We start from the raw sequence: 63,794 nt of genomic DNA on the forward strand, positions 1-63,794 counted from the left end.
ACTACACTTCTAGTCTTGTTATGTAAATTCCATTTTAATTTTGGGGCAGACTAAAATTTCTAGTAGAGAAACTTGTAGAGCCATTCTAAGTAGCTCATGGTCTATGCCAATATACAATTGTATAAGAATGGATGGCACTGCTCTTCTCATCTCCTTGAAGACACCAAGAACCTCATAAAAGTGCTAGCATCCTGATTATAAACCTGATCAATATAAGTGATTTTTCTTGTTTTTTTTTTTGAAAGGCAAAAGTATAATTGTACGAATAAAAAAGGGGGAACACCCTAGAGATTACAACACCATTCCCTAATACTGAAATGAAAAGCCCCTGAACTCCTTTATCATATGAACCAATGAATTGCCATGGTTGCAAAACTAAAAGACTTAAATTAAAAACTCTTGAACTCCTTTCTAATGCAGGTCCATTTGATTAAAGTTATCTATGCTCTGCTGATCACTGATTCCAATTGAGTGGCTGAACCTTTTAAAGATCCGATTCTTTCTTTGTTTGTATGTGAAATTTGATTAAAGATCCCATTGCCAATATAAGTAAAAATTGGTTAGAATTTTTCCATATAGGTTTTATTTGTCTAACTAGAAAATCATGAAAGATGACTATGTCAAATTAAATGAAGAAACAGAGATCAACATATATGAAAATAGAGGTATGGAAAGCAGACTAAGAGTGGTTAAAGAATATGGGTTAAGACAAAAGGGCCATAGGACATACCAATGTAGGCATCAAAATTGGGCCCTTATTTTCAGATTTGAAAATCCGATTTACTTGCTTTGATAGTGACTCCTTTCTTCGCTAGGAAAGGCACCTACCAAGAGATTTTGGATTCCAATGATTGTGAGAGGGAAGGTGTTAGGCTCCCCTCTCTCCAAGATGTAGCAACCCAATACGGGAGTTGTCTAAGCTCAAATTCTAATAAATCACCAATGAAAATGGTTGCTCAGAGGTCTAGAATTTAGGAAAAAATGCTCCCAACTTCACTCAGGATTGTTTTTAGGTGATGTTATTGGGTCTTAGGTACTAATTTCCCTAAGACCCTCACCTCTCCACCTCTTTTTCTCAATCTGGAGGAAACTAGGAATGCATGTTTCCCATGATTTCAGGACTTCAAGCAACCCAGAACTAAATTGAAAATAGATATTACAAATTCGAACTTAGAAAAATGGTGGAATAAGAGACTTACCTCTTGTGTATAACCTTGAGAAGAGTTTGCCAATAGCTAGAAAGAGTTCAAATGAAGCTTGGACGAGTTATTGAGTTGGGGTCAATGTTTCAGGTTTTAAATCTTCAGTTTGGAAAACATTGGAAGCATATTTAAGGCTTGATCTTCAAAGACTTTGGGATTTCAGGTAAAATGAAGGTATTACAAAGGTTAATGGAAATACTTTTTTCTCCTTCTTTTGTAGATTTCTCCTCCCCTCTCCCAGATTTTGAGTTGGGTCTGTATTTATAGAAAAAACGAGGGAATGAGTTCTGAAATTCATCCAATCAGAGAGCCTGGACTTGAAAACAACTTTTTCACAAAAATGGGTAAAGATTTTTCAAAGAAAATGGTACTCAGTCAAGATTTCTTCTTTGGTGAAAGGTTTTCTTCGATTTGGGGATGGTTTTCATGGGTTTTGTGCATCCAATGTGAGGTTGGGCATGCTTGTCATGGTTGTCTTGTATTTGGGGCTGCCAGTGGTGGAAAATGTAAATTTGATAAACTTTTAAATGTGGTTTTATCTTTTTTTTTTTAGTTTTAAGTGGGGGTATCTTTGGTATTTTGAGATTCTTAAGCTTATTAGGCTCAATTTCATTGGTCCAGGTGTTTGAACAATTCAAGAATGGGTCTGACATTATCCATCACCCTTTTAAGGTTTTAAGTTGGCACAGATGATGTGGCAATTTAATCTCGTGTGTCGAAATGACATCTTCTTAGTTTAATGGTCAAACATGTGAATTAAGATATGAAATTTGATGTGATAGGGCTTTTTGGGTTTCTGAACACAGTGGTGAGGTCTAATTAGTTTAATAGGATTAAGATGATGGAGATCTATGGTTAATAAGTTTGGATCAATGTGATTTGTTGAAATAGAATCTTTGTTTGATAATGGGTCAAGTAGGGGAATTTTGAGATGAAATTCGGTGGATAGGCACTTTTGAAAATCTTGAATCTGATGGAAGTGATGGATCTTTGATTAGAGGTGTAAATTGACATATTTAGTTTAGGTTAATAGTTTATCAATTAACGAGAATACTCGAAATGAAATCTTACTTTTTTAACGGTCAAATGGAGTTAGGTTGTGAAATTTGACGTGCTAGGGTTTTTTTGGGTTTCTGAACATAGTGATAAGGTCTGATTGGTTAAATAAAGTTGGGATTATGGATGATAAGCTTTAATCAATGAGATTTACTGAAATAGAATCTTTGTTTGATGAAGAGTCAAACAGGAAAAATTTGGGATGAAATTTGGTGAATAAGCACTTTTGAATATCTTGAATTTGATAGAAGTAATGGATCTTTGATCATAAGTGTAAATTGACATATTTAGTTTGGGTCAATGGTTTATCAATTAATGAGATAACCCAAAATGGAATAGTTAATTAAACGACCCAAAATAGAATCTCACTTTTTTTAATGGTCAAATGAAAGAATTTGGTCATTAAATTTGAAGTGTTGGGGTTTTTTGGGTCTCTAAACACGGTGGTGAAGTTTGATCGATCAAATAAAGTTGGGATGATGGATGATAAGCTTTAACTAATGAGATTTGTTGAATTAGGATTTTGGCCTGATGGTGGTCAAACGGGGGAAGTTTGGGAAGTTTGAGTTAAAATTTGGTGGGTAAGGATAGATCAAGGTGAAGAGTTGAGTGGATGCTTCTAATCTAAGAAAGAAATGGTTAGTCTAGGTTTTCTAATTCTAGTTGTGCAGGGCTATCAGAAATGAAGTTGGCATGATGAATGGTGTATGTGTGACATTTATTGTTTCCTAAGTCTAGGCCATATTTGATTTGACATCGATGTTGATCTCGAGGTTTTCATTTGTCTTGTGGATTGTGTGAAAAGATAAATTTTTTACTTTGTAAAGTCTCAATTTGATTTGATTATGATTCTAAGTTTTGGGATCTAAAAGGAGGGTACAAAGAGGTAAGGTGAAGGGGCCGAGCAAAAATTGTGTGCTAACAACAACTTACAATTGATGAGATTTTGAGTTGAGTTGGCTCCTTCTCTAACCAGCTTAGAGAATAGGGTTGCTCTTTAAATTCTCCATGCTTTGTAGATCTATACATCTACAGGTTATGTAAATATATGATCTGTGAATCAGATCTGTTGTCATCATATGATAGCTAATAACCCTATTGTCAACATATGAATCTTTCGATTCTCTTAAAACTGAACACTACCGATAGGATTGAGCCAATAAGAACCAGTCCTAACCCAATTATAATTAGAAGACAAAGCTCAAAACCAGAACCAATTCTACCAATTAATTTAGAGATACAAAAGGAAAAGAACCATGGTATGAGAAATTTATTTTTTTTACTTAATTTGCATGTTTGGGTAAGGAAAATCAATATTTTTGTATACTTTTATGTAGTCGCATCTTTAGTTGAACACTTGTGTGTCTATTGGGGAATGACATATTGATAGAAGAATGGTTCCATGCTTCTGTCTTACTTTAATTATGGGTGTACTCTTATTTAATACAAAATTATATGCATGCACAATTCAAGAACAAATACAACATACTTAGGAAGTGCCATTAGGATTACAACAAACTCATAAATCATACTAGGTTTACAGTAGATCCTAAGACCAAGATACCAGTTGCTAATGAAGATGTTTGGCAAAATGTTTATAAGGTTAGTGAATCACAAACACTGACATGGTTTAAAAGTTTATTGATATAACTACTAACTATACATAAACACATGCATAAATGGACGTGGGCAAAGAAATTCAGGATGATGACATATCGACATTGGAATGAATTAGAATACATTTTTGAGGGGACACAAGTAGTAGGAAATAGGGATTACTTAATCAACATGGATCTAGATCACCTTATTGAATCCACACAGCCATGTAGCTCTGTACTAGTAGTTGATTTTCAAGACAGTGGAACCCCATTTATTGGGGAATCACTGTCAAGTCCTAACATCGTTGATCTTAACATGACATCTCAATAGAGACTATTGAACGTCATACTAGAGTTGGGGATCCTCCAACCACCATGAAGAAGGGGAAAATGCATAACATTCAGGGGATTGAGTGTGTCATTCATACTTGGGTGAAAACAAGGAAGAAACGAATGAAATAAGATGTAGAGATATATAAGAGAGAAGTAGCAAGAGAAAGGGACAATGAAGAAAGGCTAAGGGACATGGAAATGGAGATGGAAGAGATGGAAGAAATACAACAATGTATGAACATTCTTAATGACATGTATGCCAAATCACACTTTTCACCCTACTGCTACTTCAAGGCGATGAAACTCTTTCATAATGTAAAATGAAGGAAATCTTTAATGTCAATGAGACCTGAACTTAGGAATGATTGGCTTGCAACTCTCATGGGTGATGGATCACTGAGCCAACATTAACATTTTTTATCATGCACCATTATCTTTGAACTAGTAGTTGCTCTACTTTTTTGATATGCTTCCTATGTGACTTTTTTGGAACTCCTATATGGACTATGATACGTTTCATCCTATGTTTTTTTTTTTTTGGGAAACAATGTGAGAATGCACTATTGAGTCCAATATATATTGGATTATTGCTTTGGAACATATTTTTGTTTGATCTTGTTTATTATAATCATCACAGGGTAAATATTTTCTACTACAATGGAACATATCGTCATGGTGACACATTGGCGTAAGAGGTGTGTAAACGGTGATGATTTGTCATCATTAGATGATGACATGATGATGATGGGTGTTGCATTACCCTTGGTGCTGAAAATGCATAATACGAGAATACGAAAACAATCATGTAGGACATCTTCTCTAAAAAAATATATACCATATGCATGGCATGAAATTCTATATTACTTAAAAAATCCAAATAGATGTTATGAGCCATTTAGGATGAAATGACATGTGTTAAAAAACTTTCGAATCTACTTAGGCAAAAGGGACATCTGAAAGACATGAGGAATATCATTATAGAAGAGGCAATGGCATTTTTTCTTATAATTGTAGGCCAAATGATGGTAGATCGTTTCCAACACTTTTCTTTGACAATTAATACACACAACAAAAGGGTTGTTATAGCAATTTGTCGAGTAGGGAGAGAGATAGTGGCTCCGCCTTCATTCGACCAGGTTTCAACATATATTAGGGAGTTAGAGAGATTTTACCCGATGTTCAAGGTAATTACAATATTAATCACACTATTGTTCTTTTATTTTTTATGATTTCTTACTGAGATTGTTTTAACACCAATAAGATTGCCTTGGTGCTATGAATGGCACACATGTTTCTACTAGTGTGCCGTAGGCTGAGCAAATACCTTATAGGGGTAGGATAAAGTTTTCACATCAAATGTCTTAGCAACATGTGACTTTGATATGTTTTTTACCTTTGTATACACTAGTCAGGAAGGATATGCACATGAATCTATGATACTTGTAGAAGCCATGGCGAGGTCAAATGTTAGGTTTCCAATACCTCATTCAGGTGATTCAAAATAAAATGTTATATCCATTACACTTTTACTCAATTGTTGCTCATAATACTAACCACATATGAAATGTAGGTAAATATTACATCGTTGATGTTGACTTTCCTAATGTACTAGGATTCCTAACTCCATATGATAAACAATAGTATCATGTTAGTGAGTTTCATGGTCACAGTGGTAGGTTTAGATCTAAGGAGGATCTTTTTAGCTACACTCACTCTTCTTTACACAATGTCTTTGAGCAGCGCTTCGAGATATTGAAGGGCAAATTTTCAATATTGAAAAGCATGCCATGATATGACTTAGACATCCAACCGTACATCGTAGCAGCGTGTTTCATAATATACAACTTCATAAAGAGAGAGGCACGTAAGGATGCAAACATTAACCATTGGGCCAATGAGGACATGGCATCAATTGATGAAAGTAATGGTCATGGAGTTAGACAACAAGTTGCTAGTTCTTACACCTCTAATGTCGAAATGAGTGCTATTAGGGACAATTAAATGCATTAAGGGAGCAATACCAAAGGAATCAACAATGACTTAGCTAGTGTTCTATCTATAGCTTTTTAGTCATTATTAGCAGTGGCAATTGGGCGGGTTAAGTTGGGTTTGGTTTGGGTTGAGCTTTAACCCAACCCATTTAACCCATCAACCCATTAATGACCCAGTTATATAAATTAAATGAGTTGGGTTCAACCTAAATCCGCTTTAACCCAATTCAACCCGCCCAAACCCATTAATCTTATATTTATGGACTTAAAAAAACAAATTAACTCTCTCTTAACAAATAAGTTGGTCATAGTTTGGTGACAATTGTAGTTACTATTTACACAAGAGGTGAAGGTTCAAATGACATTACATGCATGTTACTATTTACACAAGTGGTCATGTTTGGATTTGGGCTTGACCGAACCGCTTAGGTTCAAACTGGTCAGACAAACTTGAACTATCGAATTGGATTATCTTCGATCTAATCACATCAAGGGTGGTTGAACCATTTAGGTCTGGATCAGTCTGGTCGGACCAGACCAGACCAATTCAGTCAATAGTGGATTGACTTGGACCGGACCATATTAGGTTTATGCACGGATTTGGAACCGAATCGACTGATTCGAAGTAGGTAAACGTAAGTAAATCGGGTTGGGTTGTGTGGATATTGGTCAATCGGATGGTCCAAACTAGGCAAAGCACTCGAGAATCAAACCATCCCACTCGAAACTGTTTCAAATTCGGGTCATTTAGATCCGGATCAGTCCGATCGAATCGGATCGGATTGGACCGGTTCAGCCAATGGTGGATTGACTTGGATTGGACCATATTAGGTTTGTGCATGGATTTGGGACCGAACCGATTGACCCAAAGCGGGTCAACGCAAGTAAATAGGGTCGATTCATATTTGGGTCGGGTTGTGTGAATATTGGTCGACCGGACGGTCCAAGCCAGGCAAAGCACATGGGCACCAAACCATTCCACCCGAAACCATTTTGAATTCGGGTCAACCCGGATTGGCTTATGCCAGGCCAGGTCATGTTGTGTGAATACTGGTTGGACAAGACGACCCAAACCAGGTAGAGCAAGCGCTACTGAACCATCCCGCATGCGGTCTATTTCAGATTCGGGTATACCCGGATCGGTATATGCTGGATTAGGTCAGATCGTGTTGAATTGGTCCAAACTCGGGTCAAATTGATTTGGATTTATGTTGGGTGAAGTGTGTTGATTCAAGACAAAACTAAATTTAATCAATAATTAATAGAAAAGTAATGCATTAATTATAAACTATTTAATTCAAATGAAGAAAATTAAAAAAAAAGGGCTAAGGAATTAATACTTATGTCTGTAATGGTTAACCCAATGGTTATCCATAACCCATTGGGTGGGTTCAGCGGGTTGGGTGAAAAATTGCTACCCCTAGTCATTGTTACAAAGTCATGCATTACTATTGACATTTATGATAATTTGCAACCAAATACACTTTTTGTTTTATATTTGTTTGATTGGATATTATTGGTCTTGTACGTGTGATGACATAGCTAATGTTTTATCTATCTCATACAAATTGTCATGTTGCTTTGATTATAATATGGTTATGATGTTTTTATGCTCATTAATATTGCATGTTATAGGTACAAATGGCCGAAAAGAGTTAATTGTGATGCTCGTAAGGAAATAGTCTTATGACTCTACATATGGCAAAAACTAAAACAAATTATGGGTGATGGTTTCTCTACTGTCCAGTTTGAGGAAACCATAAAGGGTCATTCCTTTGGGTGGACAAATACCTTGGGCCCATCCAAAATCACTTAGGAATAGTACTACTCACCATAGTTCATCTACATCACAAACCCAACTCAACAATAAGTACATTACAATTGTTGCTTGTTGTGACTATAACATCATATGTATGATGTTATTGATGTGGCTTGTGATAATTATGTTGATATTGAATCTCTTCAAGTGATGTCTCTCTAATCATATGTTCATCCACTTTGACAAAAACTTGAGTGAACCAAGATATAGTTATCATGCAACCTGTGATCTTCATCAATTTTTTATGCATTTTTTGTATTTTCGCAGCAATTTTCTATCTACCACGGTTTTGGGGGTTTTTTGTCCACTACGGTTTTTTATCAAATACGCATTTTCAGTATATTTATATTCTTCTATAACATATATTTTATTTAGTTTTAATTTTTTTATATAAAAAATTAACATTTAGAGCAAAAAAATGCATTTTTAGAAAAAACAGTGGGGCAAAGCACCTTTTCCACCTTGGAAACACATAAATCTCGAAAAGTTTCCCAAAATAAAAAAAAAGATCACCCTAATCGAACTTTCGAGTGCAAAGTTATGGCTTTTAAAAGTTCACATTTATGTACAAAAGGAAGATCTAACAAGGAACAAACAATAGATGTGCATCAAGTAGAAAAACAAGGAAAAAGTAAAAGCAAAAGGAAACTACCATCACCCTGCCCACCAATCGAAGCAAAAGCCACAAGCTCACGGCCTTCATGAAAGGTCCCAATCTTTGAACCTTGATTGAAATATAATACAGGTTAAATATAACTTTTGAATGAAAAACAACTTGAAACATTTTATTGTTTATGAGCACCCCTATTATAAGGGGATTTAACCTAAGCCTAGACCTTGTTCATCCTACATAGCAGGTTTGAAATATAAAAATATGTCTAGGCTAACGATGATTAACCTAGTAATAGCCATGTTTCCCAATTAAAAAAGAAAATCAATTAGATCAACAATGTAAACCTCTATATCCAATAAAGCAAGTCTTATTAAGAAATTGTCATGTCTTGATGGGATAGAAATAAGTAGCAAGCTTTAGAAAGATGGTAACCACTCATTAACAAGCTTTATATAGAAGTGTGCCACAAATTATATTTCCACAAGATATACTAGATGGGATCAACATGATTGCTAGATTATGCAAGAAAGAAGCAATTTTTAGAAAACTGAATCAGGAACTAAACCGAAAAATGCCCTGGTTCTCGACCTAGCGGTTGAACTATATTAAAAATTGGTTTTATCAGTTTTGTACCAAGTTCAACATACCTGGCTAGTTTAATATTCAAATCATTCACATAACAGATTGATTATATTTCAACAAGCAGGAACATTAGCGCAAAAAAGGTAGTAACTTGATTGTGTATGGGTAAGCTTCAGGTATGTGCTTTTAAAGTTCAAAAGAAAAAGATCACAATTTTCTCAAAATCAAAAGCAACTCTTACAAATGCTCCAAATGCTTTTTTTTTGGTTAATTTTATTTTCCACGGTCTAATGCTCAAAAGCAAAAGTTTATCAAGATGGAACCTTTCTTTTTTGTTATTGTATCAAATGGAAGCATGAAGCCCTTCACTTCCCCAAAGTTTTCCTTGTTCTTGTGTCATTTTCCTTTCTACCTCCTTTCTGGAATTGATTATGGAACCCAAAGTCATTTTAATTTAGGAAGTTATTTCAATTTTTGAATGAGAAGGTATCTGTTTCCCCATTGATTTGAGACCCATGCATACTTTAATCATAACATTTCTTAATAGTTAATAGGGAATCCAAATGGGTTTGTGATAAGAGAATAAATATGGAGAGAGGCATCTGAGATAAAACTCATAATGATCCGGTTCACTAATCATCAGTTCCTCTAGCAATTAGGTAATTATGGTTTCAAAAGTTTTGCCATCTCTCTCTCTCTCTCTTGAAAAACAAAACCAGAATTTGAATACATCCCCTTCACATAATTCTATTTCTTAAAACACATGTTGTTATTAAAAAAACAAACGCATATATGTTGGCAAACCCCCTCCCCCCTAAGTTATGATAAGCTATTTCTTACATTTAATCTTTACTTATTTTATTGTATTGAAAGGGAAAAAAGTGGTGTAGCTTTTTAAAATGGACTAACGCTACATTTGGCGTTCCTTATTTAAATGACCTATCTCCTTTTTTTAGTTAAAAACTCAGTATTCATAGGAACATTTTAAGTGCAAAAAGGAGATAAGTCCTTAAAATAAGGAATGCCAAATGCTGCCTAAAAGGAGAACTTTAACTCCAACCTGTTAGACAATGTATGCCCTTAGCTCTAATTAGATTGATGTATAGATACATTTATTGTATATTGGTATGCTTTTGTGAAATTACCCCTTAAACTGGACACTTATGAGACTCGTGTTAGTTTAGAATGTTCTCAGCCATTGGATAGACATGGGGGAGTTTATCCTACTAAGGTTAACAATGATGTGATGCCAAAGAAGTTGGGGTAGCTTGTCTTAGTAGCTAGGGTTAGACCCAAAGCACATGCAATGTGTGTTTGGATGAAACACTAAACCCAAACCATTTTCCAGTTATGCCCTAGACCTTAGAGATTGATGGGCAAAACTGGAAAGTTATACATAAACCCTAGATTTGATTATGGTATTGCACTAGGTGTTAGGTTGGACTATTTTTGATATGCCAATTAGTGAGATCCATTAAGGGTCAAAACTTGGGGTATGTTGGGGCAGTTGTTTGCAAAAGGTTTTAATTCGTAGGATCCATCCGAGCAAAGAGTGACACTGTATCTTGCAGCCAGGGGAGAGGTCATTCCCTGTCAGGTAATGTTTGATCATTATAGGCCGAGAGGTTAAGTGTAAGAGACCATTAAGAGTTGACTACATGATGCGCTTTATCTTACTTAAATCCATTACCCTTAAGTCTTCATAGGATGACTGAATTCAATGATCATTTAAGTGCAAATGTTGGGTCCATAGTGATGTGCTCAGGGGTTCATTGTGGGGTTTAGTAGTGAATTCAACCAAACCTTTTTACAGAGGCTAGGCCACACCCGTGTAGACTTATGTGAAGTCATTGTGGGGTCCCATGCCATACAAATCAGGCCTAAGTTGGCTATGTAACATCTTGGGTCGTGAGCATTTGAAAGAAATGGGTCTAAGGCCTATAATTAATAAAGTAAGTTGTCACATGTCAACTTAAGTTGTCATGTGCTCTGGGTCAAATTTGAGTTTGGAAATGGGTATGGAGCACCCATACCCATTAGATTTGGATAATCTCTTTAAGAGGATAGGGCTTATCTCTTATTAGAGTTTAGATCCAAATTTGATTTGGATAATCTCCTAATTTGATTAGGAGAATGCTCAATAAGGAGATAAAAGAAGAAGAGGGCGAACTAGACTAGAAGACCACTCTCTCTTGTTCTCTCTTCTTCTCTTTTGTCTTCCAAGAAACTCTATCATGACCTAGGATTTCAAGGACTAATAGAGATCAATTTTATTTTGATTTTTGCATGCAAAATTCATAGGAATTTCAGGCTCACCTTCCCTAGTTCGATTGAAGTAGTTGGGTTGCAATTTTGTTGAAAATTGTGTTGTTGAATTAACTTCACCTATACACTATGCCATCTTCAGTGGGGGCCGGTTTTAGGACTGATTTGGGCATGAACTTCTACCTTTGGATATGCCTTTGTGGTATCCGTATTAGGTATAAATCTCCCTCTTTGTCTGGTTTCAAATCTGGTCTAGTTCAGCACAAGACCAATCCTGAAAAATGTAAATTTTCAAAACATAGGGAATCCGATTCCTAGAAGGATTAGGAAATTTTTAAGATTTCACCCATCTATCTAGCATGGTTTGACCATTCATATGATGGATCCCAACCCTTCCAATACAACCAAACCCCTTCTTTTTCATTTACTTTAAGCAAACAAAGCATAATAGGTTAAAAAGTTTAATTGATGCAACCTATAATCACTAGGGCTGCAACTTGAGTCGAGTGTTGCTTTAAGTATTTGTTAAATTTTGGATGAGCCCAAAACCCTAATTTAAGTCTAGTGTAGTTGAAGTTAGGGGTGTTAATTGGATTGGATTTGGTCCAATCTGATCCGGTTCAATGTGAGTCCATTACAAATGACTAGATCCAATTCAATCTAATGAATGTTTTGAACCAGTCCAATTCAATGTCTGGACCGTCCAATATGTTCAAATTTGTTTTAATTTAGATTGGTTTCAACCTAAACCCTGTCCATTTACACCTATATTCTTATCTTATATCAATGGACCAAATATTGGCTTAATTCAACCCAATCCAATATAAATTTTTTATGGATGGAACAAGTCCAATCCAATCTAATAAATATTTTGGACTGGATTTATCCAATACGTCCAAATTGATTTTGGTCCAGTACAAAACCGGTCCATTGACACCCTTAATTGAAGTTCCTTTTTTGTTAATGGGCAAAATCTATGGTGCATGAATAGAACATGAAGTAAAAAATTTAAACCAGTGATAAGATGATATTTCATTGTCACAAAATTGAATCTTTAACATTATTAAAGTCTTCAATGGTACATATTAATTGTTTAAATGTGAACCAATAAAAATAAACACACTATGTAAATTTTTTTAATTAATGTGATCATTTTTAGGTCATTTTATTAATAATATGTGATATTTTTTTTATTATTTTTGGTTTAATTTATTAACATTATTCAATAATCCAAATCCAATTCAAATCAAGTATAAATGCGATTGATGTGATCCATTGAATTTGAATATAATGATATTTGTGGATCGCCTATTTATTGTGGTTTTTTCTAAATTACTTGAATGAGAAAATGTGAAAACGAATAGGCAATTCAATTAATGCATCTTGGCATCAGCTACCAGCAAGAGAAATTTTAGAGGATCAACTTCCACCAACCCCCTAATTTTAATGCATCTCGAAGCTAATGTTCCACCAACTCGTCTAAGACTTAAGACTAGGTGGTAGGTGGTTTTGCCAATTAATTTAAGTAATTAAAATTTCTAATCCAACTAAAAAGTAATAGGTTTGCTGAAGCGGAGAATCGTCTACGTGTTGTCACTTTCGTTTTTCGTTTTGTAAATAGAATTGATAACATGGTGATTTCTTTTTCAAACTCTAGTTATTAATTTCTGAGGGGGCATTTGACATCATGATTGGTTTTGTTTCTAAAAATTAAGGGAAAATTGTAGATTAATACCGTATATTTTGGATATAGTGACTAGTCTTATTTTGGTCCATGAATTTTAAAACGTGTTAATACGGTATCTAAACTTTTAAAACGTGTCAGTTTAGTTCCTAGCGTTAGCAATCCGTTAGTTATCTTTATTACATGATGACATGTGTGACTTGAAACTTGAAAATATCAAAATTTCCCTCAACACTCTTCATTATCTTCTTCCTCAAGAATCAAGGTTGAACCAAAGAAATATCGGTTTTTGACAAATTGCTTTTCTCTACGGACTTCTAAGAGACTTGAACATTTGGCTGGTTGATAAAGAAAACTATTTGTGTGACTTGAAACTTTTGAAAATATCAAAATTGCCCTCAACACTATTCATCATTTTCTTCCTCAAGAATCAAGGTTGAACCAAAGCAATATCGGTTTTTGACGAATTGTTTTTTTCTACGGACTTCTAAGAGGCTTGAACATTTGGATGGTTGATAAAGAAAATTATGACACTCGAAGAGCATTTGCATCCTTTCACATACCATTTAACTACGGTTAACAATTTTGTACTAAATTGACACATTTTAAAAGTTTAAATATTGAATTGACACATTTTGAAATTCGGGGACTAAAATGAAACTAAACCCAAAATACTGAGTACTAATTTACAATTTTTCCAAAAAATTAAAATCACTTCCACATCATCAAAAACAACAACTTTATTGATGTGAGAGTTGATTAAACTGAACTATTTAAGTAAGGATTGAGACATGGTTGAGATGATCCCATATTCCCATCCTAAGCAATTTCATATGAACCTTTAACCATTTTATACTTGGCCTCGATCGTTTTTCTGTAAATGAGGGTTAAGTAAGTTGGCAGGTCCCACATAAAGGAAATAAATCCACTTTCCTACTGTGGGTATTAAATAGTCCCATAAAAAAGAATAATTCCTGAAACAGTTCATTTGCATAGAGACTTAAGTAAATTACTTTGGTAATACATGATTAGACAACGATGTCTTGATAATTTTGTATATAAAATAGTTATTTATGTCTTTCCCTTAGAAATAAAAGAATATAAGTGAAGCGTTTTAGACTGAAAATACCTTTGCCATTCTTTTGCAGATATAGAAGCTCATCCACCATACAAATGGAGACATTATCATGATTGAGACTTAAAAGATATTAAGTCATATGGCCATCCGGTTGTGCTGGTTTTGGGCATAGTAATCTGTTAAGTAGGATAAATTCAGCCCAGCCTTGTGAATTTCGGAATATTCTTTGTCAAGAGTTGTGGGGCTAGAGCCTGTAACCACTTATGTCGAACCCTGTATTTTGCTTTAGTTTAGTATATTGTAAAGTAACCGGACTCTGAACTGAGACAACAGGTCAGATTCTGGTAACCATCTCTTGGTGGATCGTGGAAGGAACAGAGCCAAAATTCTTCATTGGGAGAAGGGGCCACTTCGAGTGAGGTGTTTTTAGAGTGTTTGGATTAGTTAAGTGCTTTGACTGTTCAACAGTACGTGGAATTAATGACGAGGTTTTATGTCAATAATAAATTTATGGACTTCACTGTAAAAGGTATGAGCTCTATGTATTTTATTATTAACCTGAAACCTTATTTTTTATTCCACAGCCCACTGAACACTAAAGCGTTTAACTAAACCTTGCTCGTTTTCAAAACAAGAGAGGCATTAGCCACACTAGCTCCGCCTTTGACATTAGGGACGGACATGCACCAACGTTGATTTGTCTTGTGTCTCGTGTCTCATTAAGCCAGTCTTCCATATGTGCAGATTTTAGTAATTTGCAACCTTTGTAAATTGTTAGTTTGAATCTATGTTAGTCTAGATGGTTTCTATTTACTGCGACTGTGGTTGCATGTAGACCTGTTTATGGGCCGGGCGGGCTTTTATTCTTTATAAACAGGATTTTATTAGGCTTGAATTCAAGTCCGACACTGACAAAAAGCCTGAAACCGGGGCCCAAACCCAAAGCCCAACCTAACAGAAGAAAGGACTCACCGCTGGTGATTGTATTTGCCGGTGTTGAATTCGCGTTTGAGAGAGAGAGAGAGAGGACTCACACCGGTTTGTCGGAGTTTATTAGTTGTGTCGATGAGTGTTCACCGGTTCTATGTTTGCCTGAGAGTGTAAGATTGTGAGTCACTGTGAAAACTGAGAAGAGGTTCAGCTAACTGGCTTAGACAAGAAAGAGATGAATGAGAAGAGGGGTTAGGATATTAGGGTTTTTTTATTTAGCCTATAGGTCAGACCGAGCCGGGTTTAGGCCAGGTTTTTTTAACAAATCCCGAGCCCTGCCCACAATATAGTCGGGCTTGGGCTTTTAGGCCTGCGGGCTCAAATGTGTGTTCAGGCCCGTCCGAGAGCCGAGCTGGGCCGGGCTGGCCCGTCAGGCTACCCGGTCCATGAACAGGTTTAATCGCATGTGGTCGATTCAAATCGCAAAATTCAACCCTCTTCCGGCGTGAGACGAAATTCATCGTCTGTTGTAAATCGTTGAATGCTACTATTTTCTTTGCCTTCTTTTGTTTAATTTTTTTTCCTTCTTTGTTTTTATTTTATGTTTGGTGAAAAGTTGTAATTGTAAATCAGATCAAGTCGGCAGCCACTTGATTCGTAGATTTTCAAGAAACTTTCAACCTCTTTGTAAGGCTGTGTTTGGTTTCATAGAAACTAATAGAAAATTAGAACGTTGAGGAAAAGTTGGAAAGGTTGTTTGGTATCCATATTTATCGTCTGAAATAACTTTCTTTATCAAAAAATTTCTCTACCGAGTTCAGTTCATGAATATAAATTGGTTTAATTTGCATTAATAAATTTTGCATTCCAACCAATCGATATTTTGGTTGTAAAGAATATAAACACGGATTTCAAGATAGAAGTCCACCTTTTTATATAAACGGAAGCGCAAAGTTTGTATCCAAAACATTGATATAAACTTGTATCTATCAATTATGAATGCAAATATGTGTGGTAACTGTCATTATTGATACATAAATGTATGCTTATCAAAGGCTTGCAAAATTAAACTAGAATATATTTATGTATTGAATCAGCATTTATATCACCAATATACATTGCCTAGACATTAAAAAAATTGTTTGTATCAAACTATTTTTCACAAAAACCGAGATAAAATAGGTGCAACCGTGTTTACTCGAATTAGTTTAGCCAAATAAAAATTAATTAGCTTAAAACACTCATATGGCACTGACATGATATTTTCCGAGAAAAGCACACCTACCTCAATTACAGTTGTATTTTTTATTCTTTTTGGCACACAAAAGCAGCTTCATTTATTAGAAAATACCTATACATGATTGTGGGTAGTGTAAACACAAAAGCACATGGTGAAAATAAAGCATGCATCGGTTTAGCTAAGTGTAAATAACGGGGACTGGATCACGAGACCCAGTTACATACATTCATTATGTTTGAATCATGGTTTTCAAAATCGGATCGGAAAAACTAAGAGCCCATTAAAAAACCATTGATTTTGGTTAGCAAATTGCTGACTCGGGCGGTTAATCGTTTGAATAGTTTTGATTATTTTTTTTTATTTTTTTATTTTTTGTTAGAGCGGGCCAACCCGATAATCGAACCATTGACCGATTCGGTCTCCGGATCGGTTTTAAAAACCATGGTTTGAATGGGATTTGCCCACTCATCATCTACAATAACAAATGGAAGGGAAAAATGGTGCTTCTCACAAGATTTGAAATGGCATCAAAGATAATATTTTCTCACAAGATCTAAGGGTCCATTTGGTTTGAAAAAATAGGGGTATGAAATTGGAATTAGAATGGTCTATTTGGATTCCAACTATTTGGTTAGGTGGAATCGAAATCCTATTTTCATTCCTGATGGAATAACATTCCCCTATACGAAGCGAAGACATAAATCCTAAAACCCCAATTCTCTCCTTTAAACCCTTCTATGCATAGTGTATATCTTATCCACTCCCCTTACTTTACAGTAGGAAGCCGAAATGTCATCTCTCTTATCCTACGTACCTTTCTCCTCAAAATGAAGAAAACAATATAAATTATAGAAAAAACAATGAAATATGCAAAAAATTAAAAAAAAATATAGAGAATCATAAAAATTTCTATACCATACTAAAAAATGAGAATGTTGTCTGTACCATTTATAAAAATGAGGATAGTGACAATGTTTCGTGAAAAAGCCTGATTTTCACTTTCCATCTTTACCCTTTTTCAGTTTTCTAATTTTATTTAATCAACAATTAACACTTGTAATTGGATAAAACAAATAAAATTATAATAGTTTTTTATTTTTCCAATTTTATTTAGTTAACGGTTCATGCTTGTAACAAATAAAATAATAATAAAACCACTATGGAACCTGCTCCTCTCTCTCCCCTTAGGCCTTATTTGATCTTCTCTCCAATAAGGCTGCAATCGGATTGGGTTCTGATTGGATGTAGCAAAATTTGCATCCGAACCGAATATTAAGAACCTACATTCAAATTTGATCCAAAATTCGATTGGATTTAGAGACTCATATTCGAATTTGAATCCTAACAAACTCATATCGGATTCGAATTTAATCCGACTCCACTTTAAATTCTCTAAAATACCACTAAAATTAAAAAAAATATTTATTTTCATCTTTTATATATAATAAATTAATATAAATATAACATACTAATTTTATTATATATAATGTAATATTTAAAATATATTTTTATAAATTTTAATATAATAATATAAAATTTATATATTAAAATTAATAAATATTATAATATAATCATATTCAAATTTTAATCAAATCATATTGGATCAAATCCAAATTTGATCTGATTATTAATTGGATGTAGATTGTAACATTCCAATCTGATCAGGTTACATAAATACGTAATCTGAATCAAGGATAATCAGATTGGATGTTGAATTGGGCCTCGGATTTTCGGGTATCATTAACAGGCCTACTCCCGTCAGGCATAATTGATGAACCTCTTCATTGATTAGAGCCAACATGTGTCAAGTATCGGATGGTTTACCCAAAACCCAAGAATTCAAATTGAAGGGAGGAATGGATTTTTTTGACCTCTCTATTTTCATCATCGAACAATCAATTAGATTATTAAATGAAGCCTTTTTTGGTTTTTTCCCTATTTTTTTCAGGTATTTTTTTCCCATTTCTCCTCTATTTTGATTCTCCATTAACATAATAAGTTGTATTGGATCGAGAAATGCTTTTAGGTTCATTATATTGATTTGTTTTAGGGTGCTTTTTTCTCGATGAGTATCAGGCCAGTCCAATAATCTAACACCCTACCAACGTAATACCGTAGCGGTTTGGTACTTGGTAGGGTCGTAGGGGTTTGGAATGCGTTTTGTTGGCAGGAGATCCAGACTCTTCTACAAAAATCAAACAGATGTTCAATTCAAATCCGAATATAAATGAATCAAGATCAACCTATATCCAAATGCTAGCCGTTAGATATGCAAAGAACGACCCCACTATTAATGAGCAGAACGATATGAGGCAAAAGGCCAAATATTATCATTCACATGTGAAGCAAATAAGTAAATTCTAAAACCCAGTTCTCTCCTTTAAACTCCTCTCAGTATGGTGTATATCTTATCCATTCCCCCTACTTCACAATAAGAAAGAGGAAATAGAAATGGTGTCTCTTTATCCTATGCACCTTTCTCCTCAAAATAAAGAAAACAATATAAATTAAAAAACAAAAAAAACAAAGAAATACACAAAAGCATTTACAAAAAAAAAAGAAAATAATAAAAATTTCTATACCACGCTAAAAAAATGAGAATGTGAAATACACAAAAAATTTACAAAAAAAATATAGAAAATCATAAAAATTTCTATACCATGTATATCTTATATACTAAAAAATGAGAATGTTGCAATTGGTTTGGTCAAAACACCCTAATTTTACTTTACAACTTTACCCTCAACTTTCAATTTTTCCCATTATATATATGTTATTGCAAAATAATTATGAGAAAACACATAAAATGAAGAAAATAATATAAATTATAAAAAACAAAGAAATACATAGAAAATTTACAAAAAAATAGTAAATCATAAAAATAAAAAAAAACATAAATTACAAATCTATACCCGATATGTAAAAGAATAGTCAAATATCACCATCAATATCAAATACCCCGTGCATCGCACGGGCCATTCCACTAGTGATCTAGAAAAAAAAAAGTTTTTACATCATAAAATCGGTGTCAAATTGCCAATTTTGTTTTCATTCTCAACTCAAAAAGTGACATGCATGCAATTTTACATTGATTTAGGGGAAAAACTTGGGAGAGAGAGTTTTTGGGAATGCCACGCTATCATGAGAGTGGGTAAATTAGTAATTGCCCCCTAATTTATTTTGACCAAAAACAAAAACATGAGCGGTATACTACCATGAACGTGTTGTTGGCCCAGAAACTCTCTCATGACCATGGTTTTCAAAACCGAACCGAATCGGACGGTCGGACCAGAAAACCGGTAATTGGTCATTCCCTGGGTCCGATTTTACTAAAAATCGGAAATTGTTAAAAAACGTTAAAAAAGTCAAAAAATCGCTGACCTGGGCGGTCGAACCGCTAAACCGTTCGACCTGGGCAGCGGTTCGCAGGTTAGTATTTTTATTTTCAATGTTTTAAATTAAAAAACAAAAAATAAAATACCTTTTATATTCCCAACCCAGTTCGAATCCCTTACTCCCTTTAGCACTTGCAGCGACGAACGGCAAACGGCGAACGGTGAACAAAAAATAAAATACCTCACCCTCATCAGCACTTGTAGCTGCGATTTGCAATGGCGAACGGCGAACGACGAACAAAAAATAAAATACTTCACCCTCACCAACACTTGCAGCGGCGAACGGCGAGCTTGCAGCGGAACTCGGCACGGGGCATTGGCAACCAAGCCCACTGTCGCCGTTCGCCGTTCGCGATCATCTCGATCCCGAATCGCAATCGTCTTGATCATCTCTATCCCAAATCCATCTCCGACCGCTCCTCCCTCGTTTCCGCCTCCGTCCAGCACCTCCGATTACGATGACACTTATGAAGACGACGTCCATGTCGTCGCTCACTCTTTCTCCGAGGTCGAGCAAGCTTCCACGCTCGCAATTTCGGATCTCAAGTCCATCGCCGATTGCATGATTTCCTCGAGCTACGATAAAGAGATCAAAGGTCTCTAAAGTCTTGGAATCGAGCAGCTCACCTCCTCTCGCATCCAAAAGATGGATTGGAAATTTGGGATGTCTTAGACCTTAAGATAAAAACCTGGCTCAATGCCGCCAAGGTCTTAGTCAAGACTCTTTTTAAAGGGAAGAGACGAGAGAGTTATTTGTTATTTTTTATCACATATAAATATTTTTTGTTTTTTATTTATTTATGACGTCACGGGTCAAACCGTTCGACCCGGATGATTGACCGTCGAACCGGAAAATGGTGCCCTGACCGGTTCGTTTTTCGAGTCGATTTTAAAATCCTTACTCATGATAACTTTGTCCACACCTACCCATAAAACACTACCCTGCATTAATAACATCTCCTCGTGCATAACACTATGCAGGGGATGTTTTTCATGTACGATTGTGATCTCATGTGGGTAGGAGATTCGGACTCCTGTTGGACCCCAATCCCCAAAATTATGAATCCGGCTTGGGTCAGGGCAAAGCCCGTTCCAACAACCTTTACAGCCTTATATTCCCAATACAAGGTTACAAGAGGCTGCTCGAATGGTACGAACTCCGAATTGCCCTGACAGAAGCCGAACTTCAAAATTATCCCTGCTTTAGGAGATTTATTAACACCTCTACCAAACACAGCCTACAGCTACAGTGTTTACTGATCTGGCATTTGTTAAAAGTTAAAATTGCGCGACTGGTGGGCGTGGACCCACGTGTATTTGAATCCGTGACCACCCCACCAATCCGAAAAATACTTTGATTTCATTTTCATTAAACACGTGGCGAAAGGACGAGGACTTTCGTATTATCCTATTAAAAAAAGTAGGAGAAGATAGAAAAGGCGTTGGTCGTAGAGCAGCAGCCAGCGAGGTTCCATCCCGAATCTGTCTTGTCCGGATTAGTTGAGTTCAGATCTGGTCCTCACAGAGACGTCACAGCACGTTTCAGTCGTGCATCTAGAACAACTCCGTAATTGTAAATTTTTGATGATGGGAGATGTTTCAGATTCACGGATGAAACGTTCTGTGAGGTCTGTGTGAGGCGCGATTTGTCAGAGCAGGTCCGAACTCGTCAGCTTTGTGTACGTTTTCAGATTTTTTTCCTTCTCTTTTCCGTCTTGTGTTTGCCTGAAAACCACAACGCTGATACCGTAGTCTTTTTAAAGTGAAAACTCGCTCGGCTGACCGTTGGTTTGTCGTAGCCACAGCGTAGGGTGTCCTCCTGGGAAGAAGAAGCTGCATCATCAGTAGCTGAGGAAGATCTGAGAAATGGCGATGATGTCCACAATCTCTTCCTGTCCACAATTCTGTGGACTGCGTCTCTCTGGCTTGAGCTTGAAGTTGGATCAGTCGCAAACACTATCAACAACCCAATTCTTTTTTCAGCATGTTGATTCTCACCTACATCTCTCCGCAGCTCGACGAGGTTGCAGAGGTGTCATTACCATGGCCGGCTCCGGAAAGGTGAACCTTTTTTTTTGTTTATACAATCTCTCTCCCCCTCCACCCCTAGCTCTTTCTGTTTTGGTTCCATTTTCCTTTCATTTAGATTGCTATTGAAACTTGTATTCGACATGTGTGTATGACTGTATGTATCTCTATCTGTTGATATTTTCTGTAATTTGGTGGCTTTCTTTAGTTCCATTTACGCTGTGAATGTAATTGCGTTAAGCGAGAATTTTTTTCCCCTTTTTCTCGTTAAGCGCATGGATTCCTGGGATTGGCCTTCTTCCTTTTTATTCTCTTTTTAAGTTCTTTGTTCAAATGCATATTTGCATTTTTTTTTCTTTTTCGCTAAGTTTTAGACTTTCAGTGGTTATTCTCAGTATTTAGGAATGTGGAAGCAATCTGGTTCCAATCTTCTCTTCTTTCATTTAATTCTTTTTTTTTTTTTTTCTGGAGCTTCTAGCCTGAAAATGTATCTTTGCTGAAAGTGGACTGATGCATTAATCGGCTTGCGAAAAAATTGCAAGGCTTCTGGATTCCTATCTGGCATGGAATTCTAAGTCAAAAAGGCTCTCTCTTGGTGTTTCTTGGACATTTATGGAAAAGCATCCTTTTCTCTTGATCATTAGAATTTAGAAGATCTATTTTGTGAAGCTCTGTATAGACAAAAGCCTTTTCTAGCCCAGCGAATTTGAAAGTTTGATGTTTTTTTTTTTTTTTCTGATTATTTTTGTTTATTTTGACCTTTCTGTTCTTTAATAAGACATTTTGTTTCTTCATAGCAATGCCATATGCTTCAACATACTGTTGAATTCTGGCTGATGGGACAAAAGATCTGTCAGTTAAACTAATGTACATGCAGAGATTTTTTTTCTTGTTTCTTTTTGGGTTTTTGAGTGTTTTATATTGTACTTTTTGTCTTTGCACTGCCTGATACCTTACTTTCTTGTGATTGCAGTTTTTTGTTGGCGGGAACTGGAAGTGCGTAAGTACCTGTTATCACATGCCATTTTCTTATTTCTGTCCTTATCTTGGATTTTGGTATTGTTTTGTTAGATTTTTTGCCTTAATGGTGACCGGGTTTCAAGATCTTAGGTGTAATGTGTTTGTTATATAGAAGTACAGAACTGTTCAGGAATATCATTTATTTGACATCCTACCATTGTAATGCAATTTTCCCTAGTTAACTAACTGTTTATATGATGCATGGATGGAAAACCCATACAAGGGCCTCCCTGAAAGATGGTCCCCTGAGCAATGCAAACATGAAATATCAGATGCATGCAATATAATTTCATTTGTAAATGTAAATGAGCTGGGGTACTTTTTCTTTAATATGAAGGACCGTTCTTTCCCAAAAGTTCAGGCAAATATTAAACTATAAAATACAAAGAAAATAAGTAAGGATTGGCATATGAATAATTGAGATCAAATAATAAAGAAAGATGGTGTCCAAATGGTCTAACTGGGTTTCACTGATAAAAAAAAAACAAGGTCTAACTGGGTTCTAGATGCCATGACAACCCTGGGATCACTTCTCAAGGATGGAGCAATCTTGGTTCTAACATTACTTGGGATCTTGATTGTTCTTTCTTGACATTCCTTGTTCTCTTTGGCCAAATTCCAAACCACTAAGTGCATGGTAGATTGAGGCCCCATTTGGTGTGTCTTTCTGCATGGTCTGTTGGCTATTTAGAAGCCCGACAGACCGTATTGTGGTCTTTTTCCATTTGCTTGCATCGAAAAGGCGTGCGAAGGGCTATTTTTGGGAAGCTCCAAATGGAGCTTTTTTTTTTTTTCAACTCGTCTTCGCGTGGAAAGACACGCCTTAACCAAACAGTCTTCAGGCTGTCAAGATCTTGATGCAAAAGCTCACAACGTCTTTTGGCTGTCAGAGCTTCCAGAAGATCTTTCAAAAAAGACTTGTCAAACGGCCCCCAGTGGTTTCGATTTTTTTTGTCCTTGACTATTTTGAGTCTTATGAATTTGCAGAACAGGACTCAGGAGCAGCAGATATGGCGTTTAGTTAATGCCAAATGTAAATCTGAAATAAATGTGAAATGAAGGGAAGGAAAGGGAAATAGGAAGAAGAGAGAGAATAATCCAGGAGTCAGCAGGTAGTCTTCTCTAGGAGCTGGGACCTAAATAATCTATACGGAGTGTTCAAAGCAGATGAACTAGCTTATCTGAATCTTCAGATCAGTCCTCCCAAACGTGCCATAAAACATTTGGTAAGGAGGAGGAGGAGGCTTTTTAGGTAAAGGCCACCAAGCACAAGTATATTTAATCATTTTTTGATAAGTAAACTGTATAAGGTATTTCATTCAATTAATTAAAACAAAGGATTTTACAATGAATACTTCCCAACCAGAGGTGCAAGGTGCAGCCTCAAGTACAACAGACAATTAAGCGGTCATCCACTTAAATCTCTTGATGGGGTTTTAGTAAGGGATCTACTTTTTATGGGTTGTGCGCCCAAGACTTTACTGGCTTTGCACTCTTAAGGAGATCAAAATTGTAGTTCTCGAACCTGGTCTAGATAGAACAGCAAATAGAGAAAGAAAGAGAAAGAGCTGAAGAACAAGAGATTGTGGGAGTCAAGAGATCAGTCCATTAACCCCAGATCACTTTATATAGTTTGCAGCAATAAGTTACATGCTGGACCACAGTAAAATAATCAGATACCAACTAAATGCCTATAGCATAGCATAAAATATACTAACTCCTCAACAGGTGCCAACTAATGTTTTGAACAGATCACTTGAGGACCCAGATAAGATTTTTTAAATCCTCATTGGATATGCAACTTCCCTAGAGTTTTGGCAACTGAAGTGCTTTGTTATCTTTAAATAGCATATATTTTAAAATATATAGATAGATACACACATGAGAGGATGTATAGTGAGAAAGGAGTCAAAAAATAGAAAACATCCCTGAACCCAAACAAAAAATTTAGCAGGCATATCACTAAACAGAATGTCCTTACCCATACCTGATTTCACTAACTCGTGGGTGAGATATGAGCTCCCTTGAGATCCATTTAATCTGAACCGTAATGGAGGAATTTCCAACCTTTTGCATTATGTAAATAGGAAAAAGGACTAATTAAGTTTAGGATATATTCATGGAGACTTCAATACTATAGATTAGTTCATGACTGTCATAACATTATGGACAACCTTGTGTATGTGTCAACTTTTGGGTTTGATCAGTACAGGTTGTCCGACACTTGGTGGTTGTGTTTGGCACCTTAGCATTAATACATATCAAAAGTTTGCCAGGACATCCATGGTCCATGTATGATTTCTAATTATGATCTTGTTATATAAGATATTTCATTTACAGCTATGTATTTTGTAACTTATTGAAATTTTCTGATTTCTCTTTCAGACTCAATCATGATATTATACTTGCAATTTCACTTTTCTCTTTTGATTCTTTGTCTTTATTAAATTGGTCTTAGTTTTGTCTAGTTGACTTTGTTGCATCCTCTGCAATTCTTTTTTTGTAGAATGGAACAAAAGATTCTATCAGCAAACTAGTTTCTGACTTGAACAATGCCAAACTGGAGGCTGATGTTGGTGAGATAACTATTTTTCTGCTTGATTACTTTTACCATTCCTCCATTATTTCTAAGCCTCAGCATGCATCTTTTATTGGTGCTGCTTTCCTTTAGTAAATGTTACTCCTACAATGCAACAGGAAGAAAATTATCTTCGACTGCTAAAGGATATCTTGATCCAAAGTTTTCCTGATCCCTTTCACTTCTACTGGCATTGCTTTGATGCTAATTCTATTGGCACTTTAATTTGTTGTAGTGATCTTTGTCTCTCAATTGAGCTTTATTCTGCAATAACAGTTAAAATATGGTCATTGTTACTTTGTATCTACTTAAAAGGCAAAAAATCTATTTTAGTTCCTTATTTTCTTTTTTTGAATGATGCAGATGTTGTTGTAGCACCTCCCTTTGTATACATTGATCAGGTAAAGAACTCATTAACAGATCGAATTGAGATATCTGCTCAGAATTCTTGGGTTGGAAAGGGTGGAGCTTTTACAGGGGAAATCAGGTCCTCTTCTTCTCTTAATTGAATATGCAAAATTAGTTTTTTCACAAATCTTAGATTTTTTCTCTATCTAAGCTCAGAAAACTTGAGCGAGCAGTTCCTGTCTGTATCATTATGCTGCTTGCAACCTACGAAAGTCCCTATTTGATTTGAAGACTCTGCTTTAATGTGATAACCATTGTTATAGAAATCTAAGAGTGAAGGTTTCTAATTTTCTATCATTTGAACTTCTTTTAATCCCAAAATCTGGTTACAAATAGGTAGACTTAGGGCTGGTTTATTTGCACCGAATGGATGTTTGAGGTCTGAAAAAGATTACTTTTCAGATATCCCAGACCATTTGGTACAACTAGGGGTGGCCACAAGCCGAGCTCTTCACGAGCTACTCGAGCTCGGCTTGTGAAAAGCTCGGCTTGACTCGGTTTCAACCAAGCTTCGAGTCGAGCTCGAGCCCAATTTACAGGCTCGATTAATAAACGAGCCGAGCTATATATATATATATATATAAAATTATAGAAAATAATATATATAATAAAAATATTATAATTCTTAATTTTTTAAATATCAAATAAAAAATATTTTTTATATATAATGTTTATTTTTATAAAACATTTTTTCTCAAATCGAATTTGAGCCGAGTCCAGCTCGAGCTTACGAGTTTTTGACTCGAGCCGAGCTCAAGCTCAAGGTTCTAGCTCGAACCGAGCTCGAGCCTTGTACTTCCTAGGTGAGCTGAGCTCGAGCCTCATACTATTCAGCTTGGCTTGGCTCGAATCGACCCCTAGGTACAACATCTGAATCTGGACTCTTAATTTTAAAGATTCTTCTTAATAGCTCACATGCCCATCTGCCTCTTAATGAGTTAAGGTGTGTTTTATAACTTTTCCTTCCAAAAATGACCTCACACTTTGATAGGAAATCTATGCCTTCTACCTAAAACCTTCTCTCTCTCTCGCGTGCATGCGCACGCACGCACACACACACACACCATCTCTCTTTTGCTTCTGTTTTTTTGGTGGAGCTAGTGCCATTAGTAAACCATTTTCTTCCCATTTTCCCTTATTTTTTTTCTTCATTTAAAAAGAAAAAGCTCATAAGTTCATAGGGGTAAATATGCAACACAATTTCATTTTAGATATTATTACATTCAGGTATTCAAACAGTTCAATTGCATTTAAATGACAGAAAAACAAAGAAGCAAACTTTGGCTATTCACTGTAGAGTCACAATCAGATCCTTTTTACTTTCTCAGTTATACGAGTTCAGTTTTGCCAAATGCCACCTTAGTTTAGATGTTCCTCCCACCTCTTCTTTTTCTCTTTTTCTCTGTCCTTCTTTGTTGGGAGACTGCAGTTCATAGCAATGCATGAACATTTATTTTTTCTTTTTGGAAACCTTTTAAAGGTTCTGGCTTCATTCTTCCAATTTGTATATAGAAACCTTCTACATGGGGCATGCTCGCTCTTCCATTTTTTCTATAAAGCGAGAAAAAGAGAAAAGATGAATATCACAATCTTTTGATGATAGTCTTTCTTCTTTACTGTTTTATCCAGTTAACTAATGCTATTATTCTTTAAGGAATCCAACACATTCCTGTTTTATGAACTTAATTCTAGGATCAAATTAAATTCTTTTTTTTTTTCTTATGAAGTGTGGAACAATTGAACGATATTGGCTGCAAGTGGGTTATTCTTGGGCATTCTGAACGGAGACATATTATTGGTGAGGATGATCAGGTATTGATTCCCAACATTATGTCGTATATATCTCCTCATTAAACAATAAATGTTTTCCATTCTATAAGTAGGGCTGCAAATGGTATCAGTTTGTCCAAACCTGAGTTTGAAACTGATCTGATTAAAGTGATTTAAATTCAATCTGTTTATAATTGGATTGAATATGGATTCACAACAATTTGATATGATCAATCCAAAACTGATAATGTTTAAAATTAATATGTATTTACTGGTAAGGTTGGCTTAGGGGCCATTGCTTGGTCTAATGGTAAAACCTTGGGATGAAAACCTGAGAACATGAGCTGAAGTCTGAGAATGGCCACCTTATGCCGTATAAAAAAGAAAAAAAAAAGCCTAAGATTAGGTCTGTATCCAGTCCACCCCTCCCAAGACATAACTGGGACCAACATTGGTTAATGGCCTTTTATTTACTAATAAGGTAGGCTTGGATATTGCAGTTTTGTTAACAAATTATAAGTTCAAGTTTCACAGGAGTTACTTTTAAACCGTCTTGTTCATGATATATAATATCAAAGTCACCTCTAGTTCAGTCTTCAGTTATTGATAATATATAATATTTTGATAATTTTATAGTTTGATTTATTAAAAAAAGGCTATTATGCAATGTTGATCCTAGCCATCTGGGGTCTTTTGGCATTTTGCACAAAGTGGCTGCTTTCAGACTTGAACCCATGTTCTCACACTTGTCAACTTGTGATTTTACCATTATACCAAGAAATGACATTTTTGTAGTTTAGTTTGTTAGTTATATACAATATCTGAATCTGATGGATAAGATTTGATTTGAATCCGAATTATTAATGGATGGAATTGAGATCTAGGTATATTTGATTCAAATCCAATCCATTTGCAGCCCTATCTCCATGTCCATCTACATTTTTAAATCCATGTTATGACTAGCAGATGCAAACCTTAACTTGACTGGCATCCTGCCAATTCAGTTTATAGGAAAGAAAGCTGCATATGCCCTGAGCCAGAATCTTAAGGTAATAGCATGCATTGGAGAGAAACTGGAAGAACGAGAGGCTGGGAAAACTTTTGACGTCTGCTTCCAACAGATGAAGGCTTTTGCAGGCTAGTCTTTTAATCTCAGTGCTATGCCTTTTCCTGTGGTTGCACTCCTAATGATATGACTGCTTTCTAATTTGAGCTATGATCATGGTATGCAGAGCATGTACCTGGTTGGGATGATGTAGTTATTGCATATGAGCCTGTGTGGGCCATTGGGACTGGTAAGGTGGCCACTCCCCAGCAAGCTCAGGAAGTACATGTCGCTGTTCGCGACTGGCTAAAGAAGAATGTCTCAGAAGAAGTTGCTTCTAAAACACGTATTATCTATGGAGGTATTCCATATCCAACTACAACCTTGATCATTTTGATTTATGAAAACTGCAAATTTGTCATGGTTCTATGTGTTACATTGATAGTCTACTATGTTACACTAACAAATATATGTTATTTTAGAACTAAAACATTTTATGCAAAGGTGGAAGCATTATTTCAGAACAGAATTTCTAGGTTTCCTTAAAAGAAGCATACAACCTGTAAAGAGGGCCAAATCCATATATTGAACGTCCATAGACCTTTTTTATGAGCTTTCCATAAATGTGACTGGAAGTAAAGACCCCCCCCCCCCCCCCCCCCCCCCCCCCCCCCCCCCCCCCCCCCAAGAAAAAAAAAGTCATTACCCCATTTTGTAAATTTCTCCAAAACTATTCATCCTTTTGGCATCCGTAGCACTTTGAATGAAAATTGCACGTTTAAGACTATTGGTTAACTATTTTCTTCCAGCTGAAGCTATATCAAGTTAGTATTATTATATCATATAAGGTTGGTCTCTCGATACATGAATTCTTCAATTTCTTATTATTACTGACGCAAGGAAAAGTCAAATAGAATTTCCCTTTCTTTTGGTTAGAATGAAGACATGTCAACTACCAAGCAATAATATTGGAGGCATAGGCATTTATTATTTTGGTAGCTCAGTGAGTGAATTATGATAGTTAGTAGTTACCATTATCCTTGCCATTTTATACTTCAATGATGGTTTGTATCTTCTCTTTTATGGACTTTTGTCAATCACTCAGTGTGTCGAGAAAATAGGAAAAATGTAGAGTTTGTGGTTCAATCCAAGGTTCAAAATATCGTTACGTATTGGCCCGTATCGGCTGATACATATTGTATCGGGGCCTTCCTGATACGCCCCTACAGGGGGTGTATCAGGTCAGGCCATGGTTCAGAGGGTAGCCGGGACTTAAAAACCGATCCCTCTGAACCGGTTTTGAAAAATAAATAAATAAAACACCAAAAAAAAGCACCGATACAGGCTGATAGCCTGATACGCCCTACTGGCATATCGGCCTGTATCGATATTTAGAACCTTGGTTCAAATTTCTCTCTCTCTCTTCCCCTTTTTAAAATTAGCACACACTCTTACTATGTTGCAGTAGGAGTACCTTTAGATGGTAGGTATTTTATGTTCTTTTTTGATGCGGCACATAAAAGACATAAAATTGCATGCTTCTCAAGTCTTTCTATTTTTGCATGAGTTGGAGGGAATCCTAGCAAACTTTATCCTAGGTCATTATTTAGTTAATTAAGATTTATTGAAATAAGATTTAGTTATCCCAGTTCCCAGGTCTGTGACTTGTTGTGGCAAAGATCTAGGATGGGGGATGGGCTACCTCGCATTGTGTAGCTCCATGAATCCAAAAATAGATTTAGTGAAAGGAAAGTCATAAAGTTTGAATTTTCCTGTTTGAAACTTTAAGCCATTGCCCAATGTTGGTCCCATGTCTGTGACTTCTTGTGGCAGAGATCTGAGATCAAATTCCGCTGCCACCAGGGTTGGGGGGTTAAGGGGATGGGGGATGGGCTACCCCCGTTGTGTAGCTCCATTAATCCAAAAATAGATTTAGTGAAAGGAAAATCATAAAGTTTGAATTTCCTGTTTGAAACTTTAAGCCATTGCCCTATGTTGGTCCCAGCTATCTGGGGTCTTGGGAGGGGTAGACTGGATAGAGTCCTAACCTCTGGCATATTTTTTCGTTTTTTTTTTTTTTTTCACGAAGTGGCTGCTCTCAGATTCAAACCTGCATTCTCATACTTGCCAGCCTGAGATTTTACCACTACACCAAGTACCGGTGGTTTCTTTTGTGGTGGTAGAAGGTAGTTGGTGTGTTAACCTATTGATGTTGTCTTTTAGGATGATGGATTGCATTTTTTTTTATTTTTTTGATAAAAATATGAATCTATTAGAAATGCTTTGGGTAAGATACATGCACTAAGCATATGCAGCATCTATAGGCATTGTAGGGAAAAAGGGAAAATACAGTTAAGATCTTTGCCTTTTCTGGTGCTGGTGATTGAAAGTGGCTATCAGGGTCTGTAGGATCAAGTGGATCTTTTTGTATAGGGGATTTGGGAACCTTTTCATTCTTCAGTCCTTTCCTCCCTCCTTGACAATAATAACCATAATTAGAAGTAGTTGTTCTTATTCAATAACCCAAGATCCATGATTTCTCCCCTTGTCTGATTATACCCATGCAATGAATTAATTTGGTGTCACTTGTCTGAATTGTTTGGTTCCAATTTTGGTCAATCACGAACCTGACTTCATTTGCAGGGTCTGTAAATGGGAGCAATTGTGCAGAGCTTGCAAAACAAGAAGACATTGATGGGTTTCTTGTTGGTGGTGCTTCTCTAAAGGTACTCCCATAATTTGTGAAGATGTTGACTTTAGTGCAATTGATGATGAAGTGACATGATGAGATTTTTTTTGGATGAATAAAAGAGGAGAATATGATTGCAGGCAGAATTCTTTTTTGATGCTTGTATCTTCAGTATGGACATGAACATCCAACTGTTTTCACATTTGGCATTCTAACCTGCTTTTGTTAATTCTCATGTATATCCCTTCTTCTCACAAGGTTTGTGAATTTTGCCCTTTTTAGGTCAACCTGGTTGTTTTTTATCATGACACTCAGAATAAGAAGCAGGATATCTGCAGTAAATCATTAGGTTTTCTTTTCTTTTTTTTGAATTTTAATTTTCTTTTCTGTTTTCTCTACCTGGGTGTTCTCCATGGGATCTACCACTTGGCAGATTTTTCTCAATCCGAAATCAGCCAAGTGAGATGATCTGAACCATTGAAGTCTCATTCATTTGACTGCAAAAAATAGTGTGCAGGAAATTCCATCCATCTATTGTTGTAAGAATTTAGTTTCACAAGGTAACATTGTTTTGATGGATGGATTTTCAGCATAGGAATTTTCCAAGAGTGGCTAACAATTGGTGCTCTTAATCTCCTCCTCCCTCCCTAATGTGTTGGTGAAGCCCAATCCCCCTCTCAAGTAAAAACAGAAGAAAGAAAAAAGCTGCACAGACACAAAGAATAACCATGTTGGATATATCAATACTTGCAGACTGTTGGATTGTAAAACATGTGCTAAGATATGGGTATCGATTTTTCCATTGTCCTAACACCATTTGAAATCTCATGGTTGCAGGGTCCTGAGTTTGCTACTATTGTCAATTCTGTAACATCCAAGAAGGTAGCTGCTTGATCATTGTTGATGAACCAGTGTACAAAATTGTCAATTGAAAGCTGAATAAGGGGTATTCCAGTTAGCAATATAGTGTAATCAAACTATGAGCATTTCTTGAGTGGTGATCATGAGCCAGTTTTCCCCTCCCAGGAAGAAGGAAAAGGTCAAGGTTTTCTGTTTGAATGTCCAACTTTTCTGAACTTAGTACTATATTTCTGATTGGGATTTAATTGATAAATAAAATTATTAATACAAAATGTCTGCCTTCTGATCGAAAACTAACTTCTAGTAGTGTAGCAACATAGATCCATTGGGTTTAAAAGGCCAAATTCAGTTGATTAGTGTAAATTTGTGACAGCTGAAGCCGGATGCATAAGGTGTTCCTGTAGGGCTACGGTTGGAGTTGTTCTCTTGTAAAAGCTTGAAGATAATGAAGAGTTGAGTTCGAAATCATTCGAGGGCATGGATTAGTTGATCTGACAATGTATATGAGGTTCAATTGTTACCATCTTAAGTTTAACCCGCTATTGGTTAAAACAGTTCAGAGTTTGACTTCTAAATACTAATATGTTCTAGAGAAGTCATAAATGCACAGAAGTCTTCTATTAACAGCATGGTTGGACTTCTGAGGCCTAAAAAAGGATACGTCTTCTATTTACTGCCATCTAGTCATTCTCCAAGTTTTGAAAGCCTTTCGGTTGTAGTCAAATTAAGCCTATAATGAGAGAATCAAAACACCTTGAAACATAAAAAGGGTAAAAGTTGAAGCAAAAATGAATCAGAATTTATTATTTGCACTCCATACTTTTGCATCAGTGCAAATGATATTGCACTGCAGATAAACCAGGCCTAACGCCATGAATTTGGATCATTATCTTTCCAAGCTGTTTCTAATTCATCTTCTCTTAAACAATTAGGCTGTGTTTGGTTTGAAATTTTGAATAAACTATATTACTTATTTCTCCTATAATTGCTTCATGTCCATGTAGTCTTTTCTAACTATTTCAATAATCTGCAACATGCGTTGAGGATGGAAGGTCTGTGGAATAACCAAATAAATTGACTACTGATTCATTTGCAGGAAAACTGCAACCCAACAACACGGATTGTGCTTGATGGTTTGCTCCAACAAAAGGAAGGTGCGAATGACAAATCTTTCGGTTTTTTTTTTTTTTTTTTTTTTTTTTTTTTTTTTTTTGGGGGGGGGGGTCAAGTATGTGGTGTCAAATGAAACAATACATCAGCCCACAACATGTTCTTCGATATCTTTCATTGAGATCCATCAAGTCTGGATTTCCCAATTGCATTAGAAGGTAATTGTTAAGAGATCGTGAGTCTCCTTTAAACTTCAGGTGGTCCTTGCATACTCCAACTTATTTGTTTGTTCTCCTACATCATCACCTTTCTCCAGTTTCTGTTGGTTCACCACCCTTGGTTGGATTTGATGTATGGAATCCTGCACTTGCCTTGGGGCGTTTAAATGGTTGTGTTAAAATTTAACTTCGATAGTTTCCGACCTTCTAGGAGTTCATAAACTTTTACCATTCCATTCAACTTGTAGGGGTATTCACAGGTCGGGTTGGGTCAGTTTCAGTGATTTTGTTCAACCAACTTGACCTGGTCAGGTTGCTTATTCAGCAAGCCGAAACCAACCAACTCTGAAGTAAAACCAACCCAAATATGAAGGATCGGTTTGGGCCAATTTGTCGGTTTAGTTGGTCAGTTTGGGGAATTTGCAGATTTCAGATGGGTCAGGTGACTCAGACCCAAACAAAAGGCCGTGTAGTGTGTGCAACTGTGCATGACAGAAATTTCTCCCCAAGTTTGGTAAGTTTAAACCTTAGGGATCTTTCTTACAAGTCTTGCTGGTCCCAAAAAGGCAATAGATAAAAGTGTTAGTCTTATTTCAATTAGACTTTGAAATTGATTCAAACAGCTGGTTGGTAAGGTTTTCTGCTGGTCGTAGTGGAGACTTGGGATTGAATCCCGCTTGCACCTGAGTCGGGGGATGGGCTACCCCCCCCGCCCGTTGTGTAGCCCTTGAGAAGATAATAAAAAAAAATATTTTCCCATATCCCATGTTTCCTTTTCCTTTCCTATGTAAACTTTCCAACTCAAAAAACAAAGTAAAAAAAGGAAGAAATATTAGAAAAAAGAAATAGCAATCAAAACCCAAGACAAAATCAATTCCCCATTTGACTATTGTTACTTAAACTTAAGGCAATTAATTAGGTTAGAAAAGGACTAAAGAGTAAGGAGCAATAGCCAAGGATGGAAAGTTGGAAACACATTTTAGATTACATGTTCGGTTCGATTTGGGTTGGTTTCAATTTTCACACTTAAAAACCGAAACCGACCCAATCTATCAGTTTATTTACTTACAAGAACTGAAACCGACCGATGATTTTAAAAAATCAACCAAATCGGGTTGGGTCAGGCTGGTTTAGTCTGTTTGACTGACATTATGAACACCCCTATACAACCAGATCTTGTTCTAGTCTGTTTGCAAGGGCTTCAGTGTTGATTGAATTGCATTCATTGAGCCACTACGAATAAGTTACCAAAACCAACTCCACCGTAAAATTGATTTCTCAGCTTAATTTAAGAATGTTTTTGGGCTTTTTGAGTTTTTCACAAAACATAGCTTCATGAATATCCATGTGGGGCCTACCTTGCAAAGCCAGAAGCCACAGCCCTCCCAAACGGGCACTTGAACGGTGAGCAAACCAGTTGTAGTTTCTGATCTTAAATGGCATCCTTTTCATACACGTATTCCAAATCCCACCTCCTAACCTCCTTAGCATAACAAGGGTAGAAATGATAAGAATCATGGTAAAGACTCAAATCCATACAAAAACAGGTTTACTTGAGTCCTAACCATGATTTTTAGAATCTAGGAAGGTGTTCGACAATGTTAATGTGAATATGAATGTTCTAACTTGTTTTTCAAAATTGTCATGTCAGCAAAATATAAAAAAAAATCACGTTATTTAACTTTGTTTTTGTTTTGAGAAGTGAAAATAAGATCGTTTTGTTTCCAAAAATAAATCATGTTTTTGAAATCATGAAAATTATATTTCTAAAACAAAAACAAAATTTCACTCCTAAAACATTTGAGAACAGAAAACATCTACACAATAAGAATATGCTTTTGTGTTTTTATTTTGAAAAACAATTTATTTTCAAACCAAATGGTTGTGATTTATTTTTAGAACGAAAAAAAAAACATTGGAAAATGCCCCTAGGTCAAACCACTAAATCCACTCTCACGTTTGAGAGTTTGACCAATCAAGACCCCCCACCCGGTGAATTTTGATGAATTTATCTTTTAGGATACGCCTTAATATAATGACTAAAACGTCAAATGCAGGATTTGACTGTTCTACAAGGCTCCAGCTCGAGTTCGGTTCGAGTCAGAGTCTTGAGCTCGAGTAAAAAATTCATAAGCTCGAGCTTGATTTTGAGAAAAAACATTTTATAAAAATAAAAAATTATATGTAAAAATATTTTTTATTTGATATTTAAAAAATCATTCGAGCCAGCTCGCGAGCTTCACGAGTCGAGCTCTAAGAGGCTTGAGCTCAGCTCATTTAATAATCGAGCCAATGAATTGGGCTCGAGCTCGAGCTCGAGCTTGGTTGAAATTGAGCCAAGCTCGAGCAGCTCATGAAAAGCTCAACTCGTTGCCACCCCTACTTAAGGGTGATGCTAATTTGGAAGTCAACACATGGTATGTTGTTTGCTTGACAGACATGCTATAAAATTTTGGATAAATTGTAGATTAATATCATATACTTTGGGTCTAGTCTCACTTTGGTGCCTGAACTTAAAAACGTGCCAATCTAGTACTTGAACTCCCAAAACATCCCAGTTTAGTCCCTATCATTAATAGCCTGATAGTTATTTATATCACGTGATGACATGTGCAACTTAAAACTTTTGAAAATGTCAAAATTACCCTTCCAAATAAGGTGTTCATCTTTTTCTGCAAGAATCAAAATTGAACCAAAGAAATGGTGAACAACCCAAAGGACATTTGGATTTGGGCATTTAGATGGTTAGTAAAGAAAATTAGTTGACACCCGAAGGGCATTTGCGTATTTTCACATGCCACTTAACGATGACTAACGATTATGGAGTAAACTGTGACGTTTTGAAAGTCCAGGTATTGAATTAACACGTTTTGAAATTCGAGTACCAAAGTGAGACTAGGCCCAAAGTACAGGGTACTAATCTATAATTTACCCTAAATTTTTTATGCATGCCTTTTCTACTTTTCCCTCCATTTTCTCCTTTGCACTCTCTCTCACTCTCAATTCTCTCTTTCCATTCTCCCACCTCTCTTTACCCTCTATGGTATTTGAAAATTACAGGAGTACCACATATAAGACTATCTCTATATACTTGACTCTATGGCATTCAAAAATTACAAGAGTGCCACATACAAGACAAATGTACCATCTTTACCTTTATGAGTGCTACATATAAGACAAACCTTCCTATATATTTGATTCAATGACATTTGAAAACTATATGATTGCCACACATAAGATAAATGAATCATAGCATCACATAATTCTCTCCCCCCCTTTCATATTTGTTACTAGATATTTAATTATTTACAATTATGCCATCTTATAAAATAAAAATTCATCATTCTCTCTTGCCTAATTCTCTTTCTCTCCTATTCTCTCTCTCTCTCTCTCTCTCTTAGATTTTATTTATTCATTTGTTTGTATTATTATTATTGTTATTATTATTATTATTATTATTATTATTATTATTATTATTATTATTATTATTATTATTATTATTATCATCATCATCTAAACATTTATTTATTTAAAAATAATTTACTAACACATTATCCATCCCCTGACCCAACATTTAGGGTTGTCAACGGGTTGGATTTGGTTCGAGATAGCCTATACTAGTCTCATCCCAATAAGCTTTTATTTATTTATTTTGTTAAATCTAATAAATAATTATGTAAACGTTAATTTATCTAATAAAAGTAAATACATTAGTTACTTTTATTTATTTATTTAGTTAGTTAGTTAGAAATAATTTATTAACAAATTATTATTACTAGCAAAAAGGTAACCAAACTAGGGTTGTTAAGGGGTTGGGTCTACTTAATGGACCTAAACTGAACCAATTATAATGGTTTTGGTTCCATGATTTTGTCTCAATTAATAATTGGGTCAGTTCTTGTTCTTGCCTGTTTAGAACTGATTCAGATCCGAAACCAATTATTTTATGAATATATATATATATATATATATATTTGTTTTTCTTGTAATTTTTATCATGTGATAATATTAGTGAAAAATGTTTAACTTTTAACATATAAATATTTTAGTTTTTTTTTATCATTTTTATTAAGTTTATATTATCAAAATTTAAATTTAAATTTAAATTTATTATTTGAATAAATAACTACTGCTTTCAATATAATCAAGTTTGATTTTATCCTGACTAAATAATCAGTTTGAGACTGGTGTAAGTACATAGTGGCCACTCAGACCATCAGAATATAGAGGGTGTCAAACCAATACTACACGAATGTCTACGATGAGTCTATAAGCCATCACACATCTGCAATGAGTCCACAACTCATTGCACACCTGTGATGAACTATCGACCCGAAACAGGTTGCGATGAACTTTGGTCCCGCATGGACTTGCAATGAGTTTCAGACTCGTGTGGACTTGTAGTGAGCTTAAAATCACCACAAAACCGCGATGAGAATGGACTCATCGTAGGTCAGAAGCAAATAATAGAAACACGTGCATCGTCAAATAACGCGCGTGATGGGACACCTCGTGGGCCTAATAAGGACACACAAGCTAAATAGTGACGCCATCCGTGCCATGTCGATTTAAAAGGGTCACTAAAGGAAGTAGAACACGTGGATTATAAGAATCCTCAGACAAAAGGAAAGTTCGCCATTGAGATATCTCATAACATATGTGGCAAAACCTTAGTAGTGCTCCCTAACAACTAACAACGAATCCGAGATTCCCTTTTTTAATGGGAATCAAACGCTTTTGGTTTCTTCCTTTCAGGACCTCAGGATCTCTCCCTATAAATAGGGGTCCAACTCATAATGAGATCATCATTCTATCATGCCATTTGCCCTAAGCCTTTAGCCTACCTCCTGCACTCAGTCTTCCTCTGTCCTTCAAGTACATAGCCTAACACTCTACTCACAACTGGCTCTACCTAGACCTGACCCATTGATAGTCCTAAACTAGACTAGAGCCCACTATAGTTATTTATTATTCGTAGTAATATAGTTATTGTTGTTTTTCTAACAAAAAATAATCTAATCTATTATTGTATCTTCAAATGACATTTTTCTATTTCACCCCTACAAAGTAGGGGCTTCCCCACTAGTTTTATTTCCTTATTGTGATAGCACAAAGCTCCATTTTATCATGTGTTACAAGTAGACTTGTGAGGCTTCACTGTGTACTACTACACACCAGTGGGTGGGAATGTTAAGCCCGGTGAGTCCTAAGGGTCATGCTAATTCCAATTAGGCAAACAATCCACCAATACATTAAAAACACTAAAGTTAAGATTGAAATAACCATAAATAAAATATAAATACATCAGAGATGCATATTTTAATGGTACATATGAAGAAATACATTGCAATTAGTATAGAAGGATATTGATAATGCATCAATTAGAAGTCCAAGATACAAATTATATGCAACTATAATATTTTAATTACTAAATCAATTATTTACTATTTTATTATTTTACATTTAATATTAACTAAAAAGCCCACTTAACATTAAATTCTCAAATATTTTGTAAATAATATTTTTGTTTATGTAAATTATAAATATTTTGTTATTTGATGTAAATTAAAATATCAATTAATCATTTATAAAAATATATAATCTCAACTTAAAAATATATTAGATGTATTAAATATATCATATGCATGTTCATTAATTTTAATTACTAAAATAATAAATCTATTAGTATTTTTTATTTCTATAAATTTCTTGAACTTAAAAATCTTTTTTTGACATAAATGTGGATTTGATAGATTATTCATTTCGTTAACATTTATAAAATACTATTTTGAAGATTACTCTTTTTAATTTTTAGTTAAACATAAAATATATATTACTATTTATTTGGGTTGCATGAGGATGCTACACTAAATAAAACTTATTTTTTGTTTCATTTTCTTAGCATGAAATGGGAAGTTGGTTTAGTGGCCTAAGAGTGCATTTTACATTTGGATGACATAAGTAAGTCTTGTTAACACTAGAAAGTTGTATTTTTAATAGATAGATATAATGGCTTGCATGATCCACCTCAATATGCTATGAAAGAGAACAAATGTGCATGTATCCATCTTTTGTCATACTATATGATATATCTCATGCCGTATTAAATATATTGTATTGATATTTTAATCCTTAGATACAAGATATTTATATTCAAGAATTGGCTCACAACCTAATCACTAAAACTTTTGGATTACAATCTCACTGATTTTGGTGACTCACCTCATTGCACAACATAAATTGAATAACAACACAATTTTATTAATTAGAAATTGAAATATGAATAAATCAAGGTAGAAAATACCAACTACGGAGGCTAGCCACGACTAACTTCCAAAGAAAGAAATTCTCAATCCGTAGCCTATTTGGCCCCACTACAATGGATAGTGGATACCTTGTTATTCCTTTGCTAATTCATCTGCCATCCCATTGTTAATCCTTGAAATCCGTTTCACTGCTGCATGTAGGCCCTCTACTTCTCCTTTGTAGATCTCTAAAGGCACAAGCCACCTTCTGCTCATTCTTTAGCGACGCAATGACTGTACAAATACAAATATATACAATACAAATACATGCAAAATAATACAAAATACAAGACTTTGCACTCTACATATTTGTATTTGTACTCTTCCAAATCTCCTTCAATTTCCACCTTCAAATTCAATAAAAGTATGCTCTGGTTCCAAGTTAGATGATGTTCATTCACTTTGACAGATGGCTGCATTTTATTGGATTGCTACCAGAGACCACCTAACCGCCTTTCACCCTATGACTTCTCCTTGCAGAAGCAAACTCTGCTCTAATAGAACAAAGTTGCCTAGCAACTTCAAATTCCTAAAACATGCTATGGACAGCAGGCATTAGCAATACCAATGGTAAATTGTTTCTCAAGTGCACGAACAAGATAAATGGATCGTGACTCTCAGAAAACATATTTTCATTAATGATTTACAATCACACATGACATTGAAAGAGATGGAAAAAGAAGCCCCATCATGCCAAAGGATGTACAGTAAAAATAAAGTAAACTATTCATCAGAACCATTTTTCCTTGGTCTAATCTGTGTGTTCCTGAGTCTTCCTGGATCCCAACAGAAAATTTGACTTGTGGAAAAGGTCTTCAGGTTAGGCGATGCAGATGTGCTAGATAGACATGAGGTCCTCCAGGTTCTGATTGCAATCTTATAGTACATAAAATCACGAGTTCTGCTTCATCTATCTCTTCTCTTACCTCTTTTGAATTCCTCACTTGCAATCTACAACTTGCGAGAATTTTGAAAACCAGATGAGCTGGCCAGATTTTGTGAACTTATGCTGGCAGTTCTTAAAAGTCTCCGAAATTCTGGTAAGCTGATTTTTCCATCTTTGTCAATGTCAGCTTCCTCCAGAAGTGGGTCAATGGAGCCCTTCAATCCTGTGTGCTGCGATCAATAAAAAGTAGATCACAGTAAGTATTGACATTAAATCATTTCTTGGATATCAAGATCTTTCAATGAGGAAGAAGGAAGCAAGTAGCAATGGGATGGTTTCTTTACAGCATACAAGGCTTTGGGGGAAGAAGGAATAGGTAGATCCTACTTATGGAGCCTCATATACCAAGAATTGATCCAAGTGCCCTAGAAATGCTAACTTAATTTCCTTAAAGAAATGGGGTGTTATACCTTCTGCATCAGAAGATACAGAGGCATTACATCTGAATTTTTTTTTTGATTGGCCATATTTAGAACTTTGTTATGAAAGACAAATTAAAAGTAAAAAACATATTCTTCAGCATATCCACCATAGTGATTTTTCTTTCTTCTGTCAGAAACAGAAAGAAAAATAATTGGTAGTTTTATCTGTCTGCATATGCTTTCTCAGAGTGTGCTGCCACACACACACACACAAATCCAATGTAATCTTGATACTCACCAGCCTTAGTTCTTCTGGTGTAATGAATCCATCCCTATCCACATCAAATTTCTCAAAAGCAGCCAGTGATCTCTGTTGCCACTTCTCAGAATCATGTTCCTCTAACTGATGCACGTGTAGAGTGGCTGCAACAAATTCAGAGAAATCCACAAGCCCATCTGTGTTGCTGTCGATCTGACTCAAGCAAATTTAAACCCACATGAGAAGGTGAACATAACAAACTAGGAAGTGAAATTACAGCATGAATGAGGGTGTACGAAGAAGTAGGGCACAAAGGCCTATGAAGAAATGAATGCAAAATAAGTGGCAAAAAGCAGTAACAATTTGGATTTGGTAGGACATTGTAATGAAGAAAAAATGCGTAGTGTTATTATAGGGTGTAAGCGTAGGATTAAATCTATTTCTACAATTCAACTCCGTGGTGAATCATTATGCTGGAATTCAACCAGAATTCATCTTTTCAAACATGACAAAGGTAAAACTACACCTAACTTCATGACGAGAAAAGAACTAGAGGAAACCAGTTACTGATGGTAAAATTGTACAAAGCAGGCAATAAACAAATGTGGATAGTGGAGTCACTGAATAACATTTATATTAACAAATTCAAGGAAACTAGCTTACCGCTTGAAGAATCTCAACAACACGTGGCTCCTTCAGTCTCCAAGGAAGATCTTTTGCAAGGGCCTGCATACAGACAGGCAACGTTATGGAAAACAAAAGGAGCTGAATTCCTGCTAATCAAGTTTCTAGAATACGAAAGAAAGCATGCCTGTCTCATTTCTTCAAGACTAATAGAACCATTTTTGTCCACATCAATTGCATCAAATTGATCTTTAAGATCAGCAAGCTCCTTTTCATCAAGTGTGCTAGCCAAGGCCTGCAAGATGAAATAAATGCAGACATAAGAATTAATGGAACTCTTTAAGTGCAAGTCATGGTGAAGATATTTGGTCCTTGAGACAATGGGCTCCAAGTTTCCAACCAAGAAAATCACTTCTTACCCTTAGTGCAAACTGCTTCAACCGGCTGTACTTCACAAATTGCCGCATATTATATAGCACTGATATATCCACAGGGATCTCTGAGGCATCTCCCCCTTCTCTGACCCAGGGGTGTGCTGGAAAAAATGGCAATGTCAGGAAGATTACATATAACCCAAGCAAAAAGAAGAAATGGGTCAGAAATTAGTTTTGCCGTCCATCACATGTGATGAGAAAGCAAACTTGGAGATAAGTGGTTACAGTATTATACTTTGTCAAAAAATTACTTGAAAAGGAAACTTTAAAAATAAATGCATTTCAGTGTCCAATAAACCACCAAAAAAGAAACTTGTGGTTTACCATTACAATGTATGTTTAGTTTTAAGGGAAGATACTTACACAAGGCTTGAGCAGCAGTCAATCTTGCACGAGGGTCTTTCACCAACAGTTTCTTAATAAAATCCTTAGCACCATTGCTTATGCTTGGCCATGGCTTTCGGCGAAAGTCAGGTTTGTTTTTTAAGACCTGCATAGCATAGATATTGGAAGTTACACTCAGTAAAAGTATACATAAATGGAAAAGCAAGTCAGTAATCAAAAGAAGTGTCATTTTCATTTACTCAACTCAGCTCAGCCTTAATCCCAAGTCCCAACTATTTGGTGTCAGAACCACAAATAATGATTCAGGGATTCATGTTTAAATCTTGTTCCAAATGATATATCATCAACCATGAGGCCAACCCATTTTTTTAGCTACATAGCCAACCCATGAAGGGCACTGCTCCACTAAGGTTTTGGGGAACTTCCACAATATTGCACCATTCCCACTGTAAGATGCAGCCAAAATAAGATCAGAGGACTGGAAAGGGCATCAAGCAAACATGTTCTAAGCCTTAGGGTCCAATCTGACCAAGCATGTATACCATGGATAAACATTCATATCCACTGGTCCAATTTACTTACCACAGGTTTGAAGCTAAATCAACAGCCGTACACTACCTATTTAAAAACAACAACCTAAAACAAATAAACCAAGAACCCTATTTCTCCATTCTGATTCCCATTCCATTCACCTTGAGGATTAGGATTTTATCATGAACTATGCAGCCTAGGACAGAAGAATGGGTTTTAGGGCTGCAAAAGGCATTGAAGGTACCACTTTTCTGATTATAGGCAAAGGTACTCAAGCTGAATAACAGAGGTGGGTCTATAAATAGTAAACCCATTCATGGAATGAACGTGACTGATGAATAACATGGTAGTGATCAAAGTTACAAAACAAAAGAGGGACACCCTAGAGAACGGGTGTATTGATGTTCCAGGTCAGCAAATAAAATGTAAAGCAATTCTAAAAGCACATTCTCTCTGGATGAGAATGTTAAAATTTCCTCTACTGAAGAGATTAAACCATAAAGTTTACAAGAGTAAGGTAGCGAATGAACAATCAACATCCCAGCTTCAGAAAATGTCTTACCTCTTTGAAAATTCCATCCTCAGTCTTATCCCAAAAGGGACGCCTGCCACAAAGCAAAATGTACGTAATGACGCCAATACTCCAAACATCAGACTCAGGTCCTGACTTGCGTTTTAGTACTTCTGGTGCAACATAGTATGCACTGCCAACAATATCACGGAATTTCCTCCCTGCATTAGACAATCAGCCATTGTTATAAGAGAATACTTTATTAATTTTCAACTCAGAATTTCTTGATATACAAAAGGAAAGAACATCACTGACAACAAAAGAGGAACCTGTTGAAAATCATGGTCATGGATAATGTAGTTACTTGGCAAACATGAAAAATCTCATATAGACAGGAAAAACAAATACATAATCGAAGTTACAAAAGGATACATACTCATTCAATGATTTATAAACATCAAAACTAATTAACTTTATCATAGTATATTTATCTTTTGTACAGGAAGTGGAACTTAAAAATTTACAAGAAGGTGGATCTTATGAGAGAAAAAAGGTTAATCATATTTTAATAGTATCGGAAAGATGTCATTATTATGGAGCTTTTACTGACCTGGTTTTATGAAGTCGGATAGACCAAAATCTGTTGCCTTAAGTGGTGAGTCCTCTTTGGTTGATTTGAAAAGGAAGTTCTACAAGCAAGAAAAGGCATAAGAGAGAAGTATTCTCAAGCTGGGAAGCTCTATGTAGCATAAATTCTATATCTAGAATGTTTGTGCACTCTGAATATACCTCAGGTTTCATGTCACGGTGTACAAATCCATGTAAATGACATTCAGCTGCAACTTTGAGCATTTGCCTCACTATTATTGCTGCATCTTTCTCAGAATACCGGCTATCTTTTCTGAATAAAGAGAATCAACTCCAAAATCAATAATAAATAATGACAAAAATAAAAGATATGATGATATAAATAGAAATAACAGAAATGGATGTGCTATTTTTGTTAATTATCATCATGGGCAACTGAAGCCTATTATGATAAAACGAAGTAAAAAGTACAAAGATGATTTGCAGCAAGCAAACCATAGCAACAACACAACTCTTTTTTGTCTGTGTGTCTGTATTTGAGCCTATTTCTTTTTCTTTTTGTTTTTCTTATTTTCTCTGGGAGGGGGGGGGGGGGGGGGGGGGGGGTTCATCATAGAGAGGAAAAAAAAACTGAAGCATCTATAAGTATTGTGTCTTACTTGGCCAATATTCGATCCAGTAGTTCACCACCCTCACATAACCTAATATAAAATGTACAAACAAGCCACCACTTAAAATTAATAGAGCAATTTATATTAAGACAAAATAAAGTGAAATAAAACAGTGAAAAATGAAAGAAAGGAGCAAAGTTATACTCAAAGACGAAACCGCTGAATTCTGAGTAAATTAATAAATAAAGACCAGAGGAAGAAAATTGATCACCCAGAATCACTTTACAAAACAGTAAAAGAGTATGGATTTTTTTTTTTTTGGATTGGAAACGGTAACTTTCATTAAAATAACAGTTAAAAACAATAGTGTCAACCACTCAGAGCATGAGTGTTGACCCCATATAAATCTCAATTCTTACAATACAGCCCAAAACAAGCTTTCCCTGAGAGTCCCCTGCTTTGCCAAATTATCAGCCAAGAGTACGGAATAATATGAAAGCAAAGCTCCACAGAATACAACTTACTCCATAACTATGTAGACATAGGAATCATCCTCAAATGCATTATAGAATTGAACCATATTCTCATGGCCTGTGAGGGCTTGCAATATCTTAACCTCTCTTTTAACATCATCAACAGCAATAGGAAGGATCATCTGCCACCAAAAATTTTCAAACCATTAACAAAAAAAAGTAAAATATATTGCTGGAATTAAGACTAACAGGTATGAAGTGCCTTCCACAGCTTCTACCATTGCCAAGTAAATTATGCTTGCAGTTGCTGTAATTACCACCTTTAACAATCATAAAAATGAAAACATGATCCAATTAAAACCAGAGATGAAACCTGACTCTGGCTGTTCTCTTATCTTTGGTTTTACTTGAAAGGGAAGGGAACTGGTAGATAAAATCATATTCTAAGGTGCAGGTCAGTAATATATTTGAAAAGGAAAAGAAAAAAGTTAGTACTTTCAATTTTATAAGAACATACGTACAAAATGCAGAAAAGAAGGCAAGCCACCCAAAAACAGTTAAAGAGCAGGTCCAATTGAAAGGGTGTCTCTAAAAATTCCAAGCCTATTACCATCTTACAAAATCTTACAACTTCTAGGGAATTTGTCTTCTCTAAACTTGAATGGAAGCATATCCTAGAAATGTTATTGATTGGGCTTCTAGGCAGAAGGGACCATGGAAGATTTCTCATACAGTATAATCTCCATTATCAAGTATTCTTAAGATTGGGCTCTGTCCTATAGATCTCTACTAGTTTTATTATGACAAAGACAGTAGAAGATATCAACTAGTGTAAATTATTGCCTGCTTGAAACCGCAGTCCTCCAAAAAGTTTAAGAGAGCTGCTATCTCTTACTCCAGCTTTTAATGAACCATACTTTTGGATGTATGGCCTTCACTGCTTCACAAAAATTTGTTGATTGAAAAGTTGCTACATAATGTAAGCATTATCTATAAGTCATTAGAATAAAAATTTGGTACTTATTGTTTGGAATATGTACCATTAGGATCATTGGGGGATAAAATGGCTTTTGCGATTGAAATCACTGAATAATAAGGTGTGTCCAGTTAATTGGTTTAGAGTATATACCTTTGTGCTGGGGCCAAATCTTTTTATCAATTAAACCAGGTTATTAGCTTATACAAAATTAGTGGATTCAAGTTCTATCACATTTTTATGTAAAAAAGAAACAAAGAAAGAAGGAATTAGCAGCATCTGTTGGACTTATTGTTGTCTTGGCTGACAAATTGGAATGAGTTGGTAGACACTCCTAAACAAAGTTGCATAGGTTGAGATATGCCATTCGGGCAAGTTTCTGGAATGATCTGAATTCATTTGTCTGTTCTAGCCTTTCTTTCTCTTCCAGCCCTTCCGATTTTTCAGTAACTTCCATAGTTAGATTTCAGAAATAAAAAGAAATGAAAGCAAAAAAAAAAAAAAAAGGATAGCATACATAAAAGACAACTTGATTTGGAAGCTGCAAAGTAAAAACTGCGATCAGGTACATGCTCTATATCTGCACTTCTAGTAAAGAAAACCTTTGCTAAGTTAGCTTGGTCTTTCTAGATTCTAATTTTAGAAGACTATTCAAAATTTTCAAGTGAGATGCACCAAAGACGTATCTGTTGAAATTTGTCAAAGTTACTTTCCAGCACCTCCAGCTTTTGGGATGGTCTTTGCCTATCCACCTCTAGGAACAAGTAAGGGTTTCCTAAATATATATGATAACCCAATTCAACAACTGCTACTGATGCGACAGTTTAAATTCTCCATTAGGTCCATCCAAGCGAATATGTTAATGATTATCACAGTAAGATTGGATATTAGAGCACCATTTCTTACAACCAGACGACTAAGTTCCAATCTATGAAAACTCTAGCTGTAGTTCTGAAATCTGATGAAAGTTCCACGCGAAAGTTGCCCCATCAACCCTATGGACTATGGCAACTTCACATATTCTAGTATCCTGTTCCAGACAAGCAAATTCCCAGCTGCTCCTATAGTTGGACAGTCGCACAAAAGAGAAAATACGATTCTTGCAGCTTCATGCACAAATTTAAGTAAAAAAAAAAAAAAGAATCCCACATAAGTGTATGGGAATCTACCTGAACCTTAGAAAATAAAGAAGTTTCAGTGGATTGGAATCAAACGAAGTTACAACAAACTATGACACCAATTTTCAAACCCCAAGTAACAAAAAATAAAATAAATAGTTCAAGCCCGAATTGCCAAACAAAAACAGAGGCGAAGAGAAGAAAATAAAAGAAATTTGACGAAAACTGCAGCAAATCCAATTGCAGAAGCATGGAACTTGGGTCGTGAAAAGCCAAAAGATCACCATGAAGATGCAAAAAAGATGAAAAGTAGAAGAAAAAAGACACAATCTATAAAATACCTTATTCTTCTCGATCCTCTTGACGGCAACCCGATCTCCATTAGACTTGTCGGTGGCAACAAACGTGTAACCAAACTGCCCATGACCCAATAGCTTGCCGATGGAATATCTGTTATCGAAATCCTTGGCGTAGCCGAAATCCGTCCGCTTCCCCCAAGGAACAACCCCACTCGGCCGCTTTGGGTTCTCTTTGTCCTTATTCTGCAGCTGCTGGGAATTCTTCACTTGTTGTGATCGATTTTTGTGGTTCTCATGCGGCTTCTGTTTCTGCTGCTGTGATGAGACCTTTTGGGTCGTGGAACAAGCATTCTTGTTCTCTTTTTGGTTGTTGTTGGCGTTGGCGTTGGCGTTGGTGTTGCTGTTTGAGCCACTGACCTTACTGGTTGAAAAACACACCCCCATGATTTGCAGAAGAACCTCGACAGATTCCAGAGAAGAACACCATCAAAAAGACCGCCAGAGAGGCGCGGTGATGAAATAGGAGGAAGGTTTGGAGCAGGGAAAAGGAAGCAGAGAAGAAATACAGAAGATGGTCAAAGGAGACTTTTTCTGAAGAGAAGAACAACGAAGGCGAGGGCCAGGGCCAGAGGGGAGACGCTGGTGAAGCTCCCCTCCGCGTTGGACCCAGCCGCGAAAACAACAGAAAATGCAAGTATTTCATTTTTCTCTTTTGATTTCGGTTTCCAATCCCATTAACTTTTTTAGTTTTTAGTTTTTACTCCCTTGGAGAACAGGAGTTAGGAAAAAGTCATGATTGCGTATGCTACGATGTACCCCAGCTATTACGTCACTCACCATCTCATCACCCTTGTTCAAGTAACCATCTTTCTGATGCGTTGGTCCAATTTGGTCTTTTCTATTATTTTGATAGATCTTAGTGTACTCGATTGATAACTTCCCTTGGAAAGTTAGTTAGGCTCCTTTTCCACAATTTTCCTATATTTGCTTTATGGAATTAGGTCCGTTGGATCAGGACGGGACGCGTCATCCTTATGATATCACAACTGTTGATCCAACTGCTATACTAGTTTTCCAAATAAAATTAAAATGTTGTGTTTTGTGTTAATAAAAAGAGAAAAATAAATAAAAGGACTAGAGTAGTGATTTGGTGAGGTCGTGGCCTTTTTCCACAACATGGAGCGCGTCTTCCTGAAAATTCCGGGCTGACCTGGTCATTCCTAATTCGGGTATAATTTGCCGGTTAAGTCACCACCATTTTATTTTATGTCTTTTTCAATAAAGCAATTTAAAAAAAAGTTCGTACAGAATCTACCCTACACCTACTAATGTGAATGAATATTATTAATTATTAATAGTCAAAACTTTCCTTTTGCTGTTTGATAGGGATTTGCTTTAAAATGGTCTTAATGTAGAATTTACTACCATCTTCACCAAGTTATCTCTATTAGTTATCTTTTGCATTTTCATTGATCCTTTACCTTCTTATTTTTTATGGGATTAAGGGGATATTTCTTGTGGGATTTTTGTATAATTCCCTTTGGGAAAAAATGATTTATTGGTAATGTTTTTATAAGTAATTTGTAAAATTTTATTAAATATAAAAAATATGTACAATTAATACAAGCATCCCTTGGATAGGTAATACTTATTGCAATGATTTAAAAGACGTGCCTAAATACACAGGCGAGGCATTTTTTAAGATATGCACCTTGCCTAGGCCTAGGAGCATTCCCTTTGAAAAGGAATGCACCTAGTGTGCTTTGCACCTCAGATCAGGCGTGCCTCAAGGGGCTTGTAGTTAGTTGTATTCTATTATATTGATTACTGATAAGACCCCGAAATTTTCAAATAAAAGGTGTTTGGAATTTTGATCAATTTTAGAGTCCATTTGATTTGTAGAATAGAGGTTTTAAATTAAAATCAGAATGGGCCACTCCAATTTCAACTGTTTAATTGGATGGAATTGGAATCTAGTTCAAATTCTTAGTGAAATGTCATTCATCCATTTAAGAGAATGACTATTTCCTCTCCTTCCCTTGGAATAAAATCCTATTCCAGCTTATTCCAATTTTCATTCTGATTGTTGTCTAAACCAAACATATTATGGGAATAGACTATTCCTATTCCGATTCAAACTCTCGTTCTGATTCTAATTCCAATTATGAACCAAATGGGCCTAAAAGAATAAGCAGTACTAAAACTGACAAAAAAACTAAAAACGTCCTTTTCATGATCATATCACCCATCACCCATCACCCATCTTATAGTTGGTTGAATTATAAGGATGTTCTTGTTCTGGGTCACACAAACATAACTCGGGTGCTGGATTCATCATTCCTACCACAGAATTATCATAATTTAATTCACCTCGGGCTAATAAATTTGGGGTTCAAACTTCAGATCAAGGATTTTTATTGTTTTTTGGATAAGACCCAAAAGCAAGCTGATTAACAGATATGAGAGACTCAGACAAAAATGGATAGGTTTTGATCACTTCAAACCTTTGAAACAATCTCAACAACCTCCCTTTTTTATTTTTATTTTTGGCCTCCAGATTTCATCTAAAACCAAACCCAGCCTTTGGTTTTTGTCTTAGACCAAAAATCTATTATTCGAGTTTCCTATGTGCATGAATCAAATCATCCCTACCTACTGAACTTCAAATTTCATGAGGGATGTGTTTTTTTTTTTAATATACACTGAAACAGACGATAGAAGAGATTAACTTTTTGCCACGTGGCAAAAGTTAATTTGCTTCATGGAATTAAGTGCATGTAGACAATTTGTTACCAAAACCGATAGAATAATAAAGGGATACATATACTGCACTAAGGTAAGATTTATGAGGATGGACTGAGCAGTAAAAACTCCTATAATAAATAGAGGTAGGTGATAGACAAGTGGATTGTGGGTTTATTTCTCAATCAATGACGACAGCTGGGAGACAGAAGGGGAGAATGGCTTCTCAATTGAGAAAATGTCAGTTTTGGTTTGGGTCCTATAACTAACCTACATTACACCTAAAAAATCGTCTCCGTGGCCCGTGCATGCATGTAGAGATACCAATTCCATTTTTCTTATCCACGTCAATGACTTGCTACTTTAAGGGAAGGGAAGGAAGAGGTGTGTTGGTTTCCTTTACGCGTGACGACCATTTCCTGTAAAATCACCTCCACGGGATAAACGAGCAAATCGGATTTCCTGCCCACTATTCTCTACCCACATCTTATATTGCGGGATGTGGGGCTGCAGTGTAATTTGGCCCAAATTATGCCTCTACAAATTCTAATATCCCTGCGGAGTTCAAATCAATCCCCACCTGATTGCCCCCAACAACGTCTCACAGAATATTCCTACCGTGTATTGTGAACATCTCTCAATAATGACATCATCATTTCTGGTATCATAATTGGGAGATGTTCCCAATACATGGTGAAGATGTGCTGTGGGATATTTTGGAGGGTTACTTTGCTCTCATCCGTGGGTAGCAGCAGGTAGAGAAAGTGAATAGGAAATCTGGGTTTATTTTCTTTTTTAGTAGAGCTGTAGAGGTGTAAAATGGGCCCTGTCGTGCCGCCCCTCAGGGATAACTTGGGGGGTCAGCCCGGCACAGCCCACGGCCCAAGCCCATGCCATGCCGCAGGCCGGGCTGCCCCATGGGCCCAGCCTTAGGCGATGCCGAGCCGTGCATCGGGCTAAAGCTATTTATTTAAAAAAAATTGACAAAAGCTTAAATTTTTAATTTTATATGAATCTTGATGTATAAAATTGTTTATATATACAATAATTAAATAAATTAATATAATAAAATAAAAAAAATATTTATTTTATTAATATATTATATACTATATATTATTATATAATTATAATTTATATAATATTATATAAATATATATATATATATATATATATAAAATAATATATATGAGTTGTATCGACACGCGGACCACGGGTGGCACAGCCTGCTTGGTCATGCCGTGTCGGTCTGGCCCATGAACCTAAAACCCCAGGCCCAATACGGCCCGTACAATTAAACCGAACCTGACACAGCGCACAAACTATCATACCAGGCCAGTCCAAATTCATGTCGGGCCACAGGTGGCATGGCCCATTTTAAACCTCTATTTTTTAGTATTAATCACTGCTTGTCGATTGTTACTCTTTTAATGAACAGTACAACGTTATATCAATAGTTAATTTCTTTGATAATAGTGGGATTCGGAATCACACTGCCGCTGAGACAATTCATCGGCACACCAACTGAGCTGCTCAGTTGTAGAATAGGAAATATGGGTTCGTAAACGAGAGGGCCCTTGTCTTCCATATTTCTATGCAACCGGTAATAATGCTGACAATGCAAAGCCTAACATTATTCTATCCTTCATTTCAATTTTACTATAAAAAATTTCTTAGGGTTTTAATAGTTCAGTCCATCCTTAGAGTTGGAGCTAAGATTTTTAGGAGTGAACTGAATCCTATCCGTGGATTGATGCCAAATTTATGGGTAGGATGAAATTTATGGGGGGGGGGGTACTAATAAATTAGGAGGGGACTGCAATTTCAGATTTCTGAGATGGATTACAGTCCACTTATCCCAAAATTTTCTTTGTTTCAATTAGAATATATTTATGGTTTAAGGCCCACACTATTTGTGTGCCTCGACTTCTTGAAAAAAAATAAAATAAAAAAATTGCGTACCCCAAAAATCTTGGGGGTGAAGCTAGATTAGGGTGAGGTTTGGCATCGATGCCAATTTTCTGAAAACCAATACCATGTTGAAGCTAAGTCAGCATTAGAGGAATCGACATTGAAATTTCTGTTTGATTGGTCAGTTTTGGTGATTTTTGAGAAATCAGCCAAAAATTGATTCTTGAAATCAGCCCTTTTAGGGATAACCATTTTTGGGGATTCCCTGATTTCCAACCGATTTTGAATTTTTGAAGATGACATGGCATCCGATGTGGCATGGAATAATAACTCCAATGCAAAAATAATTGACGTTTGACAATTAATACCGAAAAGACTCAAAGTCAATTTCCTCAAAATTGGTTTACATGGCAGAAATGATACCAAATAACAAAATTCACCATTTTTTGAAAAATTGATAAGAAAGAATCAACATTAATGCCAAACATCACCTATTGATGACCTAACTACTGCTAAAATTAGGGGTGCAATTGAGCCAAGCCAAACCTAACTTTTGCATATCTTGGCTCAATTCAAGTAAAACACTATTAGGGTTGAATTTGATTTGAACTCTATTTCCTAGTTGAAGCTCGATTCAATTAAATATTTGATGATCTCAAAATTGAATATAGTTTTATATTTTATAAAAATATGATATATTTTTTTTATAATACATAGCATATTCTTATATTATATATAGAATATAAAAATATATGTAGTTTATGTAAAAACATAACTTCATAATATATATTATAGAATATATGTTTATATTCTATAATATATGTATATATGTTAATTGAGTTAAACTTACAAGCTTTTGAGCCAAAAACCAATTTTTTTTTTATTTAAACTCAAATTCAAATAACTAATCAAACTTACCTCAAGATTCAAACTCAAATTGAACTCAATTAGAATCAAATTCAATCCTGAACTATTTGATTAAGAGATTGTTAGTTGGTACCCCTCCAAATGCAATGTGCAGGATAAAGCCCACGGACCTGCAGGCTTTACGTGGTATGTTAGTGAATTTTCATGTAATGTGTAGTACGTAATAAGAAAAAGGTAAAATCTATTGTGCATCATCTGAACCATGCTTTTACCAAAAAAAAAATATCTGAACCATGCAACTAAAAATGTGAATAAGTGATAAAACAACATCTCACAACTGATATCTTTAATCTTGTTAATGTGTTGATAGTAAATATATTAAAATATAAAAAATTAAATAATCATGTAACGTCTATACCATGATTGATTGAAACCTTAATTTAATTTATAATAAACATTAATGGATGCACCATTGTTGGACTCAAAATATATATATATATATATATATATATATATATTAGATTTCATATATGATTAAAGGACATGAACCATCGAGAACAAAAGACTCGTTGATCTAAAATAAGACCCACATCACCATATTTTGTTGTTTAGGACTTTAGGTAGTATTAATTTGACTGTTTGATTATGTAGTGTAACAGGCACTAAATAGTAAATATACTAATTTAAAAAATTATTCAACATTTCAGTAACCTGCGATCTACTTATTTGTGGAATGGAAGAACTAAGGCATTATTTTACCCTCATTTAAGTTTGATATCCTTATCCACATCACATTTAGCCACATAAGAGAGAGAGATGTTTGCCCTTCAATAAAGACTCTAGATACTGAAGTTGGACATTGCTATTATAGTAATAAACTAATTACTATGCCATTAGATCTGGTGAAAAGTCAATCCAACCCGCGGACCCAACCTGAAAAAGCAGGTAAGGGTCCGTTATCTAGTGACCCAAACTACAAAAGGCGACCTGACCCGACCTGACCCGAAAAGAATATGAGTTGGGTTGGACTGAGTCACAAGTCATCTCTTTTCACACCACACCAATGTCTTTAAATTGTTCAAACTGGATAGATAAACCCGCATTTTTGATAAAAAAGTATTCATTCGCTCAAAGAGTAATTGACCCGGGAACTTGAACCTTTGACCCATCTAACTCATGGGTTTATCGTAATTAGACTTGTTCATGGATCGGGTAGCTGATGGCCTGGTTCGGCCCGACCTGTTATTTTTTGGGCTTAGACAAAATTTCATCTCTGCAGGTTTGGGCTCGGGCTTTAAATACCAAGTCTGGTCATTTTTTGGGCCAGGCTTGGACTTTCTCAAATAAGTCCAACCCAATACTATTACATATAACAAAAAAGCATTTATATTGTATATAATAAATATATAATATATATTTGTCTCTTAAATTATTAATAAATATTAATTTACTATTAGGAAATACAAATTAGTTTATTAATTTATTAAATTATTACTAAATTAATATAATATTAGTTTATAAAAAGTACACTGAAAATAAGACAATTTGTGTACAGGTCAAGTTTTGGGTTTTATATAAGGGCTGGGCTCGGGCTCAAGATCTAGGCCCAATGGTTGGGTCGGGCTCGAGCTTGGACCTGCACATTTTCTGTTGATAAAGAGGCATAGCCCGACCCGGACCAGCCCATGAATAGGTCTAATCGTAACCTGAATATTTAGTATCAGGGCTAGCATTTGCAATCCAACTCAAAATCGCCTTGATCCAACTTGACCCAATTGCCAGGTCTATGTGGGGGGGGGGGGGTGATTTGCCAACACTTGGATGGAACAAAATTGCCCATTTTAATAATAAATTTTATGAATAAAATAATTATTATCTAATTTAATTAGAAAATAAAAAAACATAAATAAATACAATTACCTAGATAAATAACTTATCTAAAAAATGTTAAACTTTGATAGATTTCCCACAACTCTCTCCTACTCTTATTTTCTATTAAATCAAATACAACGTATCAGTGATTTTCTAATGACCTATTTCTACATAATTAGTTATGTTATATAATTAGTTTCTTAAATCACACATTCATAATGATTTGATTGTTCTAATATATATAACCTAAAAATAAAAGATTATACGGCCGACTGCTCTCTCCTATAGACAATAGACAAATAAAATCCACATATGGATGTACAAGATCAAACCTACATAATTACATGTCTGCAACGTGTCAACTAATTAGTTTATAAGGTCTCCCCGGTAGCGAAGATGAATTACCCCCAATCCCCCCTTGTGTGACCCCACTGTCCCCACAGAGCCTAAATAAAAAAAAACATACATTTCATCACACGGCAAAGCAGGGGAAAAGTAGATGGATGGGCCTGCTCACTTCTCACTTCTTTTCAACTTTCCTACATTTTCATCTTTTATGCTCAACGACTCCAAACTTTTGTTTTGTTTGTATAAATTTATTAGAATATGTCGTTATTCCTCTCCCCAGTCTCCTTTGAATTGGTCCACCCAACAAGGTAACAATCAGATTTATGCCTTACATTAATTACATTTCAAATGCTGGTGAGAAGGGCAGTCGTGGAACAGAGATCATAGCCCCAAGTCACATGGGTCATACTGTGACAGTAAACTTTGATAGCCAATGGTCCAGTCTTCTAGTGTGAATCATTGCCCAATATGAACACGACCTTTTCCCAAATAACTAAGAAACGACAATGTTGTTTGGTACCGGAAAGGTATGGGCATTACAGAACTTTAATCAGTTAGAAACCGAGTTGTACTCGGAGGAAATTTAGTTGATTGGTTGGTTATCAGTCCTTCACTGTTCGCATTGGTACAGCACCCGTTTGAATTGTGTGTTGTCACTGTTCTTATTTTGGTATAAATTCATAAAATTTCACAATTTTATTGGTTTTTTAATGTATTATCTCAAATCCTCACAACTGTGATAGCGTAATAAGTTGTTCTTAACCTATTATCTGGAGGAATCAATAAAGAATCCTATATATAGACTTGAGAATTATCATCTTTCTTGTATTCTTTTCTTTTAAATTTAAAATTTTATCAACTTTTGGTTCTATTTATTGGACACATTTCTTTTGGGCAACTCAAGTAAGGCTTCCCATTGACACTTATTAGGAATGACAATGAGCCGGGGTGGGGTTCTGTATGCCTCATCCCTGACCTGAACTCAAATGCCCTGCCCCAAACCCCACCAGGGCTAGGGCTAAAAATCCCAACCCCATCCCTCATATATTCTGCCCCGTCTCCGATCCCCAAAGTTTCAGGTTTCCCGAAACTTGCGCTAAACCCCAACCCTAACTGAGGGAGGGGGGAGCCCACGGGAACGGGTCAAATCATCAACTGATTCCTACCAAAGCCATAATAGAAAGCGATTTATTGAATTTCACCTTCCACCCATTTTGACTATTAGGTCACAGCAAAGGTCCAATATTCTATAATTTAACATTCTGGATTCTCAAGCTTTGGTTAAAAAATATGTTTATTGTAAACAATACAATTGAAATATTTAACAATGCTTTTTTCTGGTCTTGATACTTTACGTCCAACCTTAGCATGATTTTTAGTCCAATCAGCAAACTGTTCATAGCCTTTCTCTTGATTAATCAATTACCTAATGGGAGTGAGTTTTCCGGTCGACATTAGAATTTTGTGAAATGATGAAGGCTGAACAACTAAAGAATCTTCCAAATTCTAAACGACAAATTGGTCTTGGATTGAGGCTCAAAAGGGGTTCACATGTTTCTCTTGATGTAGGATGATTTGGCTCGACCTAGTAATAGGAGGACACGTGGACATAACCTAATTGGCAGAACAACAGCTCATCCCGACGTACCCAAGTCTGCGATAGACCGAGCTCGGATAACCGAACCACCTCGGGGCAGGCCTACCTCGGAAGCAAATCCACTTTGAGACAAGCTCACTTTGGGGCACGATTGCATCAAGATCACCTCGGTTACCAGGCACCTCAGCGTTCGTAATAGGTCAGACCCAAAGGGCATTAGCTCAGGTAATATTGACCGACCTCCACATGATTACCCCGAAGGTCTCGCCACTAGACTCCACGTTTCACGGGATCACACCTCGTAACAGCTGGCCTTATCTCCTCCGACCGATTTGGACGACAGCGATATGCCTTATCGACTAGCGACGTTATCTCTTGTTAATATGGTAACGGGCCTCATCATGGCAAGAATCCCAGAACCATTCCAAAAAACCCGCATGGACTCCAGTATATAAAGACCCCAACCCTTCGAGGGAAAAGGTACATGTAATCACTGCTTACTAGCTATCTTGCTTTCTAAACTATCTTCAGCTCGCACATTACTGACTTAAGAATCGGAGCGACCTCGTCAGGTAAGCACTCCCGGGTTCTCTGATTCACTGTGCATATCAGCCAGCTCCGTCGTCTACTGGAAGCCAAATCATCCCCAGCTAGGAGAAGCCAAATCATCCCCAGCTAGGAGCAGCCAAATTGCGTCGCATCATTTGGCGTCGTCTGTGGGAAACGCTTCGAAAAGCCTTTTTCCACCAAGCATCCTAAATTCAACTTCCATGGCATCTTCTAGTAACGCCGGGCAGAACGCCGACATGAACACCTTCGGGGGGCAACTTCAGGTTCCAACAGTGTGCATCGGAAATTTCACTGTACCTCTCTTTGCGGATGGGGTCCCCACTCTGAATGTGCCTCAGATCATTGCACCGGTGAATGCCCCACTCCCTCTCACGGTGGGTGCAACCTTCTTTCATTCCCCCGGCGGTCGGACAGAGCCAACTTGACGACCTGGTACACTGCATGCGGGCCATGCAAGCCCAAATGCAACAGGTCCAGCAGTTTCAGCTGTACCAGCAGCAAGTCCTGCACCATGTTTACCAGCAACAGTACCAGCAGCAATTCCCCCTCGTTGCCTCAGAATCAGTAGCTGGTTCCACCTCGACATCTGGCCACACAGCAAACCAAGCCTCGTCATTAGAGCAAACGCCCTCCTCGCCGGGGAGAGACCTCCCAAATCCAGAACCCTCTCGGGAGCCAGGTCTCGTCCCGCGGTAGGAGGGAGAGACAGGTTACTCCTCCCGCCTCACAGCAAGTGAATAGGTAGGGGGACACCTAGCCCACCAGAGCCGCTTCACCTCGGCCATCGCACTTCGAGGTTCCACTTGCAGAAAATCAGTTCGGGATCCTGGTCGCGGACTCTAGACAAGGCCCCTCAGTCCACAGCAGCCACCGCCAGCAATCCGAACAGCTCCCAACCAGAACCGTGCCTGAGAATACAGAAGCCAGTAGCACTAATGCGGAGCCAGTGAAGAAGCAACAGAAGCGGCGTCGCAAGGCTCGCCGAGCTGCAGTCCAAAGTCAGCTCGAACAGCCCAAAGGCAAAGAAAAGGTGAGCTCGGGAACAGTGAAGACCACCCCACTCCTTTCCGTGCCGTCTCCTCTATCCCCTGAGCTCCTAGTTGTCCTAATGCCCAAAGATTTTAAGGTACCTCCCTTGGACAAGTACGACGGGTCGTTCGACCTGAATGACCACGTAGATTCATTTCAATCACAGATGCACCTAGCCGGGGCTGATGAACCCTGCATGTGCGTTGCTTTCTCCACAACCTTTAAAGGAGTAGCTCGCACATGGTATAGAAACCTCGCCCCCAGGACAATTAAGAGTTGGGCGCAGTTCGTGCAGATCTTCACCTCACACTTCATCACTAGCAAGAGGTGCCCGAGGTCCCAGGAAAGCCTCCTCGGCATAGTCCAGAGGGAGGGAGAATCAATCCAGAGCTACATCAAGCATTTTAACGACGCATGCCTGCAAATCCCCGACTTGGATCCTACTGTGAGACTCACAGCTGCAAAAAGAGGCATCACCCACAAAGAGTTCAAGTGGCACGTGGTTGCAAACAAGCCCAAAGATGTTACTGAGTTCCTCAAGCTCGCAGACCAATTCATCGGAACAGAAGAAGAGATGAACCAGAAAATCGAGAATCCACCAGAGAAGAGGAAAAGAGAAGGTGAAGCCTCAACCAACAGGGATAATAAGCGGAAGAAGGATGAACCATCTAGATAAGGAAGTAAACCGGATCAGCCTTTCCGAACTCCTCCAATTAAAAGGACAAACTACACGCCCTTGAATGCGAAGCGAGTAGGGATCCTTATGGCAACCAAGGATGCTTCTTATGTGAAGTGGCCACCTCGGATGAGAGGGGATCCGAATACCAGGAAAATGTATGTATACTTCCACTTCCACCGAGACCACGGTCATAGCACCGAGAATTGTAAAAATCTCCGGGAAGAGATCGAGGAACTCATCCATCGCGGATATCTCAAGAACTTTGTATTAAAAGAAAATAAAAACCAAACAGATCGGCAAGGGGAGCAAGGTAGAGATGCTCCCGAATCCAGCAACAGGCAGAGCGAGCAGCCGCAGAGACAGCTGCCCGAAGAAAGACTGGTTCGAGGGATAATTCACATGATCACCGGTGGATCGATTGTCGCGGGCTGCACATCAGCCGCGGCGAAGACGTCAACTCGTGAGTTAGAGAGAGAAGAGCAAAATCCCCCGAGGCGGCCAAGGTTAGAAGAGCCCCTATTCTTCGTCGAAGATGACGCGCACGGAATCCAGTACCCCCACGATGATGCGCTCGTCATAAAAATAAGGATCAAAGATTTCGAAGTGAAGCGCGTCCTGGTCGACTCAGGCAGCTCGACAAATATATTGTTCAAGGACGCATTCGATAAGCTGCAACTCCAGGAAAGTGACATCAAGCCCGCGAACATTCCCTTAGTAGGCTTCAGCGGAGAGGAAGTCAGGCCCCTAGGACAAGTTACAATACTTGTAGAGGTCGGTACGTGGCCTAGTATTGCGAGGTTCGACCACACTTTCCTAGTAGTCGCAACTCCCTCCCCGTACAACGCCATAATAGGTCGACCTATCACCCACGCTCTTCGCGTAGTGGTGTCCACCTATTGTTTGGCCATGAAATTCCCTACAGACTTCAGAGTAGGGGTAGCGCGAGGCGACCGGCTTGAGTCTCGCAAGTGCTTTGTCGCTGCCCTCAAAGGGAAAGCCAAGGTAGCAGACGACCTCAAACTAGAATGACCTACGGAGTACACTGAGGAGCGGGCTTCACTGATATAAGAGACAGTCCTTATACCCGTTTCAGTAGAAGATCCATCTAGAACTCTCCAAATCGGCGCATCGATTAAGGAGCCATTGTGTTCTCAGCTAGTAAGCTTCTTACTTTAAAATTTAAATATGTTTGTGTGGTCCGCGGCAGAAATGCCTGGCATAGGCCCTAAAATAATAACTCACAAGTTGAACACTGATCTTGTAGTTAGGCCTGTTAGACAGAAGAAATGCAACCTAGCCCCAAAGCGTTGGAGAGTAGTCGACGAGGAAGTCAGGAAGCTTCTTGCAGCCAATTTCATCAGGGAGGTCCATTACCCGAGTTGGGCGGCTAACCCCATTCTGGTAAAAAAGGCCAACGGTAAATGGTGCATGTGCATCGACTATACCGACCTGAATCGAGCTTGCCCAAAGGACTGCTTCCCACGTCCCAAGATCGACTGTCTGGTGGACGTGACCTCAGGGCACGAGTTGCTAAGCTTTCTGGATGCTTATTTGGGCTACAACCAGATCAGGATGGACCCTGCCAATAAGGAAAAAACGGCCTTCATAACCGAGCTAGGCCTGTACTGTTACAAGGTCATGCCCTCTGGACTGAAAAATTCCAGGGCAACATTCCAAAGACTTGTAAACCGACTCTTTGAGCCGTTGATCGGCAAAAAAGTAGAATGTTATGTAGACGACATGGTCGTCAAAACTCAATTTTCAAATGATTTAATAAAGGATTTACATTGTGTTTTCGAAATTTTGCACAAATTTAATATAAAATTAAACCCTAACAAGTGTGTCTTCGGTGTCACCTCGGGTAAATTTCTGGGTTACATCGTTAACCGACGTGGCATTGAAGCCAACCCCGATAAAATCAAGGCCATCCTAGATATGAGACCGCCCCGTAAATTGAAGGAGGTTCAGAGGTTGAATGGTCGTATAGCCGCTATGAGCCGCTTCATGTCTAAGTCCGCAGTTCGTTACCTGCCTTTCTTCAAGGCAATTAAAAAGAGCAAAGACTTTGAATGGACCAAAGAGTAATAGCTCGCCTTCGACGAGCTCAAAAAATATCTGACCAGTATCCCGGTTCTAACCCGACCCGAGGAGGGAGATATTTTGAAGTTGTACCTCTCCGCGAGTGACGGGGTGGTCAGCTCGGTACTGATAAAAGAAGTAGATCGGGTTCAATGACCCATCTACCATGTTAGTAAATTTTTGCAGGATGCAGAGACAAGATATCTAGAGATCGAAAAGCTGGCATACGCGTTAGTCACCGCAGCTCGGAAGCTTCGACCATACTTCCAAGCCCATACTGTCATCGTCCTCATCAACAGACCTCTAAGACAAGTCTTGCTCAAGCCCGAGGTCTCCGATAAATTGACAAAGTGGGCTATTGAACTCAGTGAATACGACATCCAGTACGAGCCTCGAAAAGCAATCAAGGCCCAAGCCTTAGCCGACTTTGTCGCGAAATGTAACTTCAACACTGCAGTCCCTGAATCGATTGAGCCTGTGCACAGAGGGGAAGCTTCAACTAGTGCGGCACCTCCCCCGGTAAGAGCAACGCCAACCTGGGATGAGGAGCCTTGGATCCTCCATGTGGATGGCTTGTCGAATCAGCAAGGTAGCAAAGTAGGTATCATTCTATATGGGCCAACCACGGTGAACCTGGAGTATGTGCTTTGCTTCGAGTTCATTGCGTCCAATAATGAGGCGGAGTACGAGGCATTGATAGTCAGGCTTGCCCTAGCGAACGAAGTAAGAGCCAAGCACATCGTTTATCTGCAGCGATTCCCAGCTCGTGGTCAACCAGGTCACCGACGAGTATGAAGCTCGCGAGCCAACCATGGTCGCCTATTTAGCCAAAGTCAGAGAGGCTCTGCGCAATTTCCAGTCGTACTTCATCAGACAGATCCCGAGATCCGAGAACGCTGAGGCCGATGCCTTGTCCCGGTTAGCTAGCACAAGTGACAACACCATGAGGACAATGTACATATAGAACCTGCCTCGGCCTAGCATTCTCGGGGGGGGGGGGGGGAAGAAGAGGTCGCTCCTGTTGCACAAGCAGAGCCGAGCTGGATCGATCCACTCGTGAGCTACCTGCTTCACGAGACCCTCCCTACAGATCATAACGCAGCTAGAAGGGTAGAGCGACAGGCAGCCAAGTACGTCATAATTATACCGAAGATCCTACACGCTCTCTTACCTGTACTACTTGCGACCCTCAGAAGCCGAGCTCATTCTCCGCGACACTCGTGAAGGTATGTGTGGCGGACACTTGCGGGGCAGGGCTCTCGCCTAGAAAGCGCTACGACAGGGTTAATACTGGCCAACGATGAAGGCAAATGTGCTTGAACTTGTCAAAAGATGTGACAAGTGTCAGAGGCACGCCAACATCCACCACCAGCCTGCTGCTGACCTGAAGTATCTCACTAGCCCATGGCCCTTCGCACAGTGGGGAACCGACATCCTCAGACCATTCTCGCCAGCGACAGGACAGAGGAGATTCCTAGTGGTAGCAATGGACTACTTCACAAAGTGGGTGGAGGCCGAATCTCTTGCGACAATCATAGCACGAAGTGTGCAAAACTTCTTCTGGAGGAGCATAGTGTACCGCTTCGGACTACCTCGAGTGCTTATCTCTGACAATGGCAAACAATTCAAAGACATCAAGTTTCAGAACTGGTGCAGCCAAATGGTGATACAACAGAATTTCACCTCGATGGCACACCCCCAGGCGAATGGTCAAGCAGAAGTCACAAATAGGGCCATCCTCCGTGGGCTAAAAGAACGCCTAGCCCAAGCTAAAGGACTATGGGTAGACGAGCTGCCCAGTGTACTGTGGGCTTATCGAACCACTATGAAGACCGCCACGGGTGAAACCCCCTTCAACCTCATCTATGGCACGGAGGCAGTGATCCTAGCCGAGATCGAGGTGCCTACGCTACGCCTGGAGGCATACGACGAAGAGGCAAATGATGACGATCTGCGCACCAACCTCGACCTAGTTGAAGAGGTACGAGACCTCGCGTACATCCGGACCATGGCCTACCAGCAGAGAGTGGCTCGGTACTATAATGCCAAAGTCAAGAAGCGGAACTTTTGCGTTGGAGACTTGGTTCTTCGTAAAGTCATGGTGGCTGAGCCCGGCGTTAAGCTTGGGCCGAATTGGGAAGGACCCTACTGAGTAAAGCGGGTGCTCGGGGAAGGTACATACGAGCTCGAAACCTTAGAAGGAAAACA

General features: G+C 37.2%; 2 protein-coding genes across 4 annotated transcripts; one reads left to right on the top strand and one right to left on the bottom strand.

Moving 5' to 3' along the window:
• The first annotated feature begins 21,398 nt into the window (after positions 1 to 21,398).
• On the top strand, positions 21,399 to 33,298 carry LOC104605564 (triosephosphate isomerase, chloroplastic-like). Of its 3 annotated transcripts, none has more exons than XR_736647.3 (10): positions 21,451 to 21,847; positions 22,788 to 22,814; positions 25,341 to 25,410; positions 25,776 to 25,899; positions 27,548 to 27,632; positions 28,595 to 28,727; positions 28,823 to 28,996; positions 31,279 to 31,361; positions 32,162 to 32,363; positions 33,282 to 33,298. XR_736647.3 is itself a non-coding variant. In XM_010270384.3 (9 exons), exons 1-9 carry the CDS (start codon positions 21,653 to 21,655, stop codon positions 32,216 to 32,218), a joined length of 948 nt encoding a protein of 315 aa, XP_010268686.1. In that variant the 5' UTR covers positions 21,399 to 21,652; the 3' UTR covers positions 32,219 to 32,457. The 3 variants fall into 3 exon arrangements, 1 of the variants encoding a protein (XP_010268686.1); XR_016077123.1 differs by lacking the exon at positions 33,282 to 33,298 and adding an exon at positions 32,559 to 33,231; XM_010270384.3 differs by lacking the exon at positions 33,282 to 33,298 and having other exon boundaries at positions 21,399 to 21,847; positions 32,162 to 32,457.
• A 7,124-nt stretch (positions 33,299 to 40,422) lies between these two features.
• LOC104605565 (calcium-dependent protein kinase 18-like) lies at positions 40,423 to 48,635 on the bottom strand. Its single transcript, XM_010270385.3, has 12 exons — positions 47,938 to 48,635; positions 45,554 to 45,684; positions 45,078 to 45,119; positions 44,620 to 44,731; positions 44,441 to 44,519; positions 43,882 to 44,051; positions 42,807 to 42,933; positions 42,429 to 42,544; positions 42,197 to 42,304; positions 42,049 to 42,111; positions 41,425 to 41,598; positions 40,423 to 40,934 (listed from the first exon to the last, which is right to left on the bottom strand). The coding sequence occupies exons 1-12, from the start codon at positions 48,337 to 48,339 to the stop codon at positions 40,770 to 40,772; spliced, it is 1,689 nt and encodes a 562-aa protein (XP_010268687.1). The 5' UTR covers positions 48,340 to 48,635; the 3' UTR covers positions 40,423 to 40,769.
• Positions 48,636 to 63,794: the final 15,159 nt, after the last annotated feature.

Source organism: Nelumbo nucifera, chromosome 1 (assembly GCF_055504915.1).
Source record: "Nelumbo nucifera cultivar China Antique chromosome 1, China Antique-T2T, whole genome shotgun sequence".
Classification (NCBI taxonomy): domain Eukaryota; kingdom Viridiplantae; phylum Streptophyta; class Magnoliopsida; order Proteales; family Nelumbonaceae; genus Nelumbo; species Nelumbo nucifera.

Excerpts from the sequence above, each read along its gene's own strand:
- LOC104605564 (XM_010270384.3), top strand. The coding sequence starts at position 21,653 with ATGGCGATGATGTCCACAATCTCTTCCTGTCCACAATTCTGTGGACTG. Across the intron at positions 22,815-25,340 it reads TTGGCGGGAACTGGAAGTGC|AATGGAACAAAAGATTCTAT; the intron begins GTAAGTACCTGT and ends CTTTTTTTGTAG. Across the intron at positions 31,362-32,161 it reads TTGGTGGTGCTTCTCTAAAG|GGTCCTGAGTTTGCTACTAT; the intron begins GTACTCCCATAA and ends TCATGGTTGCAG.
- LOC104605565 (XM_010270385.3), bottom strand. The coding sequence starts at position 48,339 with ATGGGGGTGTGTTTTTCAACCAGTAAGGTCAGTGGCTCAAACAGCAAC. Across the intron at positions 44,052-44,440 it reads ATCCGACTTCATAAAACCAG|GGAGGAAATTCCGTGATATT; the intron begins GTCAGTAAAAGC and ends TGTCTAATGCAG. Across the intron at positions 42,112-42,196 it reads GTCTTGAAGAAATGAGACAG|GCCCTTGCAAAAGATCTTCC; the intron begins GCATGCTTTCTT and ends GTCTGTATGCAG.